This window comes from Diachasmimorpha longicaudata, chromosome 2, assembly GCF_034640455.1.
Source record: "Diachasmimorpha longicaudata isolate KC_UGA_2023 chromosome 2, iyDiaLong2, whole genome shotgun sequence".
NCBI classification, from domain to species: domain Eukaryota; kingdom Metazoa; phylum Arthropoda; class Insecta; order Hymenoptera; family Braconidae; genus Diachasmimorpha; species Diachasmimorpha longicaudata.
In genome coordinates, this window is record NC_087226.1 from 925,729 (window position 1) to 997,817 (window position 72,089).

Consider the following 72,089-nt stretch of genomic DNA (forward strand, 5'->3'; position numbering starts at 1 on the left):
CCCTGGCTGAGCGGTTGATGACCTTCGGAGCTGCGACGAGATTTTCCAGCTGGGTGGAGATGAGCAGCCTCTCATTGTCATAGTGAGCCAAGATAGTGTTCCACGCTGGCATGAACGCATCCTGGGTCACTGGCAAGGTGGAGATCAGCTGCTTAGCCTCGCCCGTGAGAGACGTCAGCAGATAATGGAACTTCTCCACCGTAGAGAGCGACGGACTCCCGACCACCATTGAGAGAAACAGATCCTTGTACGGCGTCCACTCCGAGAAGCTCTCTGAGAACGTTAGCAGCGATATCTTAGGCAACTGCCGATGAGTCACTGGCGCCAGTGCAGAAGTAACAGATGGCCGACGGAACGACTCCGAGAGATCAATGGACTTATCCAGACCCTTGATGAGCCCCATGAACGTGGTGCGAGCTGTGGAGTACACGGCCAGGCACTTGTCAGAAACCTCCTCCTTAACGTACGCGTGATCCAGCACCTCCTCATTATCCTTGGCTGTCAGCAGCTTCAGATGGAGCGTGTCGAACATGCTCCAATGATTCTCCAGCATGTCGAGCTTGGACTGGAGCTCAGCCACCGTCAGAGCCTGCACGCTTTCGGAGGCTGACTCCGCTCTCAAGCTCTCGATAAATTTCGCCCTGCTAGCCTGGATTAAAATTCTCCCCCTAAACGCCATGCTTAAGCGGGAAGCGAAAAGCCTCTAACTAAAAAATACACCCGAAGCAAAGCAAAAGCTCCCCGTTAATTCCCTTTGCTAGGAAAAAACCAAAAAAATCAGGCGGAGAAATTCGATAATTGAGCGCACGCAGCAATACAGCACAACCAAAGCACCCCCGGTAGCAACAGCAGCAAAATCAGCAGTACTGTCAGGCGAAGATCAATAAAAAGCATAAAATTATTAAATATTGACTTCCCTGTGAGATGTGAGGGGGTATGGAGATGCTCCAGTTATGTAGAGGCTCCGTCGGTAAGAGCGTAGGCCTAAACCATCGGTCGTCGGTTCGTGGGCGGCGGCCGGTAAGCGTAGAGAGGGGTGGAGCGGCAGGCGTCGCTGTGGGCGGGGTGTCGGTGACGTCGATGGGGGCGGGGCGGCCCCACAGGCAGGCTGGATTCCCGCGTTTTTTTTACCCGCGAAATTTGCTCACTCAAAAACACTTGCCGATAACCCTATCCGGCTCGAAGGACCAAATGGTCCGGCGAGAGGTTCAAAAAACCGGTCGAGAGTGGGATGAGGGTTAAAGAGCGAGAATAAGTGGGACACGAGACGCACTGGGTTTTGGTCACTGAGAATACACTTTATTCTCACGTCAATTATGTTCAAACTCATACAAAACTATACAACTGTGCATTGCACATAAGCCGCGAACAAACACGTTAATATTGAACGCAGTAGAGGTATAATTAGGCGATAGCGATCGGTCGATAATTAGATGTCAACGGTCGAGACGCCCAATCACCACGAGATCACAGTAAAGCGGCTCCTGGAACGGGCGAGAGAAAACCCCTCCGGATGTATCGAACGTTCCAGATCCAAATCGAACGTTCCCGTAGAATCACGGGAAACGTAGAGAAGGACAGCGCTTCGGGTGCGTAAGTAGGCACCTGTCCCTCAACGCGGCCAGTAAAGGGAATCGCGCCCAGGAGGTGCTGCCACCCTTAGGCCGTGTGAGGCTATCGCCTCAACATATACAATAGGAAAAAAGACTGTTTATGTAGAATAAGAAAACTATGTGATCACCGGAGACGAGAAGTTTGTGATGATTTTGAGAATAAAAAAATAATGGCCCTTATAAAATGTCTAAAGTAATTTTGTTGCGTTCCTTTTTCCCATTGTCTTCTTCTTATCTACTTTTCTATTTTTTTTTATTTGGTCAAATGTTATCTTCTTGCTATACCTAACTCAAAGAAACCCCAAGGAATACCAACATCTGCCGTCAAAATTCGAATAAGCTGCCGGGCTAAGGAATAGGGAATACAAAGTTAGAAGTAAAAATATTCAAAAGACATATATATTTCTCATAAAAAATTTTTAAAAAATACAATTCACTAGAGACTTCTTAACATTAGTATAAAAGTCCCTTAACGTGAAAAAACTTGAAAAATATATTTGGTAAAATATTAAACATTGCCGATACAAGCCAACTGTCCATGAACACATCAGTACAGCTACCCAAAAGGGGCATGTACCAGTACCAGCAATTAGCCTGTGGAAATACTTCAAAAAAAATAAATACTTCATGTGTGGACGGCTTGATTAGGAAAGGTGCCTAGGTTTCGAGATTGAAATCGGCTTTGAACAAGCCGTCATCCTTCAATCCCACCCCCAATATTCACTCACTCCTCATCACTCCAGCTCTCCTATGGTCTACAGAAAAAAAAAGAAGAAAACGGCGTGTTTGAAACGTATAAAAGTAGCGCCAATCAGTAGTCAAGACATGCGGTCAAAAACCAAAAAGTTTGCAGCGACACCTCCGGTCAGTAAGTCAACGATCTGACCCCGGAAGCCCAAATTTTAAATCAGTTGTTCGTAGTCAGTGATAGTATGCGGTAACGTCCGTAATTAGTTAAGAAAATCTTCTCTTAGTAGTACATCATCAAGTACATTACCGAGTACATCTCCGATAGATATATATAAGGAATAGTTTCTCCTTATAGTCAATTAACAGTTAAATCCATTTATTAGTAATTCAACGGTTAAATTGGAAACGTCACCAAATTACATATAATAATTATAGTTATAAAAATCAGTGTTAAGAAATCGATCTTGGTGGCACGTGGCTCGAATAAACTTTTATAGAAAATCAACAGTAAGTGTTAATTTCACACCGATTAATCCCAAGGGATCCTTCACCCACATTTCCCAATCTACATCCACCCTAAATTCAGTTAATCTTCAAACATGGCGAAATACGCCCAAATACTTACGCCAAGACGAAACTACCCCCACATCGCTCCGCATGCATCACTCTACATCAAGCAGGAATCAAGAGAAAAACTTAGCATCAGGAGGACGGTTGATCATACGGATGGACTGCTTGCCACAGCGATCGCAGACGTAGAGCTTGTCCAGCCCCATCTTTCGTAACCTCACCCAGTCAATGTCCCCATCGTCCTCGATGTCACAGGCCAAGGCCGTATTCAACCGGAGAACCTCCCTCTTCCAATTAGCCCCATGGCATTGACTCTCCCAACGACTCCCAACAAAATATCCACGAAAGCATGGCACATCTCATGCACCAACACCCTCACCATAACCATTCGTCTGAGTCCTGCAGAGACGAGGCAATCGTGTAACATGATTTTCTTGCGCAGAAAATCTGTGAACCCAAAGGCACCCTTACAGCCCTTAGTGCTCGACACAGGGAATCCCGTCGAAGAACCGCAACATTCAGGAGATACATCAACCCACGATAGTCGGGATTATCCCCCTGGACTCCCCACGTACTCTAGCAACCACACAGCCACCACCACATCTCCGAGAGGGCGATCGCACCTAGCACTGTTTAATCGATGAATACCATCATACCCTTGGTGGTATGGTGGTTGCAATAAATTTTAAGGAATATTAATGAATAAAATCAGAACACAATATTTTAGTTGGGAAAAAGCCTTTCGGCATAAAAAACCCAAGTTTATTAAATAGTTTATAAAAATAACTGCGAATGACGCAACGAATACGACAGTTTTATCTTTCATGCGCCAACACGCACACACACACACACACGCACACTATTTTTTGTTTGGGATTAATCCGCGGTTGTTTTGAACGATTTTGACTGTTTGTGATCCACAGTTTGGTTGTTATAATTGATCGTTTAGGATATATAATTAACTTTCACCGTTCGTGAATTATTTTATGTGGCTAGCCAAGAAGCTAAGGACCACTGATCTCGAGATCGCGTTATTTTATATTTCGATGTTTAATAGTTCAACTATTTTGTGATTTGTCCGATATTATATCCGGGATCACTTGTTTAATCAAGTTTATTGTCTTTGCGGGACAGATTGCTTGTTAAAAAGATGGATATAAATCCCGATCAATACGGTTGCACAGTGTACACTTTCCCAGAGGTTTTCTAACTGACCGTTGGGCTTTATAAAAAAAGCTTTTCCGTCGCAAGCGTCTTTTGGGTCCCGCCTCACAATCGGCGACAGCGGCATGACCACCGGTGCGACGACGGGCCCACCGTAAGTGCTGCCATCGTAAGTGGCAGCAGTTAAAATGCCGCTATGTGTCGGTAAAGACGAGTCTATTATCGTACAAGCACCATATACTTGGCAAAAAAAATTATGGAAATTTATTTTAAACTATTCCAGTAGCTAAGAAATTGATTGGATAAATTTGGAAAAGCATTTTCCGATTTTGGAAACATGTCCTCTAATTAATATTAATTAGAATTAATTAGGCATATAATCAGCAAAAAATTTGGATTTCTCCTCCCCAACCAACTCCATTGGTGCAGTTTCGTTTGGAGAACGGGTTTTTATAATTTTTGGAATTTAAAAACATGTTTTGGAAAGCTTTTTTATTAATTGGACATAATTTTTTGATGTGAAACATCTATAGGCTCACTTCTAAACCGAATCGTTCGCGTGGCGAGACTTGCCGTCGCGAGCAATCGCCATGCTATACTAAGGTATGCCTATATATATTATGTGTAGTAGAGTGTACGGTGTGGCTTCTCACGCAGTTCTACGTGGTTCTTTACTACCGTACACATAACCTGTGTTTTATTTAATTTTTTATTTCAATTGTTGACAATAAAATATGTGTGATACTGATAACTTAGAAGATCAAAGTGATCAACCGTGTGCAAAGAAAGGGAAACTACACTATGGCATACTACCAAATCATCAGTAAGTAGATCGTATTTTTCATGTCTCCATAACTGTAATTAGTATATTTATACAGGGTCCTCTTTATCTTATTGTGAAGGGTGCACCGGCGTGTTTGGGGGGTGGTTTGGAACCGAAAAGTCCTTTTCCACTTTTCGCCCCGACGCACCCCTATCGAGATATGGGGGTGAAAAGACCGGCCAATGGGGCGCGAGCTTTGCGCGGCTGTACGTCCGTGTGCCGCGGGTAAGCGGTGTGCGTGCTTCCCCTTCTCCACGGACGGACGTTCCATTCCGCTAGTGAGAGGAAGAGAGGGGGGGGGAAGATATTTCTCTCTCAATCATTGCCAATTTCAAGACAAACCTTGGGGGGGGGGTAGAGGGGGTGATTAAATTACATAATTAATGTTTAAAATTGTCGAAATAATAATAAACACGTTAAATAATAGACGCGATTTCTTGATTATCAAAGAATCAAATTGTCTACAACAAATGTCTTATGGCGGGTCCCGTAAATCCATTTGTTTATGTAATAATTGGATGTAAAATTTAAACAACAATCCGCGATTAATTATTAAACTAAGACATCTACGCGATTTTTCGATAAGATCTGTTTAAACTATAGCTAAAAAACGCCCCCCAACTCAACGACAAGTGATCGATGAATTTCGGATACTTCCGGGGTTCATCGGGTCACTGGTCATCGGTCTCGGTCACCAACTTGAGACCCCCCCCCCAAATCAGTCTCTCAACGTACATTCAACGGATCAGTCAACTTATTCCAGTCTTTCAACGTATCTCCAACGTACCGGTCAACGTAATTCTATAATTTCGCCTTTATCAACGTCTCTCAACTACAATTAGAATATCAGCGATCCAGGATTTCACACGGGTGAAACCCAACGAACTTTGGGAAACTTGTATAGTTTTTTACAATTAGTGACAATAAACATACGAAGTTTTTATAACTTAGTGTCGTGTGTCTTCAATAGCATCTCACTACACCAATCCCAATTTTTCCGACGCCCGACCACTCAAAACAACGTTCCTCAACTAAACATTGGTCCTTCGAGCCGGATGGTGCGGTAAAAAACAGTGAAAAATTGTGAAAGTGCAGTGAAATTTCAACGGAAACCCAAAAAGGACGCCAAGTCCTATAGTGAAATCAACGACCCGTGGAATATTCTGGAACATTCCAACGATAATCCAACGAGAACAATAAGTGTTTATTGCCCTTGACCCTTTGTATTCAGTGTTTACATTCCATCGGGTCTCAAATTTCCCTGACCGCGCGTGCGACAATTCGGGAATGCTCGGCCCACTTCGCTCAACTTCGTCAGTAGTCCCCCACTTACTGGGACTGTGCTCAACGAGTGAGGTCGCACCCCACTCAACGTCAACTCAACGGTCGGTAAAACTCAACGGTCGGTAACGTAGCTATATTAGTTACCAACATAGCAGATGATGGAGAGTATGAGTCAACCCAACATATCGAAACCAACGTCGAGATCAACCCAGTACCTCCAATCATCGTCAACCCTCTAGAGACCCAAGCTCCAACCACACAGGAGCATGAAGATTGGACAAATGTTGTAGAAACTTTTCCGGCAATCAACACCTCAACAATTAAAACGAGGAAGTCCGAAATTGCAACGATGCCGTCAACTATAAGCACACCAACGCAGCTCTCAACAGGAACCGCCAACCAACTAGAGTTTCTACAGGACAGAATTCTAGAATTCAACGCAATCGACGAAGAACTGAGGGAATTAAGGCCATGATCAACAACGCTCATAGTGCTCGTGAGACGGTGGACCACCTGATAAGCACCGCCAGGATTCCGAAAGAAGATTTGGGCGAGCAATTCGTCTTTCACTTGCTCAAACGTTCCATGGAGGCTGACACACGCACCACATGGGAACAGAAGCTGGGAACATCAACGAATTTCATACCTCTGCAGGAGTTAGTCAACTTCCTGGAGTCAACAGCAAGAAGCATGACTCCAGATGATCAACACGAACCAACGGTTCATCAACGGCCAAAAGAGAAAATTCAACGTGGAAAATCACCACCTCGAGCACGCGTTTATCATGCCGCCGAAGCAACAGCTCAACGAAAGGAGCCTCAACATATTAAGCCTGCTGATTGCTGTGCGTATTGCAACGCCAAGCATTTCATTGGAAAGTGCCCATCATTTCTCAGCCTCTCAGCGCAGAAAAAACTAGCGTTTCTGGCAACAACTCGACTATGTTATAACTGCTTCGGTACACACCTGGTGACGAAATGCAAGTGCACCAAATCTTGCATGAAATGTCAACACAGGCACCACACGCTGTTGCACATGGACCCAAAGGACAGAGAGAGGACATCGACAATCAACAGCGGTCCAGAGCAACCATCAACGAGTGCGGAATCAGGTTTGAGTGTTTGATTTATTATAATTCTAATTCATCACTCAGATCATTGATCCTCACTCATTTTCAACAGGTCGTTCAACATCAACACAATCAACTAAAGTCAACGAGAAATCAACAGCTTCAACGACTAGCCAGGGGATTTACGCCCCCCTGAGTCAAGTCGAAGAATCGACTCAACGGAATTCGGTCAACGCAGAGGACGCTAAGTTCTCCCACAAATCAACGGATCAACGACTAGTGCTCTTGGCTACAGCTAAAGCTAGGGCATTCTCCAAAAGCGGATTCTACACGATCGCCAGAATCCTCATCGACCAAGGCTCAGAGCTTTCATTTATTTCGGAAAGCCTGGTTCATCAGCTTCAACTACAACGACGACATTCAACGATTGAACTCATCGGAATTGGTGGAAAACACGCATGTTCAACGAGAGGGATTGTGGCAATCACGCTCCAATCAACGAAACAGCCATTTCAACAGGTTGAGATCAACGCCCACATCCTGCAAAAGCTAACCTCACGGTTACCAACGTTCTCATGCTCATCTGCATCAATCGGATCACTGCAGCAGCTTCAACTGGCAGATGAGAGCTATTCAACACCTGGACCTATCAACATAATAATCGGAGCTGACAACTACGGGAAAATCATCGGCAACGGGATTGAAAAATCCAACCATGATCAATTAGTTGGCCAACTAACAACATTCGGATGGATCTTATCCGGTCCATTATGCAACACAACGTCTTCAACGAGGACCTCCTTATCCGCGGCAAGGGGATCTTCCAACGAACAATTAACGGAGCTTCTACAAAGATTCTGGGTCCAGGAAGAACCACCAATCTCAACAAATCCAACCAACGAGCTCACACCAGACGAATTAGAGTGTGAAGAACACTTTCAACGCACTCATCAACGAGACACGTCTGGGCGCTACATTGTGCGATTGCCACTTCGCACATCAACAGCAGCGCTCGGAGAATCGAGGAATAAAGCGCTTCGTCAGCTCCAGTCGGTGAAACGAAGACTAAACGCTAATCCTGACTACAGCAAACTCTACTATGACTTTATCAACGAATACGAAGCACTTGATCACATGCGACGTATACAACAAATATCAGAACCAGCAACAAACTACTACCTGCCACATCATGGGGTTCTGAGGGAAGATTCACTAACTACGAAGCTTCGAGTAGTCTTCAACGGCTCCAACAAGACATCAACGGGTATCTCACTCAACGACATCCTCCACGCGGGCGGAAAGCTTCAAGTGGATGCAATGGATGTACTAACATGGTTGAGACGACATCGACTCGTCTTCGGCACCGACATCGTTAAGATGTTTCGACAAATCAACGTACACCCTGACGATTGGAATCTTCAACGCATTCTTTGGATAGACGAAAATCAACAACTTGTGACATACCAACTAACAACGGTCACATATGGACAGAAATGCTCTCCATGGCTCTCTTTGAGAGTTCTTCAACAACTCGTCAACGATGAAGGTCAACGATTCCCTGCAGCAGTGCTACCGCTAACTAAAGGCCGTTATGTCGACGACATTTACGGTGGAGCGGACTCTGAGGGAGAATTCAAAGAAATGATAATTCAACTTCAACAGATCTGCCAGGCGGGCGGATTTCCACTTCAAAAGTGGACCAGTAATCGCCCAGAGATACTCCAACAGCTCAACTTGTCAACGGGACCGGCAGGTACAGTGCAATTCGAGGAAGCAGTCATCAAAACGCTCGGATTGTGCTGGCATCCAGCAACAGATTTATTTCAATATAAATCTAGAACATTCAACTCAACGAGCTTCACCAAGAGGGTACTGCTATCGGAAATAGCTCAAATTTTCGATCCTCTTGGATTCATCGCACCAGTCATTGTTCGAGGAAAAATACTCATCCAAGAACTATGGCTGCTTAAACTCGCTTGGGATGATCAACTTCCACTCGACTATGTTCGAAGGTGGAAAGAGTTCAGGGAGGAACTCACGCAACTAAATCAACTGTCCATCCCAAGATGGCTGAATCTATCTCCAACGACTACCAACGTACAAATACATGGATTTGCCGACGCATCAACAGCTGCCATGGGAGCAGTCGTTTATCTACGAGTTCAACGAAACAACGAAACACCAACAATCAGCTTGGTGTGTGCCAAAACAAGAGTTGCACCACTGAAAAAGCTGACGATTCCACGCCTGGAGCTAACCGCGGCCCTTCTGCTAACAAAAATTGTCAGCTGGGCACAACGCACATTGGAAATCAACGGAGAGACATACCTTTGGTCTGATTCTTCTGTAGCTTTGGCATGGATCAACAGCCATCCATCGAGATGGAAGGAATTCGTTCACAATAGAGTAACGAAAATCCAGGAAGAGTTACCAACAGCCGTATCGAGACATGTTGGTGGGATTTACAACCCTGCTGACTGCGCTTCACGTGGCATTTCACCGAGTCAACTCAACGAACATCACCTTTGGTGGAAAGGGCCTGACTGGCTAGCAAAACCGTCGTCAGACTGGCCACAAAATACAACCAGTGCTCCAACGGAAGTCTCTCTTGAAGAGAGACCAGCAACAGCTCACCCAGTAGCTGCTGAAGCTAGGCAGCATCCACTGACAGAGTTCCTGAACAGATATTCTACTTTATCAAAAGTATTACAAGTCACCGCAACGATGAATCGAGCCATCCAACGACTTCGACGACAACCAACGCCCGATTCATCAGTATTAACAACGATAGAACTCAACGAAGCGAGGACATTCTGGGTTAAGGTAACACAACACCAATACTTTGAATCTGTGTTTCAGAACTTGAACAGAGATATTCAACTACCTCGCCAACATCCACTGGCCAAGCTCACCCCGAGAATTGATGATCAAGGAATTCTCAGGCTTGGTGGACGACTAAAGAACTCATTGCTTGATCCAGACGAGACTCATCCAATTATCTTACCACGACAATCTCGCCTGACAACGCTCATCATCAACGAAGCTCACCAGAAAACACTCCACGGAGGAGTTCAACTCACCATGGCTCACATCAGACAACGATACTGGATCGTTGGTGGCAGAAAGTCAGTGCACGCATCAATTCTGCGCTGTGCTGTCTGCACCAGATTCAGGGCAACAAGAGCCCAACAGTTAATGGGTCAACTTCCAACAGCCAGAGCAACGCCTTCAAGACCATTCCTGCATACTGGAGTGGACTATGCAGGGCCACTTCCAATCCTGAAGTGGAGACCAACGAACGCGCAACCATCAACGGTTCATATAGCGGTTTTTGTGTGTTTCACAACCTCAGCTGTTCACCTTGAACTGGTCAACAGACAAACAACGGATGCATTTATCGCAGCATACAAAAGATTTACTGGAAGGCGAGGCATTCCAGCTATCATGTATAGTGACAATGCAACGACATTCGAAGGAGCAGCCAACGAACTCAACAGACTATACAACCAAGAATCTCCAGATAACCAACAAATTAGAGCTGCTCTTGCTTCCAACGGAACCCAGTGGAAATTCATCCCACCAAATGCTCCTCACTTCGGAGGCAAGTGGGAGGCCGCTGTAAAGTCAACGAAGTATCATCTACGACGAGTATTAGGAACAACAACTTTAACATACGAAGAGCTCAACACGATCCTGATACAAATCGAGGCCTGTCTCAACTCAAGGCCTATTGTTCCGATGAGAGATGACCCAGATGACCTTCAGGCTCTTACACCAGGGCATTTCCTCATCGGAGAACCTCTTCAACTACTCCCGGAGCCATCTCAACTCAACACAAATATCACACGATCACACGATGGAATCTGGTGACCCAGAAAATACAACAATTCTGGTCGAGATGGTCCAGGGAGTGTCTTCAACGTTACCACTCCATCTACAAGTGGAATCAACAGCAACGCAACATCAAGGTGGGAGATATGGTCCTGATGATCAATGATGACCTCCCTCCAGCACGTTGGCCACTGGCGCGAGTCATTGCGGTAAGGCCAGGGCCTGATGGACTAGTGAGAGTCGCAGAACTGCTCACAGCAACACCAGAGGTACCAACGAATCCAGATGGATCACCATCAACACAGAACATTCGGGTTCAACGACATCAATACACCAGACCGATAGCAAAACTTTGCTTGCTACCAACGGACCCAACACCAGCAGACCAACAAGAGGACAACTAGAGATTACCATCAACAGAGGATTCATCACGCCTGATGAATGCGGGCGGGATGTTTAAACTATAGCTAAAAAACGCCCCCCAACTCAACGACAAGTGATCGATGAATTTCGGATACTTCCGGGGTTCATCGGGTCACTGGTCATCGGTCTCGGTCACCAACTTGAGACCCCCCCCAAATCAGTCTTACAACGTGTCTCCAACGTACCGGTCAAAGTAATTCTACCTTTTCGAATTATTCAACGTTTCTCAACTAAATTTCGAACCTCAACGATCCACGATTTCACACGGGTGAAACTCAACAAACATTGTGCAATTTGTATAGTTTTACAACTAGTGACAATAAAACCACGAAGTTTTTACAAATTAGTGTCGTGTGTCTTCAATTGCATCTTGCTACACCAATCCCAATTTTTCCAACGCCCGACCACCCAAAACAACGATCCTCAACTAAACAGATCTTTTTTATTGTAAATTTAATGTACAACAAGAAAGGTCTCTTGACAAAATCCTGTAAAAGAGCCTCTTATCGAGATAATTAATAATAAACAATAGCGGTCGGAATTCCGAGGGGATAGCTCGCGATTTTGGCGGAATCCGGCGCAATAACCGCGTTTTCTTGATTATCAACTAAACAAATGGATTTACGGCCTTTTGTCACAAGACATTTTTTGCAGAGAATCCAATTTTCTACAATAAATGTCTTCTGGTGGAATCCCGTAAATCCATTTGTTTATGTAATAATTGGCTTTAAAATTTAAACAACAATCCGCGATTAATTATTAAACTAAGACATCTACGCGATTTTTCGATAAAATCATTAATGTGTAAAATTGAATTTTTGGCAAAAAAACCGTCTTGACAAAATGTTGTAAACCCATTTGTTTACAGGATAATTGGCAAAACGTGTTTTTTGGTGGAAAAATTCTGAAAATCGCGGGCATCCCCCTTGGCGTTCCAAAGCTGATTATTTAAATGTTAATTATCTCATTACGCAATAGCCCTACGGGGTTTTGTCAAAAGATCTTTTTTATTGTAAATTTAATTTACAACAAGAAACGTCTCCTGACAAAATCCTGTAAAAGAGCCTCTTATCGAGATAATTAATAATAAACAATCGCGGTCGGAATTCCGAGGGGATAGCTCGCGATTTTCGCGGAATGGGGTGCAATAAAGGTAAACGAGGCCTACTGTGACCCCTCAAATTTTTTTTTTATTATAAAATTCTTTTGATCCAGGATGGGGAAAGGGAAAAAGAGAGTACTCTCACGTTAGATTCTTGTGGTGGCCCTGAAAAGGGCCGATTTTTTTTTTGGTGAACTATAAGTAGTTCTCAAAATGTCCACCTCCAGCGGCGATGCACAGTCGGGCCCGTTGAAGCAGATTGCTCCGCATTCGCTCCAGTTCACCAGGAGTGATAGTTGCAACTGCAGCGTGCAGCAGTGCAACCATTTCCTCCTGATTCGCGGGGTGATGAGCGTGGACGCGCGACTCCAGAGTACCCCACAAGAAAAAATCGAGTGGGGTAAGATCTGGTGATCGTGGGGGCCACGCAACGGGCGGTTGGCGGTGTCCGGCCCTGTCCCGGTCGTTCCGGTTCCCGATCCAACGCTGGGGAAACCATTCATTCAGCTGCTGGACCACCGGAACGCAGGTATGGGCTGGTGCTCCGTCATGCTGGAACCACAAATCTCGGGAATCCGGGCCATCACCAACTATCCCCGGAAGATGCTCCTGGAGAAACCCCAAATAGTTCCCACCCTGCAATAACAAAAAGGTAAATATTTGCAGTCCAACAAGAAAAGCAGTATTGGCAATGGGGCATACTTACGTCCAGACGTCCTGAAAGATGATGAATGTGGACTTCATCGCCCAGGATTCCTCCCCAGATATTCAACGTTCCCCAGCGATATTGGAACTTTGAACTTTTTGCGAGTCGGGGGTTGTCAACCGCCCAATGATGCTCATTGTGCTGGTTGACGATGCCCTTCTTCGCAAAAAGTTTTTCGTCCGTCCATAACATGTTCCTGAGGAAGTCTGTCTCTTCACTTCTGTCGAGGAGCCATCGGCAGAAGGCCACACGCTTCGGGAGGTCCTCCGGCTTCAAGTCCTGGACCGGGGTAAATTGCCACGGGCGAAAGCCTTCCTCCCGTAAAACTCGTTGGACCCTGCTCTCTCCAACTCCCAGTGAAGCCGCGATGCTGCTAATGGATTGTTCGGGATCCTCCTCCACGGCCTCCAGGATCGCCTCCTCCACGCGAACCCCAGCAGCATGTCTCGGACGCCCTTCCCCCCCATATCGCGGGAGAATATTGCCTTCCCGAAGACGTTGGAGGGCGTCTCGGAATGTACGTGGATCAGGTACCATTCGTTGAGGGTACTGTTCCGCGTACAACCGTGCTGCTTGCGAGCCATTACCCCTCGCAACACCATAGATGGACACCATATCCGCATATTCCACAGCAGTGTACTTCACCATTATGATTACGCTATCAATCACTTTCACCACACTGCAGTTTTTTATCACCAATTTAAGAACACTAATTCGAGTACAGAGCAAGAATGCGTAAGATCCAACTCTGTCTTTAAAGAGGTTTTTCGGGATACTGACGCATTGGAAAAATTGGTGGAGAAGCTTCCCCTCTCCAATAGGAAAATAATAATTTTTATTGCTGAAAATGGCCGGTTCCTCTCCATTGGCTTGTTCCTCTCGTTCCCTTGTTCCAACGTCAGCATATGGGAAATTTGGACTTCAACCTCCCACATTAACAATCCATACGGCTGGTGGGAAAACCCTTTTTTTGCTCACACCAAAGGGTCAAGTCGTAAAGCTGTGCGACACAGCGTCCCTTCCACATCGGGTTTTACAACAGCTAGGTAGCCCAATCACTTAGGAAACTCACATTTAAAAGGGTCCCTAGCTGTTTGCTGCTTTTTTTGCGTTTATTGCCCCCATGCGGGGAAAATCGCGAGCCATTACCAAAAAAAATTCGGCCCTCTTCAGGGCCCCCAGAATAATCTGACGTGAGAGTACTCTCTTTTTTCCTTTCCCCATCCTGGACAAAAAGAATTTTATAATAAAAAAAAAATTTGAGGGGTCACAGTAGGCCTCGTTTACCGTTATTGCACCCCATTCCGCGAAAATCGCGTGCTATCCCCGCGGAATTCCGACCGCTATTGTTTATTATTAATTATCTCGATAAGAGGCTCTTTTACAGGATTTTGTCAGAAGACCTTTCTTGTTGTAAATTAAATTTACAATAAAAAAGATCTGTTTAGTTGAAGAACGTGATTTTGGGTGGTCGGGCGTCGGAAAAATTGGGATTGGTGTAATGAGATGCAGTCGAAGGTACACGACGCTAAGTTATAAAAACTTCGTATGTTTATTGTCACTAATTGTAAAAAACTATACAAGTTTCACAAAGTTCGTTGGGTTTCACCCGTGTGAAATCCTGGATCGTTGAGGGTCGAAATTTAGTTGAGAGACGTTGAATAATGCGAAAAGGTAGAATTACGTTGACCGGTACGTTGGAGATACGTTGAAAGACTGATTTGGGGGGGGGGTCTCAAGTTGGTGACCGAGACCGATGACCAGTGACCCGATGAACCCCGGAAGTATCCGAAATTCATCGATCACTTGTCGTTGAGTTGGGGGGCGTTTTTTAGGTATAGTTTAAACAAGATTATTTGACAAAACCCCGTAGGGCTATTGCGTAATGAGATAATTAACATTTAAATAATTAGCTTTGGAACGCCAAGGGGGATGCCCGCGATTTTCAGAATTTTTCCACCAAAAAACACGTTTTGCCAATTATCCTGTAAACAAATGGGTTTACAACATTTTGTCAAGACGGTTTTTTTGCCAAAAATTCAATTTTACACATTAATGATCTTATCGAAAAATCGCGTAGATGTCTTAGTTTAATATTTAATCGCGGATTGTTGTTTAAATTTTACATCCAATTATTACATAAACAAATGGATTTACGGGACCCGCCATAAGACATTTGTTGTAGACAATTTGATAATCAAGAAATTCTTTGATAATCAAGAAATCGCGTTTATTATTTAACGTGTTTATTATTATTTCGACAATTTTAAACATTAATTATGTAATTTAATCACCCCCTCTACCCCCCTCCCAAGGTTTGTCTTGAAATTGGCAATGATTGAGAGAGAAATATCTTCCCCCCCCCTCTCTTCCTCTCACTAGCGGAATGGAACGTCCGTCCGTGGAGAAGGGGAAGCACGCACACCGCTTACCCGCGGCACACGGACGTACAGCCGCGCAAAGCTCGCGCCCCATTGGCCGGTCTTTTCACCCCCATATCTCGATAGGGGTGCGTCGGGGCGAAAAGTGGAAAAGGACTTTTCGGTTCCAAACCACCCCCCAAACACGCCGGTGCACCCTTCACAATAAGATAAAGAGGACCCTGTATATGGAATTAATTATATTCATATTAAACATATTAGTATTATTGACTTATTGACTTATTATTTTTAGACGGTCCTAACCAGAGGTGCAATCAGCCTCTAGGCCATTTTACACCCTGCCTTTAGGCAGCCGTCTAGTCGCTGGTCTGGAGTATCTGTGCCCGACGAGCTAACTCATAGAGCGCCTTGATCCCGTCCCTGTCGAGGCATATATCTTTGCATGCAGACCCAAAAACATCTCACCTGGCTTCATCGAGTCCGCTGCATCTTGTGCATAGGTGAAGAGGATCCTCCTCCGTCAACCCGCATCTTTTGCATAGGGGGTCAATCCCCTTGACAATCCTTGATAAATACAGAGCCAGGGGCCAGTGTCCAGTGATAAGCCCCACTATGGCACGGTGCTTAGCCCGGTTTCGGCACAACAAAGTTTCTGCAATCTTCCTAGTGGGTTTTTCCAAGAGGGATTTCGTGCGTCTGTCACTAGTCTCCGAGTCCCACCTCTCCGCAATCCTCCTATCCCCAAGCTCCTTGACCAGGTCCCTCACAAAATCGGTGTGCACGCCTAAGTGCTCCACCTCCCCCTGAAAGGCCTTACCTGCTTCCCTGCCGGCCTGCTTCCGTTCTTTGCTAGCTCATCGGCTTTCTGATTGCCTTTGATGCCAGCGTGGCCCGGAATCCAAGCCACTTCAAGCCGATTATTTACGGCAATTTCCTCCATCAGCTCAACGCATTCACCAACTAACTTAGAGCAACACTCGTACCTGAGTATTGCCCTCAGCGCGCGTCTGCTGTCTGAGTAGATGAAGATCTTTTTGCCCTTGTCCCCTCTCTCCAGGATCATCCTTAGGGCAGCCAGCCCAGTCTGGAGCACGGTTGCGTGCGAGTCCAGTCCAATGGCCCTCGCTATTGCGGGCCCCTCTAACCAGACTCCTGCTCCTGCCCGTCCGCTCACCCGTGGTCCGTCCGTATACCAGACTAGTCCACTGGGCGGCGCCCAGTCCGCGTCCTTTCCTGACCGGGTTTCCCCCCATCCAAGGTTGACAGAGAACTTTCTGCGAAAGTGCCATCTGGGTCTGCAGCAGGACCTCCAATGCTGAGCTCGGGGTCGTTCGAAGGGCCCCTGTTATGCCCAGCATCGCAAACCTACCTAGCTTGTCCACCGCTTTCCTGTGGCAGTCCTGATTCACGGTTGAGCACCACACTACGGCTGCATATGTTAGCTGTGGGGTCATAATGGCCGTGTAGATCCATTTGACCATCCTCGGCCTTAGATCCCATGTGCTTCCGAACATTCGCCTGCATGCCCAGTATGTCATAGTGACGTTGTTGGTCTGCATGGCGATATGCTTTTTCCAGTCGAGCTTCTTGTCGAGCCAGATACCTAGGTATTTCACTTCTCCAGAGAAGTTCAGTTCAGTATTGTCGATCGAGCGGGGGTTAAGGATACCCGTCCTTTTGCTTGTAAAGTGCACCATCTCCGTCTTACCTGGATTTACCCTCAGGCCATTCGATGTGCACCACTGCTGAACATAGTTCAGCGCTTTCTGCATCTTGCTATCTACCCTGCTCGCGTCCCTGCTAGTTAGCAGCAGTGCCACATCGTCCGTATATGACACTGTCCTAACCCCCCGTTCCTGGTGTCCAGTGACAAGGCCGTCGACAACGAGAAGCCACAGCAAAGTAGCGATAACCCCTCCCTCCGGGCATCCCCGCCCCGCCGCGGCCATTAGCGCACTTTCCCCGAGGATGGAGTGGACAACTCTGGTTCGGAGCATGGCGGCTATCCATTTGGTGACCGACGCCTCGATCCCAAATGATGTCGTCGCTTTCTCCATTATGTCAAAGGAAGTATTGTCGAAGGCTCCCTCCTTCCTTTCTTTTGCGTTTTCTATTATGCCTACCAAGTGGTGGAGTCAGTTGATCTGCCAGCTTGGTATGCATGTTGTGAGGGGCATATCTGGTATGCCCTCAGTGCCCCCACCTTAATGTTCCTGCCGACCAGTCTTTCCAGCTTCTTCAGCAGGACGGAGCTTAGACTGATCGGTCTGTAGGCTTTTGCATGGTCATAGCTGCATTTACCCGGCTTAGGGATAAAAACAACTCTGACTCCCGCCACCTCCTGGGCACATAGCCCAATGGTAGGCAGGCCTTCAGTGCTGGTAGCAGTCTGCGCAGGAGCAATGGACCCCCTCTTCGCAAGAGGGCCGGATATATGCCATCTGGACCCGGGTGTACTACATTTGGAAGGAGTCCACCGGCCACCGCAGCCTGCCCAGTATTATTATTCTTGCGGCTAGCTCCCAGTCGGGATTGCCGCTTCCTGTTCGCGTCCAGTCCGCCTCAGGGCACTCTCCAGGGTGCTCTAGAGCAGAGTCCGGAAAGTGCGCGCGTACCAGACGCTCAAGGACCTCTCGCGGTTCTGTGATAGTCTCTCCCCTTGTCAGCGTGATTCCACCCAGACCTTGTGCAGGGCCCCCCGAGAAAACCCTGCGAAGCCTGGAGATGCTTGAAAGCGCCTCCAGTTCCTCACAGTATGTTCTCCAGGTGAGCTCCGTTGATTGTCTTATGAGCCTCTTATACTCCCTCTGCACATTTCTGTACGGAGCCCAGTCTTCTGCTCTCTTTGATTTGTGCGCTCGATTCCCGAGTCTCCTGGACTGGCTTATCAGCCTGTCCAGCTCGCGACTCCACCAAGGCACATTGTTTCCTTGCCTGCATCGTTTAGCCGGGCATGCCATCTGGAAGGACTCGGTTAGGGTAACGTGGATTCTCTCCACCTCGTCCTCCAACCTGTCCTCCCTACAGGGCCTTTCGCGTCCTACCCTGAGCCTTTCCTCCAGGTTCCTCTCACAGGAGTCCCAGTCGGTGGCCCTTGGGTTTCTGCGCAGGCGGTCCTGCTGTAGTTTGGCACAGCCCTTAATGCTAAATCTAATGCGTAGCTGGTCGCAGAGTGTGTCCTCACGGTCAACTCTCCAGTCCCTGCATCGCCCCGCCAGCCGGCGGGTGCACATGGTTACGTCAATGATACACTGACAGCGAGAGGTGACGAACGTAGGCTTCGAGCCCCTGTTTAGAATCTCCAAGTCCACGTCTGCCATAAATTCCAGGAGAGCAGTGCCCCTGTCATTACATCTTTCACTGCCCCATACCACGTTCTGCGCATTTGCGTCGCACCCCATAATGAGTGGCAGCTTTTTGGCTCTGCAGTGATTCACCAAATCACGCAGCTCCTTGGTAGGTGGTGGTATCGGCGAGTCATGCGGGAAGTAAGCCGAGCAGAACACAATGTCTTCTGCTTCAACCTCCCCCCGAAGTCTCACGACAACCGCCACCAGATCTCTGTGGCAGAAGTTAGCCATTCCCCTGGCCCCGCACGCTTTTTTGACAGCAATGCAGGCCCTGGGGCCCAAGTCACCCCGGGCATAGAATAGCTCCACCTCCCCTCCAGATAAGCCTTTAACCGAGCCTCCGTGATGCCGAGGCTCTTGTATAAGGCATCCGCCAAAAGACAAAAACAAAACATATTTTTGTAAAAAAATGCGCCAAGCATATATTTCGATGTTGTTCATTTGAAAAACAAAATTGAAAAAAAACTTAAAACAACAATTACTGAAGAACAACAATTGAAAAAACTACAGAAATCACAAAAGACGCCAAGCTCATTGATTTAATTTACCAGTGGAGAAAACTGGTGATAATAGGAGTCCATAAACCGTTTTGAGTTCTCTATGAATATTTTGACTAAAACGAGTACCATAATATTCTACAAAGGACATCGCAGTCAAATCAAATACTCGACTCAAATCGAAAGGGGTAAAAAGTCCTTTGTGAATCAAAAAATTATTCAGCCATGTGGTCAGGATCAACGTACTTGGCGCGGTTTTTTCGAAACTCACCACTTTCTCTTTAGAACTAGCGACAACAGAGTACTTTCCTCTATTATACGAACTGTCGTTTAGTCTGAAACGTCGTACCAATATGACAGTGATCTTTTGATCAAATCATCTAAGGACACTGGTTCTTTGATGTTATTAAATGCTAAACTCAAAACAATATTATTCTCTTTTGAAATTTTCATATAATTACATACTTTACATCGATCAAGATGAGTAAATTCATGTTTTAAATTTTGTTGTAAATCACGCACTTTGTCACATAAACGCTCCAGAAAGATTACGGGATCCTGCTCGTTATCAAGAGAAAATTTATCATCGACGAATTGTATGAGTGCACTTGCATTCAAAACTTCAGAGCCTTCTATGTATTTTTTCAATAATTCATTGATTACTGTGTGCTCATCTTCAGGTGTGAGCAACAGTACTTGGCGTATTACGAGGGACGGAAATATGCATTGAATTACTGCATTAGCATAACTGGCACCACCGGCAGAATTGCATAGCCCGAAGATAGACGAACTTATATCGACTTGTTTATTTTCTACATTCGTCTCATCATTTGAACCAATTTCAAAAGCCCACTGAGTGTCCCATTCCTTCGGCCAATATTTATCGGGCAGAGGTATTTGTTTCATATCAGGTCTGTATTTTGCCCTGAGTCTATTGTATTCTTCAATGGCCGTAATGGAAGCTTATGCCGAAGATGGATCGAAATTGATCAAATGGACGCCTCCCAATGTAGTTACTCTTGAAAGAGCGACGTACGTTTGGCCAGAAGAAAACATGGTTTGTCCCACTTCCATAACAGCATTGTGTAAACTCAAGCCTTGACTCTTATGAATTGTAATTCCATAGCGCAAACAGATGGGAAACTGTCGTCTCGATATGTAAGCTCCACTCATGATTTCGAATTTTACGTCGATACGTTCAATTTCGAATTCTTTCCCCGATGCTAGGCGAACGGTTATAGAATTTATATATTCTACTGCCTTATTAACGGATTTAGTAACTGCTGTTACAACTCCAATAGTTCCATTAACCAAACCAATAGTAACATCAATGTTCCGTCTCAACATAATCTTCGACCCAACTTTAATGGTGATGATTTTTGCTAATCCAGCAGGTGAACGGTCATCTTTTTCTTCTTTATCTACCATTTTCATGGCTTTTTTCTTAAGCCGGTGATCCCGACAATCTACTGAATCTTCAGCGATAAGTACTATTTCCTCTGCAGAAATTTCATCCAACATTATAGTATTTAAGCATTCACATTGCTTACGCGTTGAAAGTAAACATACCGTATCCGGCGGTAAACTTTTTACATACTGACATAGAAGATATACTCGATTTGCAGTTTTGAATGAGCCAATGTCAAACTGCCTTGATTCTAATAATTTGATGTTTTCAGCAGTGATCATGCCCACCCTCAAATGAGATAGAAGATCTCCATATGCTCTATCTTTCTGCTGACGCATATTAATCGTCAACTCATCATAACTGAATAAATCCGTCCAAATATTAGCACTAGACATCGATCCCAATCTCTTTTCTACCTCCGTTGATGACAATTTTACATACGGTGGATCTTGGCGAACAGGAGGTAGCTGTAAGAGATCTCCGAAAACTAGAATATGTTTTCTGCCAAACCAACCATCAGTCTGCTCGAAAGTATCGAATATCTCCATGAGTCTCTGATTGATATACAACAATGTAGTATTAGAAACCATTGATATTTCATCAATTATTATCAGTTCTACATCACGCATCTCTTCCCTCATAAGTTTCAATAAGTTATCAGATAACTGCACATATTTCGGTGTGTCATCATGTTCTATGGTGAGCTGGAAATATCTATGAATAGTCAATCCATTGATATTGAAAGCTGCGATACCCGTGGGGGCTGTTACTGATGTTTTTCGATCAATACTTTACTAATCCAAGTCCGAATCACTTCAATTAGGAAACTTTTCCCCGTTCCACCTTCCCCACTAACATAGAGACGTAATATGTCATCTTTGGTAGTCAGCATGCGTTTTACTTCTTCAAATATTCTCTTGTGATCCCCATTCATTTGTGAAACCATGACCTCTAAATCCACACTTTTGGTGACTTTTTCATCAATGTCTTTGAATTCCTTCATAGCCATTTTACCTTCTTTCGGATCACAACCGACCTTCGTTTCAGGTGATTGTGTAGTCTTCTCATTAGATTTCTCAAGTTCCTCTCGAATTTGTTCTGAAATGTAATCGAATCCTCGTTGGAAGGTTTCCCCCTCTTCGAGATATTCACATGCTTTGGCAAGGTACTCTTTTTCAGTTTCAAAAGCTTCTGTGTAGGACAGATGGCCTTCTTTTAACTCAGCTGTATCTCTCCAGGGTTTAAAGAGTAGTAGCAAGGTAAAAAAGTAGTTTTCCGGTTCGGTACTAATATTGTGTCTCCAATGATTAATCAAATATCCTCTTTTACGTTTTTTCAAGAATAGAGAGGAATTGAGAGCATAATACGCAACCCCTTCAGTTTTCGGTTCTTTGCTGACAATATCATACCATTTGGAAAATTCATATAGGCTCAAGGATTCCACGGCATCTGGTCGATTCGGATAATGATCATCTATCAATGACGGGCAGAAAATATCTGTTGATTCTTTTTCTAATTTTTTTATTTCATCATGTTTTTTGACTTTTCGATTTCGAATCATTCTTACATCTAACCACTTAATGGTCGTGTTAGCATCAGTTCCATACAGAGAAATTCCTAATAGTGTATCAGCAGCTTCGAGGGCTCCAAGTTCTCGATTTTGAAGGGCACGCATTCCTATATTCCACAATTTTTGTTTCACAGTCTTTGTTGAAGTTGCTTCTTTAATAACTGTCGATGTCCTTGAAACTTCATATTTTGTTGAATATTTAGTGCAGTATTGCGTTAAAAGTGATGATGATTCTCCAATAAACTGTATGTCCATATTACCTTCCCATGCAACGAGAAGAGCAGGATTATAATCGTTAATGCAAGTTTCTCCTTGACTTCGAGGAAGATCATAAAGTCTTGATTTTGTTATCAATTTTTTACGGCCAGCAATCGAAATGGCAGGGTCTCGTAACACAAATGTATCAGTGACAGGGCGTGGAAACCCAAATCGACATTTCGTTGTAATTTTGCCGGACTTCTCTTTTTTTCAACGTAAGCAATAACTATTGTACTTATGCTGTTGATGTGTCGTAACTCGACGGTGTAGATTTGGGGAAATTTTGCTATTGGGAATCGTGCAAGTAACGTAGCGCATGATAAATGCTGCCACTTCCTCATTTGAATTTATACCAACAATTGGAGTGTTTTCAACCCATATTATCAAATGGAAATGTTGGGTTCCACGTCCTTGATATTCCCTTCGCCAAAAGTAGTGCTCGATAACTTTCAGATAGTAGGAAATCAAGTACCGCATAAAACTTCATGTCAAGAAATCTAGACACAGAAACTGGATCTGCTGCAATGACTTCTCCATCAGATAATTTGTCCAGATACGGAGCATTAATTCTGCGAACATGTAAGATCATTTCTTTCCAATTCCATTCTGCGGGACTCACAGTCAGAAACCATGTGGCTGGCCGATAGTGTCTAGCCATGCACTTCAAATTATTCCGAGGTTTTCGCCAGAATTGTTCTGAATTACGGAGTCGCTCAAAAATTGTATTCATATTTCCTTCTACATCTCCCTTGTGTATTCCATCCAAGTACCTTCCGGCTGTATATTTCTGACGTGGATTCGTTACATGCAGTGTGTGATAAATTCCACTGTTGATTTATCTTATATTAGTGTTATTCAATAAATAAAACAGATACTGTTGATTCAACCGGAAACGTGGTATTCTTGAGCAGAGCCGCATTTTGATGTACTCTTGATCCATTATAGGCTCATTGCGCTCCTCCCATTGTCCGTTCTCTCGATACGGATATAAATCAGGAAAACAAAGTAAATCCAATTTTTGCATGTTGTAATTCAATGGGACGTCTCGTACTTTCTTCATTTGGTACAGATTACATGCTGTTTCATTCACTCTTCTATCATGCATGGGATAAATCGTATATTGCTCAAACCGTGACGTAGTAGCCAAAATTTGAGTTACCATAGGAGATGCTTTGGGAGGATCGTCCGCTATGACAGACGGTAACACAATTTTTTCTTGTTCTCTATTTTCCTTTTCACTTTCGCTTTTGACGGGTTGTGATATTTTCATGTTGGCTGTTTGAGGTACTGGTTCGCTTGCCGTTGATGCTTTTCTTTCTACTCCTATCGCATTAGATTTAGTAATCAGATATGTATCTTTATCGTCATCTTCAGCATTTTCACTATGCAGGGCCTCACAGTTGACTTCCTCATAGTCTTCTGTATCGCTCTCTCCTGAATCGATCTCATATTCAACATCGTCATGGGTAAACCATTTCATTAAATTTTGAGCTGATTCAGGTAGTTCGATTTCGGCATATAGTGGGTTATTACATCGTAACCATTTTAGAGCCATGAAGACCTCCAAATCGACCAATTTCTGCCAAATAACCTTAGCTTTAGTAGGGATTCCTCTGATTAAAATGTACAGCTCATGATCTTTATTAATAGGAGCCGTAGTTGAGGCTATCTTATTGAGGGTTTCTTCCATTGGTAGTGGTAAATGGAAAGTTTGGCCTACAAGTTTCTGGACGCGCATGGTATGAGGTATGTTCCTTTTGTGAACAGTTCCTGATCTCTGCACAACTTGAAATACTTTTGCTCTTTGAATGAGTAGTTTTTCATAATCATTCAAATTTGTAATCTCATCTGGGACATCACGTACATCGTGGTTATTTAAAATACAAATTGGTGGTAACCGATTTTTTCTAAATATTGTCAGACAATAGTCACATACATAATCGCTCGAGAATGATCCACGCATTTCAATGAATTTGAACAAATCGACCCAATAGACAGTTTGAATTTCTTTCCGCAAATTTGAAATCCTTCTAATACCAGTTTTCGGATGCAATTGTTGACAAGAGATGCAAGGATATTCAGCCATAACCCGTTGGTTCAGAGCTATAAAAGCGTCCTTATACTTGATCTGTATCTTATCTTCGTCCAAATCATCAATTCCCATTGAACAGGATTCGAAGGACTGTCCGGATTTTTTCATGTCATTTGATATTACTTTTAATTTAGCCAAGTTCATGGATTCTAACGCGTCATATAAATTTGTCATTTTTCCAAATGTCTCGTTCAGTTTATACAAAACTCTCTTGATATTCCTCATGGTTGGGAAGTGAGATGCTAACATTTCCACAGCAAAGAATAAAGATTTACACGGATTTTGCTCTATATAACAATGGTACGGATGACCTAACGTATCTGGTGAATGTTTGACAAAGCAAAGTTTCAGAAATTCTGGAAGAGTACATAATTTTTGCACTGCTAAATCTTCAAGAAACTTTTGATAATCCAGTAGTACATTTTCCTTGTGTGGGACTTGACAGTACACGCCACATACCCATTTCATGCGACGTCTTCTATCTTTCACTAACGGTAAAACATTCACCGCTTGCCCTTTTAAATTCATAATTATTTTCAAAAGTTTCAATCCATCGAAAGCATAGATCATTTCATGGAAATAGGATTCTGTAGATGCTGTATGTCGTGAAGTTCCACATAGATTCGTAGCTCTATGATCATTTTTGTTGCGATGTATTTTGGTGAGACGATGATCTGCGGTTTTGCGGAGTACATCCAGCCAATGATTCAAATTTTTTATATAAGTCTTTCGCTGCTCCATACACCATTTCATTATCTTTTGAGCTTCTAGACTGCTTTCAGCTAAACTAGTGTATTCAATTCCATTGATGACATGCGACAGACGTTCAATATATTGTTCAGGGCGGGATTTGGTCGGAATGTTCTCCTGTTTCACTTTCTGATTTTTGGAAGCCTTTCTCTGAGCTTTTGTTGTAGCAGCAGGTTTCTTTAGTTTTTCAATCGATTTGTTTTTCCGCTTGTTCTCGGCACCGTGGTTCTGCACATTCATTGATTGTTTGGGCAATGTGACATTCGTTGTACAATCGTGATTATCATTGCTTCCTTCATTTTTACTTGTTTGGGCAGATTTTTTGAGCTCGTTTTCATGAATTGTATGAGTCGTCTCTTCAACTGTGTCATTTTCAACACTGTTATTTAGCAATGTTTCAGTAGTTGGTCTCTCCCTTGTTATGCTCGAATGACTCTGCGGATAAGATTTGTCTAGATTATCTCGTGGGATCATCTCTATTACGGGGGTTTCCTCTGTTTCGGTCAGACTGCCAGTACTATCGTTCATTTGCAAAGACACTACATCGGCACGGGTACGTGCTTGATATGATCTTCGTTCTTTTTGTCTGATTTCATACAATGATAGAAGCTTCGATTTATTGTTATTGGAAATTGTTGGAAATGGTTCAATCTCCAATTTCTGGAACATCTTGAGGAGGTGTTCACGCATTCGCGCTGTATCATCTTGGATGAGTTCAGGTTTTTCTCTGAATAATAAGGATATTGCAAACGCTATCGCAAACACCCCACAGTCCACTGCATTAGATTGTTCTTGTACTCGTAAGAATCGTACGGAATTATTTCTAATTTTGTAGAATGGATATAGACAATGCAGAAATTTTCTATGATCTTCATGTAATGATCGTACATTCAGCGAGTCATAAATATAGATATATTTACTATCATAATAAGAACAAATCCAATGTCCAAATTTTCCACTATGTGAATTGTCATTACTGTATAAAATCTGGATATTTTTCTTTGCAAGCGGTACGGGCGTGATATGCTCCAGTCTTTGTAAGAATAAAGTATCTTGAAGGCAATAATCTGAGTGATTTGAAACCATGTGTCCAAAAAATCTTATATGTTCATCTTTTAATTGCTCATTCCTAGCAATGATCTCGATCCATTCGTCGCCTAAGGGTAACATTGGTTTCTGCGCCCCCCGACGTTTTTTAGTCAATGGCATATGGTCAGTGTTCTTCTCAGATACGACCATGCTGAAGGTACGTTTCGATGAAGGCTTCTTTACCGCAGTGACATCACATGTATTGTTGCAATCATCGATCTCCATTGCATGTACTTGATTCTGGGATTTGTGCAAGTTAATTTTGGAGATCTGGCCTTGGTTTGAGAACAGCTCCTCATGATTTTTACTGGTTCTATTCATGGAGCGTTGTTGGCCATTTACTGGTTGATTCTCTTTGTTCACATTCAACATGGATTCATTGACGATACCCGGGTGACTGACAATTGATGGGGTTTTATTCGAAAATTTACATGAATGTGCCGTATTAGTTATCATGGGGAACTGAGAAATTTTTCCACATTCTAAAATGTGTAAGAAATGCCCGTGCATTTTCGGCACGTCGTATACGATCCCTTCAGGATTCTCCCCAAAAGCGATTGAAACAGCAAAAGCAATTGCGAAAACTCCACAATCAAACGAGTTTGTTTGCTGTTGTACTCTATAGAACTTGACACCAACTGTATCAAAGAGATAGAAAGGATATAAAGTTCGTAAATATCGTTGATGACATTCAGTGAGTTTACGTGAATTTAAAGAATCATAAATATGAATGTATTTGGTGTCAAACCACTTACAAATCCAATGTCCGCCGATCATTTTCCAAGCTCCACGATCTCATAAATTCCCACTCAAACTGTGCATTAACTGAATATGACAGGTATTGGGATTTATCGGTTCCATGAATTCGGGTAATTGAAATTTCCAGGACTCCCAAAATCCAAAGTGAAAGTGCTTATGAAGTAGATGTGCAAAGTAATCGATTTCGTTATCCGATAACCAGCCGTCATACCCACTGGCTAATATTGTATAACGATTGAATGAAGGCATAATTAAATGAAGTGGAACAACTTGAAATGGTTGGTTTATACTTTTTTTATTTAATCACTGTAAATCTTCAATATTGTAACACACAGAAATAGTTCTATACAATATACAATCAATATAATGATGATCATGTGCTTCTAAATCGTTATAAGAGCTCTGACGAGTGCAAGAACGTAGCTTATGGAGAGCTGGAGATTGAAAACAAACAGCTGAGGGGGAGCTTATATGAAACTGTGAAAAGCTAAGAGAAAGAGAGCTGGAATTGAACAAGAAACAGCTGAGAAAAAGCTGGTATAAATTAATCAACAGCTAAACAAGAGCTGGATATGTTCAATGGAAACAAACAGCTAGTGAAGAGCTGATGATGAATGGAACAGCTAATAATGTGCTGATTGGAAGAAGAACAGCCTGAGAAAGAGCTGATATTTCGATTAATATGACTAAATACAGAGTAAAGAGAATTAAAAGATAAAATAACAGCGTTCATAGAGAATTGAAAGGAAACAAAACTAGAGAAAATAATAGACAAGGGGAGAAAATGAAAGATGAAACTAATGGAAAGACAAAGAAGGTGAACAGGAGAAGAGCAAAATGAGAAATTGATGACAGGAAAAGGGAGTGAGTGCAAAATTCAAAAGGAAAAGAAACCAAAAATACAGACAAGGTTAAAAACCTGGAAAAATCCTTGATATTCTAGACTCAGATCACCTAGAATCAAAAGAAAACATTCGGATAAAGTCTTGAACATCAAAGAATATTCTAATCAGTCGAGGATTTTAGTAAATATCCATATGTTACCAGACCTAATTCTGTCTAATCTAAAATTAAACAGTTGTCTCAACTGGTCGCGTTTCAGGATTCATCCAGTGTGATAGCTTCTGCAGATCACTAGATCAGTATGAAAATACAGTTCTAATGAACTGGACACAGTTCACGGAGACAGTTGAACTGGGTACAGTTCTAATGAACTGTATTTTCATACTGTTGCATCTCAAGATTCAGCATCATTACTAATCATTACTAAGATATGATCATTACTAAGATAGAAAACTAAGTATAATAGGCAGTATTTACCTGATTAAAGATGAATGTTGTCTCGTAACTTTAATAAAAAAGAATTTAGACGATTTGAAAGGTGTATCTGCATCAATATCAATGATCAATTCGATCTTAGATTGGGAATGTCGATATTGGCGGTGGGAAATAACACATCCCGCCACCTACCGCCGATAATTATTGCTCTGATTTTCGATACCAGATGGCGAGCGGAACGAACGAATATGGAGATATGATAGGTCTCGCATAAGAACAAACACACACAAGTAGAAAATATTGTCTTTATTAATTGCACGCGAATAAGCTATATTTAATGATACAAAAAAAAGCGCGGGGCCACGTGGCGTGGGTGTGCGAACCGGAAGAACTATAAAGACTAACTAACTTAGTAACTAAAATGACTGTCTCGTGCAATCCCCTAGATCCAGCCTCGGCACTAGTAACTGTTTGCGCCGTCGGCGCTGGCGCGTGCCTCCGTCGGTAAGGCTGGACTCTGGTCGAGGCTGATCCGCCACACGAATGGGATGTAACTCCCACCAAATTTTCTGAAAGAAATTCTAAGAAAAGCTACGAAATTCACACCAAAGTGCCATGCAACTTTTTTTATTTTTCTGAATAAATATTCGTTAACAATTTACAAACAATATTTATCTTTATATTTTTTTAGACTTTAATTAGAGTTAGAGTTAGAATTTAATTATAAGATAAGGATAATTTTAGTGAAAAAAAACGAAAAATAGTCCTCCCAATGGATCCTGAGATGTATGAAAACCTGCGAACAGAAAAAAATCAACAAACTAATTGGACTATTCCTTTCAATCCATAAACGAAGTTTATGATTACTTATACTTATACTTATACTTACTGGAATGAATAGATACAAGAAGAACACAGGCCGGGAATAGGATGCTGGAATATCAGAGAAATTCTACATTAATACATTGCTCATTAAACGTTCATTACAAAGTGAAGGAAGAATTTTTCCACTCCATAAAATATGAGTTGAATCAAATTTTTCCCTCGCTCAGATAATGATCAATAAAAATCTACCGCAAATGAAGGAATATTCTTACCTGGAAGGAGTAGAGGGGCCAGTCCATCCGTTATTCCTGATAATAAATTTGGATGCCCCCAAACCTAGCACCACCCCCACCCCTGCCGCCTCCACGGGGTGGCCGGCGGAAGCGGTTGTATTGGCCTTTCCAATATCTAAAAAGGAGCGGATCCAAGAAAAGTTAGACCGGAAAAATTGGATGGGAAATCGTTTTACTGCCTCATGCTCAACAAGTGAAAATTTTCGTCAGAGAAAATCCCCACAGGTTCAGAATGAGGCTCCTATTCCATATTACCTGGCATTCCTCCCCCGAGGTGCCCCCCTGCTCTGGGCCTTCCCCTCTCTCCGTGCTGCCTGCCTCGGGCTCCTTCACCCGCCCCTACTTCCGCCTCAGGGGCCTCAACATATCCAGGCCAATCTTCCTTCTCCTTCCGCTGCAGAGTATCGAGTTGCTTCTGCAGCTGTTGGATCAAGCGAAGGCGATTTTCGCTTCCCTTTGAGGGACCACGATGCTGCTGTGGTGCTGCTGGTGGTGACGGTGGTGGTGGTGGTGGTGGTGGTGGTAGTGGTGGTGGTGGTGACGGTGGTGGTGGTAGTGGTAGTGGTGGTGACGGTGGTGGTGGTGGTGACGGTGGTGGTGGTAGTGGTGGTGACGGTGGTGGTGGTAGTGGTGGTAGTGGTGGTGGTGGTGACGGTGGTGGTGGTAGTGGTGGTGACGGTGGTGGTGGTAGTGGTAGTAGTGGTGGTGGTGGTGACGGTGGTGGTGGTGGTGGTGGTGGTGGTGGTGGTGGTGGTGGTAGTGGTGGTCTTCTTGCTGCTGCTGCTGCTGCTGCCTGTCGTGGCGAAGGCCCAGGGGCCCGGTTTTGGGCCAAGGTAGCTAAAAAAACATATAATTTGTTTAATAATATACTCTAAGCAGTTGGCAATAAGAGTGTGTTAGTCGTGTGACAGCAATACCCTACACATCAATACATTCATGTATTAGCAATTTCTACGAGCTAAGAATGTAATGACAAAGACTATTTGTGCATTTTCTTGGGTGAAAACTTTTTTTTCTTAATCATTTTCAAAATAAGGCATTTTCTCTTTAATTATTTTTGAAACATCTCTCGTTTTGGAAAAGTATAGCGTATTTCGATTGTCAAAGACCATTTTACATTTTACAGTGCAGTAACGAGGGTTTTTTTTAAGAAAATCTGTTTATTTACAAGGATAAATGGAAAAAATAGAAAAAGGGTTAGGTGTCAACCGCCATGAAATGCCAAATTATGCATGTTATGCATATCTATTTTTTTTCACCACTGAATCATTTATCACTGAATAAAAAATAACTTTTCTAATCCCGCACTGATAAAAAATTAAGTATTTTCCTTACCAATTCATCCTCAAAATCCATTAGCTCGCAATCGGCGTCCTCGAAGTTTGCCATGGTGCACGGAAAGAGAGATCTCGGGATTCCCCTAGTCTCTTCTCTGTCCTCTGGGCGCATTTTCCATCCACGACACTTTTCCAACCTCTCATTTCTCGCGCGCGACGCTGATTGCGAACCGACCACACAGCGCCCGTAGGAAACAAATGCTGTCAACTGTTGAACAAAAATCTGACCGTTTCATTCTGAGATAATCGCACCGTGGAAAATATGTAAAAAAATCCGTTGCTATGCGCGGATCTTTTTAATTAGACGTTTAATTCGGAAAAACTTGACATAAATGAATATAGCATAGGCGGTTTAGGTAATGTAACTAAGTGTATTTTTGCTGCAAATTGCCGCGTTTTCACTCAGTTACGGAAATTCGTTTTGGAGATAGTGGAAGGGGTAGTTGTGTCGTGTATACAGGGTCCCCTTTATCTTATTGTAAAGGGTGCACCGGCGTGTTTGGGGGGTGGTTTGGAACCGAAAAGTCCTTTTCCACTTTTCGCCCCGACGCACCCCTATCGAGATATGGGGGTGAAAAGAGCGGCCAATGGGGCGCGAGCTTTGCGCGGCTGTACGTCCGTGTGCCGCGGGTAAGCGGTGTGCGTGCTTCCCCTTCTCCACGGACGGACGTTCCATTCCGCTAGTGAGAGGAAGAGAGGGGGGGGGAGATATTTCTCTCTCAATCATTGCCAATTTCAAGACAAACCTTGGGGGGGGAGTAGAGGGGGTGATTAAATTACATAATTAATGTTTAAAATTGTCGAAATAATAATAAACACGTTAAATAATAAACGCGATTTCTTGATTATCAAAGAATCAAATTGTCTACAACAAATGTCTTATGGCGGGTCCCGTAAATCCATTTGTTTATGTAATAATTGGATGTAAAATTTAAACAACAATCCGCGATTAATTATTAAACTAAGACATCTACGCGATTTTTCGATAAGATCATTAATGTGTAAAATTGAATTTTTGGCAAAAAAACCGTCTTGACAAAATGTTGTAAACCGATTTGTTTACAGGATAATTGGCAAAACGTGTTTTTTGGTGGAAAAATTCTGAAAATCGCGGGCATCCCCCTTGGCGTTCCAAAGCTAATTATTTAAATGTTAATTATCTCATTATGCAATAGCCCTACAGTGTTTTGTCAAAAGATCTGTTTAAACTATAGCTAAAAAACGCCCCCCAACTCATCGACAAGTGATCGATGAATTTCGGATACTTCCGGAGTTCATCGGGTCACTGGTCATCGGTCTCGGTCACCAACTTGAGACCCCCCCCAAATCAGTCTTACAACGTATCTCCAACGTACCGGTCAAAGTAATTCTACCTTTTCGAATTATTCAACGTTTCTCAACTAAATTTCGAACCTCAACGATCCACGATTTCACACGGGTGAAACTCAACAAACATTGTGCAATTTGTATAGTTTTACAACTAGTGACAATAAAACCACGAAGTTTTTACAAATTAGTGTCGTGTGTCTTCAATTGCATCTTGCTACACCAATCCCAATTTTTCCAACGCCCGACCACCCAAAACAACGATCCTCAACTAAACATTGGTCCTTCGAGCCGGATGGTGCGGTAAAAAACAGTGAAAAAATTGTGAAAGTGTGGTGAAAATTCAACGGAAAACCAACAAGGACGCCAAGTCCTATAGTGAAATCAACGGCCCGTGGAATATTCTGGAACATTCCAACGATAAACCCAACAACATTCCAACGATAATCCCAACGTTAGAACAATAAGAATTTATTGCCCTCGACCCTTGGTGTTAACTTTGTTTACATTCCGTCGGGTCTCAAATTTCCCTGACCGCGTGTGTGACCATTCGTGAGTGCTCGGCCAACTTCGCTCAACTTCGCCAGTAGTCCCCCACTTACTGGGACACTGCTCCACGAGTGAGGTCGCACCCCACTCAACGTCAACTCAACGGTCGGTACAGCGCAGCGGTCGGTAAAGCTCAACGGTCGGTAACGTAGTTATCAGTTACCAGCATGGCAGATGATAGAGAGTACGAGCCAACCCAACCCATTGAGATCAACGTCGAGATCAACCCCGTACCTCCAATCGTCGTCAACCCTCCAGAGACGCAAGCTCCAACCACACAGGAGCATGAAGACTGGGCAACCGCTGTGGAAACTTTTCCTTCAGTCAACATCTCAAATATTAAAACGAGGAAGTCCGAAATACCAACGATGCCATCAACTTCAAGTACACCAACGCAGCTCTCAACAGGTACAGCCAATCAACTAGAGTTTCTGGAAGACCGAATACTTGAATTCAACGCAATTGATGAGGAACTGAGGGAATTAAGAGCCTCAGATACAACGTTGGAGGAACTCAACGGCCATGAGGAATATTTAAAGGATGCCTGGACTGAATTTGCTGAGCGATCACAGGCATTGATTGCTAATCTACCTGCTGATCACAGCTACATGACGGGAAAGGCATTCCTCAAAACTGGAGAATTAAAACGGCAGACGCTGAAGAGGATCTGGAAACTTAAAGGGGAAATATCAACGAAGGAGAAATTATCCGCGGGTAGAACAACGACCACTCAACTGAAAAGAATTGACCTCCCAATATTTCAAGGAAAATTTTCCCAGTGGAAAGAGTTTGCTGATCTTTTTCAGAATCTGGTTGGGAGAAAATCAGACATGTCGCCTGCAGAAAAGTTGGTGAGGCTGAAGGAGGCTCTTAAGGGACCCCCAGCTGAGTTGATCTCGTCCTTCACTGCTACGGACATCAATTACGAGAAGGCATGGGACAAACTTCAACGGCATTATGAGAATCCACGTCTCATCGCCGGACACCTCTTCAACAGGGTGCTCAACTTGCGGCCAATGGCTAAGGGAGACGCCAAGGCCATGATAACCAACGCACACATTGCTCGTGAGACAGTGGACCACCTGATCAGCACCGCCGGGATTCCCAAAGAGGATTTGGGTGAGCAATTCGTTTTTCACTTGCTCAAGCGATCAATGGAGGCTGATACTCGCACCACGTGGGAACAGAGGCTGGGAACATCAACAAATTTCATACCTCTGCAGGATTTAGTCAACTTCCTGGAGTCAACAGCAAGAGGCATGACTCCAGATGATCAACACGAACCAACGGTTCATCAACGGCCAAAGGAGAAAATTCAACGTGGTAAATCACCACCTCGAGCACGCGTTTATCATGCCGCCGAAGCAACAGCTCAACGAAAGGAGCCTCAACATATTAAGCCTGCTGATTGCTGTGCATATTGCAGCGCCAAGCATTTCATTGGAAGGTGCCCAACATTTCTCAGCCTCTCAGCGCAGAAAAAACTAGAGTTTCTGGCAACAACTCGACTGTGTTACAACTGCTTCGGTACACACCTGGTGACAAGATGCAAGTGCACCAAATCCTGCATGAAATGCCAAAACAGGCACCACACGCTGTTGCACATGGACCCAAAGGACAGAGAGAGGACATCGACAATCAACAGCGGTCCAGAGCAACCATCAACGAGTGCGGAATCAGGTTTGAGTGTTTGATTTATTATAATTCTAATTCATCACTCAGATCATTGATCCTCACTCGTTTTCAACAGGTCGTTCAACATCAACACAATCAACTAAAGTCAACGAGAAATCAACAGCTTCAACGACTAGCCAGGGGATTTACGCCCCCCTGAGTCAAGTCGAAGAATCGACTCAACGGAATTCGGTCAACGCAGAGGACGCTAAGTTCTCCCACAAATCAACGGATCAACGACTAGTGCTCTTGGCTACAGCTAAAGCTAGGGCATTCTCCAAAAGCGGATTCTACACGATCGCCAGAATCCTCATCGACCAAGGCTCAGAGCTTTCATTTATTTCGGAAAGCCTGGTTCATCAGCTTCAACTACAACGACGACATTCAACGATTGAACTCATCGGAATTGGTGGAAAACACGCATGTTCAACGAGAGGGATTGTGGCAATCACGCTCCAATCAACGAAACAGCCATTTCAACAGGTTGAGATCAACGCCCACATCCTGCAAAAGCTAACCTCACGGTTACCAACGTTCTCATGCTCATCTGCATCAATCGGATCACTGCAGCAGCTTCAACTGGCAGATGAGAGCTATTCAACACCTGGACCTATCAACATAATAATCGGAGCTGACAACTACGGGAAAATCATCGGCAACGGGATTGAAAAATCCAACCATGATCAATTAGTTGGCCAACTAACAACATTCGGATGGATCTTATCCGGTCCATTATGCAACACAACGTCTTCAACGAGGACCTCCTTATCCGCGGCAAGGGGATCTTCCAACGAACAATTAACGGAGCTTCTACAAAGATTCTGGGTCCAGGAAGAACCACCAATCTCAACAAATCCAACCAACGAGCTCACACCAGACGAATTAGAGTGTGAAGAACACTTTCAACGCACTCATCAACGAGACACGTCTGGGCGCTACATTGTGCGATTGCCACTTCGCACATCAACAGCAGCGCTCGGAGAATCGAGGAATAAAGCGCTTCGTCAGCTCCAGTCGGTGAAACGAAGACTAAACGCTAATCCTGACTACAGCAAACTCTACTATGACTTTATCAACGAATACGAAGCACTTGATCACATGCGACGTATACAACAAATATCAGAACCAGCAACAAACTACTACCTGCCACATCATGGGGTTCTGAGGGAAGATTCACTAACTACGAAGCTTCGAGTAGTCTTCAACGGCTCCAACAAGACATCAACGGGTATCTCACTCAACGACATCCTCCACGCGGGCGGAAAGCTTCAAGTGGATGCAATGGATGTACTAACATGGTTGAGACGACATCGACTCGTCTTCGGCACCGACATCGTTAAGATGTTTCGACAAATCAACGTACACCCTGACGATTGGAATCTTCAACGCATTCTTTGGATAGACGAAAATCAACAACTTGTGACATACCAACTAACAACGGTCACATATGGACAGAAATGCTCTCCATGGCTCTCTTTGAGAGTTCTTCAACAACTCGTCAACGATGAAGGTCAACGATTCCCTGCAGCAGTGCTACCGCTAACTAAAGGCCGTTATGTCGACGACATTTACGGTGGAGCGGACTCTGAGGGAGAATTCAAAGAAATGATAATTCAACTTCAACAGATCTGCCAGGCGGGCGGATTTCCACTTCAAAAGTGGACCAGTAATCGCCCAGAGATACTCCAACAGCTCAACTTGTCAACGGGACCGGCAGGTACAGTGCAATTCGAGGAAGCAGTCATCAAAACGCTCGGATTGTGCTGGCATCCAGCAACAGATTTATTTCAATATAAATCTAGAACATTCAACTCAACGAGCTTCACCAAGAGGGTACTGCTATCGGAAATAGCTCAAATTTTCGATCCTCTTGGATTCATCGCACCAGTCATTGTTCGAGGAAAAATACTCATCCAAGAACTATGGCTGCTTAAACTCGCTTGGGATGATCAACTTCCACTCGACTATGTTCGAAGGTGGAAAGAGTTCAGGGAGGAACTCACGCAACTAAATCAACTGTCCATCCCAAGATGGCTGAATCTATCTCCAACGACTACCAACGTACAAATACATGGATTTGCCGACGCATCAACAGCTGCCATGGGAGCAGTCGTTTATCTACGAGTTCAACGAAACAACGAAACACCAACAATCAGCTTGGTGTGTGCCAAAACAAGAGTTGCACCACTGAAAAAGCTGACGATTCCACGCCTGGAGCTAACCGCGGCCCTTCTGCTAACAAAAATTGTCAGCTGGGCACAACGCACATTGGAAATCAACGGAGAGACATACCTTTGGTCTGATTCTTCTGTAGCTTTGGCATGGATCAACAGCCATCCATCGAGATGGAAGGAATTCGTTCACAATAGAGTAACGAAAATCCAGGAAGAGTTACCAACAGCCGTATCGAGACATGTTGGTGGGATTTACAACCCTGCTGACTGCGCTTCACGTGGCATTTCACCGAGTCAACTCAACGAACATCACCTTTGGTGGAAAGGGCCTGACTGGCTAGCAAAACCGTCGTCAGACTGGCCACAAAATACAACCAGTGCTCCAACGGAAGTCTCTCTTGAAGAGAGACCAGCAACAGCTCACCCAGTAGCTGCTGAAGCTAGGCAGCATCCACTGACAGAGTTCCTGAACAGATATTCTACTTTATCAAAAGTATTACAAGTCACCGCAACGATGAATCGAGCCATCCAACGACTTCGACGACAACCAACGCCCGATTCATCAGTATTAACAACGATAGAACTCAACGAAGCGAGGACATTCTGGGTTAAGGTAACACAACACCAATACTTTGAATCTGTGTTTCAGAACTTGAACAGAGATATTCAACTACCTCGCCAACATCCACTGGCCAAGCTCACCCCGAGAATTGATGATCAAGGAATTCTCAGGCTTGGTGGACGACTAAAGAACTCATTGCTTGATCCAGACGAGACTCATCCAATTATCTTACCACGACAATCTCGCCTGACAACGCTCATCATCAACGAAGCTCACCAGAAAACACTCCACGGAGGAGTTCAACTCACCATGGCTCACATCAGACAACGATACTGGATCGTTGGTGGCAGAAAGTCAGTGCACGCATCAATTCTGCGCTGTGCTGTCTGCACCAGATTCAGGGCAACAAGAGCCCAACAGTTAATGGGTCAACTTCCAACAGCCAGAGCAACGCCTTCAAGACCATTCCTGCATACTGGAGTGGACTATGCAGGGCCACTTCCAATCCTGAAGTGGAGACCAACGAACGCGCAACCATCAACGGTTCATATAGCGGTTTTTGTGTGTTTCACAACCTCAGCTGTTCACCTTGAACTGGTCAACAGACAAACAACGGATGCATTTATCGCAGCATACAAAAGATTTACTGGAAGGCGAGGCATTCCAGCTATCATGTATAGTGACAATGCAACGACATTCGAAGGAGCAGCCAACGAACTCAACAGACTATACAACCAAGAATCTCCAGATAACCAACAAATTAGAGCTGCTCTTGCTTCCAACGGAACCCAGTGGAAATTCATCCCACCAAATGCTCCTCACTTCGGAGGCAAGTGGGAGGCCGCTGTAAAGTCAACGAAGTATCATCTACGACGAGTATTAGGAACAACAACTTTAACATACGAAGAGCTCAACACGATCCTGATACAAATCGAGGCCTGTCTCAACTCAAGGCCTATTCTTCCGATGAGAGATGACCCAGATGACCTTCAGGCTCTTACACCAGGGCATTTCCTCATCGGAGAACCTCTTCAACTACTCCCGGAGCCATCTCAACTCAACACAAATATCAACAAAATCACACGATGGAATCTGGTGACCCAGAAAATACAACAATTCTGGTCGAGATGGTCCAGGGAGTGTCTCCAACGTTACCACTCCATCTACAAGTGGAATCAACAGCAACGCAACATTAAGGTGGGAGATATGGTCCTGATGATCAATGATGATCTCCCTCCAGCACGTTGGCCACTGGCGCGAGTCATTGCGGTAAGGCCAGGGGCTGATGGCCTAGTGAGAGTCGCAGAACTGCTCACAGCAACACCAGAAGTCCCAACGAATCCAGATGGATCACCATCAACACAGAACATTCGGGTTCAACGACATCAATACACCAGACCGATAGCAAAACTTTGCTTGCTACCAACGGACCCAACACCAGCAGACCAACAAGAGGACAACTAGAGATTACCATCAACAGAGGATTCATCACGCCTGATGAATGCGGGCGGGATGTTTAAACTATAGCTAAAAAACGCCCCCCAACTCATCGACAAGTGATCGATGAATTTCGGATACTTCCGGAGTTCATCGGGTCACTGGTCATCGGTCTCGGTCACCAACTTGAGACCCCCCCCAAATCAGTCTTACAACGTATCTCCAACGTACCGGTCAAAGTAATTCTACCTTTTCGAATTATTCAACGTTTCTCAACTAAATTTCGAACCTCAACGATCCACGATTTCACACGGGTGAAACTCAACAAACATTGTGCAATTTGTATAGTTTTACAACTAGTGACAATAAAACCACGAAGTTTTTACAAATTAGTGTCGTGTGTCTTCAATTGCATCTTGCTACACCAATCCCAATTTTTCCAACGCCCGACCACCCAAAACAACGATCCTCAACTAAACAGATCTTTTTTATTGTAAATTTAATTTACAACAAGAAAGGTCTCTTGACAAAATGCTGTAAAAGAGCCTATTATCGAGATAATTAATGATAAACAATCGCGGGCAAATTTCAGAGGGGATAGCTCGCGATTTTCGCCTATTTATTCGAGGTTTCGAAATATATACTTGGCCGATACGCTCCCGCGTATCTCGATTTGCAATATTAGATAAAATTGTATTTTTGTTATTAGGATCGGAAACTGAAAAATATATTTCCGTAAAGAAATATTAAATGTGTTGAGTTTTGAATTTATAGAATTGATCGCCCAGTGACCAGCACACCCCGAACCACCCCTCTCTCCACAACCAACATCCTGAGCAGCGTGAGCAAATACCACCTTTCCCTTGGCTTTTTAGTTTTAAGTTATTAAGTTTACGTTTTAGTTAGGATTTCTAGTTCGTTGTCGTGAGTTATCCGCTTCGATTATGTTTTTCGGTTTGTTGTTCCCGTCGAGACAAATATGAGACAAACTGTGACCGTTTGCAACTACTAAGTGCAAAATGGAATTTAAGGGATTGTAGTAATCCCCAAAACATTAAGGAAAAAGCTGAGGACTGTAAAAGGTCGTTTTATTTTTTTTATATATAATGTTCACGACCGAACAACTCTCCTACCGAAATCCCTTACCGATACGTTCTGTCTAATTCAAGTGATACTGGAAAATCACTTAAAAAACCCTTTGTTAGGGATTTGATGTTTTTAACCGGGTAGGGTGGATTGGAAGCGGAAGTGGAGAGATGATTTACCAACTCGGGATGGTGACGAAAAACACGTTGATTTTGCCTTATGGCGATCTAATATAATTTAACCAAAATGTACACTATTTACACGTGATAGTTTTCCAATAATTATGATGTTGATAATTGCACAATATTCGATGATAATTAACCAAAATTGATAGTAGAAAAGATGAACCAATCCGATAAAAGCCACGATACAAAAACCTGATAATATCCGATATTTGCGTTGTGATACTGATGAAAGATGATCACGAAGTGAGGTATGTGGTCAGGGTAACCCCTCATGGCACCCGAGCCCACTCCCGAATTATTCCGATGGTGTCCGATCGACCCAGTGCCCTGGATCAGCCTTAATTTTATACACCCTTAATTGTTGTTTTTGAAGCAATGGCAGCTCTCACATCTAATTCAATGCAGATATGAATATTCAATTCAATATTTTCGGTCGCGGTTCCATTGCATTCTGCTTCTCGACATTTAATGTTGGATATTCGGCGGTAATAGAGTAGGGCTTTACGTAAGCATCTATAGCCCTGTCGTCGTATTAGCCGTTCGATTACAGCGAGGAGTAATATTTTGTCGACCTTTTTACCGGAACAGTCCGAAGCACTGCAATTGTAGGTTCTAAATCCACTAGGCTCATCAGAAAAATAATTGCTCCATACCCTTGCGATAAAATCCTCAGCATTGAGAATGTATGGATGTATGGAAGTGTTGCTCGCGTCTTCTCTAATAAAATATAATTGGTTGAGAGTCTTCAAACGTTCCAATAAAATTGCCTTCGTGAGTCCATTTTTACAGAAATTTGAAGTAAATCGCAATAAAGGATTGTCAGATTGCTCCATGAAGCCGCGATAAGAAGGACTGTCTAAAGCGGAGAACTGCACTATGTGTGCAAGTGCATCAAAACGACAGGTCATGGTGACACTAACTTTGATCCCAGTTCTCCGTTTCTTTTCAGGTTCAACCTCTTCGGTCTCAAAATTCCGTAGGTAGTCACATTTTATTCGGATCCAGTTGCACTTGATACCATTGAGCAGTAAAAATCCTTTCTTTTTTGATGCTTTTCTCTGATTTAATATCGCCGTTTCCGGATGGTTCTGAAATTAAAAACCTTTTGCCTTCACTTTGAGTATTTCCATTTCTTTCTTTTTCCTATCAGCAACTCTAATTTCCTGCTCAATAGCACCCTCTTCGTCCAATATAATGATGCCGTCGTGATCCGATTCATCAAATTTGTTCCTTTCAAAATTTTCTTCAATTTTGGGACAACCACTTCGCGTTATACTATCACGGGGAATAGAATTGACGCATAAATCAATGCTCTCGTCGGTTGTGCTACCATCATCCCTCTCGAATTTAAACTTTGGAAAAACACGTGACTTTTCAACATATGTCGGCTTGTGATGACTTTCGAACTGTGAAGTCCTACCATAAGAATGGTCCAAGTGTGGTGAACTAGTAAAAATCGGTTGAGGATCGAGCCATTCAGCTGATTTTGGTGTTGACGGGGCAAGTGGTTTCATTGAATTCTTTGTCTCTTTAGTCAGATTCTCTAAAAGTTTGTCGTAATCACTTTTATGATATTCTTTGTTTTCACCCAGTACTTTGTAGTTCGCTACTTCGCTTATGATGTCTTGAAAGGAAGTATCCATTTGTTTTTCTTTCGTGGCACGCCGTCCGGTCTCTGCTGCGAAGCCTAAAAAGTCCGATAGAATATTTCATGTATCGAGAAGACAAGAAACTTCCAGCTTATCATCACTCTTAATTGACTCATGATCGGAGATATCACTGTTAGCGGCGAAACCACGATCGTTTCCAAGTCCTCGCCAGATTTCATAACTCGAAAAATCTGAATCATCAACGTGTTGTTTTTTTGGTGGACGTTTTGAAAAATCATTCTTTCGTTTGGTGCCTTTTTTGCCTCCAACAGAATCTGAAAGGGGTCCATATTTAATTTAGCAAATAATAAGTTGTCACCACTAGAAAGACTTTGGCAATGCTCCAGTACAAATCTGTTGCCAGAACAGGGCAGAACAGGGCAATGTTGGAAGACGTGTCTTCGCAAGTAAGCAAAGTAACCTTCCTGGTGGCTGGTTGATGCTTGCCTATCAGCTGCGTAGACTGGCAGTACTGCAGCTGTCCAAAGTGGAAATTCTTTGGCCAGACGTTCTAAATCCTTCACGAAGGCTGGTAAATAAAATGCATTAACCGACCCTCCTGACAAACTTGATATTCCGCCTACGTCCATAAGTTCCTTAATCCATCTATGAGTGGATGTTTCACTTGCACCCTCTTCAAAGGGTTTGGGTTCATTCTCATTCTGTTGCACGTACGTGGTCATGGAAGCCTCCAAATCTTTGATAATTTTTTTTCGATCACTGATCTGCTCTTCTAATTTTTTCCTAGCGTCTATTACCTTCAAGGTAATCATTGGCGTTGAACTCATTGCGTCATTGTAAGGTTCTAACCCTACGATACATATCCAAAGGAAAATCCTCCGAAATTCCTCTACGCTACGGGAGTCCACTAGCAAAGCAACACAATGAGGATAAAACTGTTTGATATAGGGGTGATCTTTGTCCTGCATGGATTTCCATTTGGACACGAATCCCATTACATGAGCTACATCGATTCGGATAAGCGTCCTGATTCCAAAGGTTGTATTTTTCCATTCAAAGCCCACGTAAAAAGTGCGTCTACGTAGCCCTTCAATGTGAGCTCATTAAACGTAACACACGAAGCCATAGGTATGGCACGCTGATAATCGCTCCATACTTCACCGGGTGCTTTGGCACCTGACTCTCTCCATGATCTCAGCCAAAGTGCAATAAAAGCTTCAGTGTGTATTTCCGTTACCATTTGACACACACAGATAGTCTTTCCCTCAAATTTGATTGCAATAGTATATAAATAAGCATGTCCAGTCATTTTCCCTGGACAAATTTCAAAACTTTTGATAAACTTTCCCGAGGCATCTACTGAAATGGTTGACAATTTTCTCCATAAACGAACATACTCGTTGAAAACTTTCACTTGATCAGGGGTCCAATAAAAGATGAAAAATTTCGAGCATCCTCTATTGTGTATCGTGTTAGGAAACCGAGGATCTGTAACCATTTTCTGTAGACATTTAATAACATCAATTTTTTCATTTTGTGGCAGGCCAGCTCTTTTTTTTCTCCTTCCATTCTGATCTGCCTGTAGATATAATTGAGGTGAACGTGAGGTGGTATATTCTCCCCGCATTTCATATCATTCCTTTATAGTTCGTCTCGATAATTACTCGCACTCTGTTTCTCCAGTCTCCTTCCAACCTGTTCTCTTTCGAGGCCTCTCACTGGTCTCCTGACTTCAACGTGGTAATCTCAGCGTGTGTCACGGGTTTGGATTGTCAGTTGCAAGCCTCTCTCGTCAGGTTCTTTATCCGAGGTACCGATCAAAACGTTTCGACAATTCTTCTTATCTTTACAGTAGGCGTCAAATTTCAAAAGTGGTTTATCCTTCGGTGAGTTCGGATTTGACTGCACGTAAGAGTATTTCGCAAGAAATACTCCGTTGAAAATCCAACAGTTAAAAGCGTATTTTTTGTAGAAAGCGCCAATTATAATTGAAGCCCAAGTTTCCTTTTTCAGTCTTGTTTTGCTCTTAGTGTCGTCGGGTTTGATCAATTCCCATTCTTCTCTAGACAGTTGAAGATAGAAAGTTTCAGACTCCACTTGGTTTTCACAAGTACAAGTTTAGCTTTTGGGACTACTGATAGACCCTGATTCCTTCGGGCTTGACTCAGGTCCCCTCGCTTATTATATCTTACGTGTGTATAAATTGAACGAGGAATGAGACGGCCATCCACGTCGCAACTCATTTTGTGCCATATAGGATCTAAATGGGCTGGGAAATCGTTGGTTGAGAAACGGTCGATATATTTCTCGAGTAACGCGATAACCTCTTCCTGAGAGACGTTTGGTATTCGGCCCATTTTCCAAGAATGTAGACCTGAAAATAAAAAATGCAAGAATTTATACATTATACTGTTGTATGCGAAATATACTCATGTAATCGTCAATAATCACAACTGGATGATAATGTTTGAGTTTCGACCTGTATTGATAAACGAACTCAGGTGAGTTAAAAATACAACACCTGCCGAGATGTACATCAATTCATTCCCATGACTCGTATTGTACCATTAGACTTGAACATCAACGTATAAAAAAGATTTCATGATGAATAGTTGACTTCACTGAAAGATGTGGCATTTGACAGTGCAGATATTGAAAAATTGCAACGATGGCTTATGACATCCAAATGAATCTGTCAAATTTCGTGTTTTACAAATTGAGTTCTATATTTGTTAAACAAAATCTGGTGGGTCATGAATGACCGATTACTTTGAGTCCCCTAATGAACCATGTGCAATTAATTTTCCTCCATTGTTGTTTATCTTTTTTCCAGGTTAAACAAAAACGCACGCCTTCAGACCAAGGGACAACAATGGGGGCAATTCTTCTACTTATTGAAATGTCTCAATCTTTTATGAACTGAAAAAATCATGGAACTATTTCAAAAAGTAGTAAATGAATAATTAAACAAAACAAAAATGAGCCTATGCTCTACTTTGCCGATACATGAAAATAATGATGGAACCTGTTTTATCATGTAAGAGATGATGATAACATAACAGCAAAATCTGTTTTTTTGTAAAAATAAAAACATTTTTGATTAAAAATCGAATTCTCAACGTATTCATAATTACATTTGGCTACGTATAGAAATTTGATTGTTTATGTAAACTCTTCTTATCTCACAAAAAAAAACAGATTTCCATTTCGATCCGCATAGTAAGTTTCATAAATTGTAATTGTATATTTAATAACTCAATAATAAATTAATGAATCGAAATAATTAATATTCAGTCAATATTCAGATCATGCAGCGGAACTAATTTAAATTCTAACAAACTGAGAATGAATATAGGAAACCCATAAATCCATGTAGATCGAGCAAAACTTTAAAAACATGGCGAGAAAAGCTCTATTAAATTGTCGGGCCTTCAAGTTTTATTAGGGTCTCCTCTTAATACGATACAAGTACAATATGCACTAGTCAAATATCCTTCAAAGATTTATTCTTCGTCGTAATAAAAAAAATTGCTCGATAAACCCAGAATATTGATTGATTTTAATACTCGAATAAGTCTATCAGTTCAACATTTGGTCTCGGAAAAGACCAAGATTAAAAAGTCTGGAAAAGTCAGGGAATTTCAAGAAACTTTTCGCTCGATACCCTGATAAAGTGCTAAAAAACTAACACTCATGCTTGTGAAGTTGATAATTGTATTATTTTAAGTGACGCTTACATTTGTCTGGAATTTTCTCGAATCCATTATATAATTAGAGTTGAAACTTGATCTCCTTCCCTTGGATGCCAGAATATATTTTTTCTAAAAAAGGTGTATGCAAGTTTAAATTCAATTAAGTGGAGTGTTAAGAATATGTGCGCCTCTAACGGCAGTTTTGGGTACCGTTGCCCATGCTGCTGGGAGGTTAGCGTGACACGTGTCCCGCCCGGTCTCGTCTGTCGTGCACGAACTTGCGTCTAGCTAAGATCAACAAGTGATACGTATCGATATATGTAAGAGGTTACGAGTGAACGACTAAATACGAACGAACATTACAATAAACTATATTCATTGATAAATGATATACAGGTGTTTTATTGCGTTCCACACCCCACCTGAATCTTAACATGGAGAAACTGGTATAGCAATATTACATTATATTATATCGAATATTATATTATATCAAAGTTCATACCTTCACATATCCTCGGATTTCTTCCTTACATGTTCAAAAGTAAACCCTGTGCTTGTACCCTGACAACTACAACTACTAAATTTCGGACTCCGGTACATTTTCTGCAAAAAATATTCAATTATTGCAAAAATAACGTGGTATAAGGAAAAATCGAAATTTTTTACGTTTTATAATATATTCATGACTAGCACCGACATTCATATATTGAGGTCACCGTAAGGGATTACACAGTGAGATCAATTTCCTTTTAGTGTATAAGATAAATTCAACAACATCGCCCATAGTTACACGCGTTGTTGTACTTCTTATCATTGGGAAAAACATGTAAAGTGTCTATTTTGGGAGGCTAGAAGAAACTCTGCAGAGTCCTGTAAATTCTGGATAGTTGGAGAGACACACCGAATGAATCATAAGCAGGTGTTCTTACAGCTCAGTCACTCCTTAACATTTCGAAAAATTCATTGAATAATAATCAATCAGCCATGACAAACGCCGTCAATACACGTTGTTCAATTCTTAACATCAAGAAGATTGAGGCTGGCGAACGATCCATGGATGAAAATTTAAATCGTTCACCTGATATCTTGGGGGATTCAAAGTGATATTTTAATGAACTTACTACCACTTTCAGTATCAAAGATTTCTGCAGTTTAACGCTTTCCACGAGGGGATTGGCACCTTTCATCATAGAATCTATTCATCAATGTTCCCACAACAATAATAATCCGTAACGTTTATACGGCATTTCATTTCATGACAAAGAGCTGAAACATCAGTCACCTCCATGCTGTTAAATACATTATTGTCAGGTGCAGACGTCCATTTTGGAGCGACATGGGTCGTCAGTGTGATGAATGTTCTGCAGTTACTTAAAGATCGTTAAATCCAATGCCACTAACTCTGACATTTAGTCTCACTATTTTATTAAACTATTTTCATCTAGGAATCATGAGTGCGTCGAAATATAGAAGGAATATTTTTCTACTCACATGTTTTAGCCCTGGAACATCACTTTCACGGAAACATTTACATTTAGTTCAACTCTGTGTGCCACTTCACTTTTGACATTGTTCCGATTCAAAACTTTAAGAATACTTATTATAACACAAATTGCAAAAAAATTACATAATATTATTATGTTATAAAAAGCTTAAAAAGCGGCTGCTCCAAAATGAAAATGCACGTACCATCGCTTTTGGAGCAGCTTGCTCCCCTTCAGCGACGTCTCTATCAGTCTCTATGTAGCGGCGCACGTTCATGCGATAATACGTTGTAAACATAAAAAAAAAATATGTCTAATTAATAAAAAACCATTCCACCATTCGTTTCCAAATTCCAAAAAGTATAAAAACCCGGTCTCCAAACGATGCTGCACCAATGGAGTGGGTTGGGAAGGAAAAAGCCAACTTTTTGAAGTGAAAACTTCTTATGGCGCGTTGGGCACTTTTGTGGGTGAGCATTTTCTCGTGAACTCGCGACAGATGAGATTTTACAGTGATGCCAGATGCGGGACCCACACGTCTCCCACTGCCCCACTCCGCAGCAGTAGTTGCGCGAGGGAGTTGCGCATGAAACCCCCACGCGTGGGATTTATGCCCCCGTCTGGCATCACTGCATACGCATTCTTTGCATGGGCATTCGTTCGTGCCCGCGTGACAGACGAGATTGAGTTTTTTTTATGTTTATTTTATAAATGTATATTAAACGCAAACTTTATTTATTTAAATATTCCATTTGAATGGTGTTGCTGCTATGGTATTGTGTTAAAAAAAACAAATCTAAAGTGTTAATACAAAAGTCGGAAAATCGCCAAAAATTATGGAAAAACCAGAAAAGTAGGAAAACCCGAAAAATCGAAAATATCCTCAATTTAGTCGAGAATTTCACTAGGGACTTGAATCGACGGTCGGAAAATCGTTAAAAATAATGAGAAAGCCGGAAAAGTAGGAAAATTCGAAAAATCAAAAATATACTCAATTTAGTAGAGAATTTCACTAGGGATGTGAATCGACGATCGGAAAAGTGCCCAACCCGCCATAAGTTCAAGTTTTCACTTCTGCCTGCACCCCCGGAGTGCAACGAGTTTTTTTGCTAATTATATGCCTGATTAATTTTCATTAATATTAATGAGAGGACATGTTTCCAAAATCGGAAAATGCTTTTCCAAATTTATCTAATTAATTTCCTAGCTACTGGAATAGTTTAAAATAAATTTCCATGATTTTTTTTGCTAAGTATACGGCGCTATCGCACCTAAACAGGTTCACACCGGGCTGTATGCCGAACATCCTTATCCATTCCCTTCTGGCAGCTTGCACCTGAAATAATCACATCTAACCTATAATTCCAACCCGAGGCCAATCGCGAACGCCACAATACCCATCACCAAGGAAATACCCATTTGAAAGAAAATCCAAGTATAATTACCTTCGAGCTCATCATGAAACCATTAAGATCACAAAAACTCGTTAAAATCCGCAGAAAAAACAATACACCTGCGTTACCACGTGCCCTGTAACCAGAAATGCAAATGGCCACAAGGGTTATTCAACCTTGACGTAATCCAGTGACCCAGTGCCTCTAACGGCAGTACCCACGTATTAAGTAGGTTAGCCACGCCCACTACTCACCGACACCTGTTGACTAGAAGCGCGCGCGAACTGGAACTAATTTCAATAATGAGATCCCTCCTACCAAGAAAGCCTCCCTCGACCTAATAATGGGAGGTTATCTCCGCGGGGGCTGTAATTTCCAAATCATTCAAATGGGTTCCACACCAACCCTTATTCCAAAACGAAATTCAATTATCTCAATGCACTAATTTTGAGGAGTACTCGTCGGTCAAACAGGTTGCGAGCCAGAGTGTTGGTAACTTTTGGAGACCGTGAGTAATTTTCGATTTTTTAAACTTTGGCGCTCAATCAGCTAAAAGGCACCACGACCCCCCTGGTAACTCAGGTAGGGCATAACCACATAAAGTGCAGTGTCAGTGCAGTATTATGTGATATTTCAGTTGGTTGTGATACAGTAAAGTTTTTTTAAATTGATTAAAAAAAAGGTTAAGCTAATTATGTCGACTCAAGATTGTGTTTTATTTGTAGTTGACCTGGTGACGATTTCTATCCCCAGCCGAAGAGTGTCAGGTTTCTTACCTGTCTTTTGTATTCACTATCTTTCTTTTCTTTATCAGTCATAGTATTTTATTCTCGAATTCTTCTTTTGACCTCGTCATTCTTTCAGTTTTTTCTTATTAAATGTCCTACTATTTCGTTTTGTTTTTCTTGTTTATTCTTCTTTTTCTCATCTATCTCTCTTTTCTGCTTTCCTTTAATTCATGATTTTCTTGGATTTTTTTAGTAAATTGTTATTTTGTTCTTGGCAGTCTTTCCAAAGAGCAAGTCCTGCATATTTCATTCTCAACTTCCAGCTTTTTCTTAGCTTTTGTCAGCTTTTAACCCGCTGTACAGTTTGTTCAGCTATTTCTCAGCTGTGTCGTTTACATATTCAGCTCTTTTTAGCTGTTGATCCCCTAATTTTTAGCTTTTCACAAGCTGTGTTTTCAGCTTCTCTACGCTGTTATCATTCTTTATTCAGCTTTCGTAAGCTGTCTCCTTCAGCGGAATACAGCTGTTGTAATATTTTCAGCTAATCACAAGCTGTGTTTATTATATTTTATTATATTTAGCTGTGTGTGTTATATTCATTAAAACGTTAATGTTTGGCAATATTATTGTTAAGTATGTACAATTTCATTCAACAAGCGTGACGGAATAAATTGAATAAATCTTGAGACCTAATTGTTCTAGTTCATTCAATCATGACTTTGTTCAATCACAATTTAATTTTAACAAGGGGACGAGAAGGTTGGTTATCTGATGATGAGATTGATTACTTTGCGCAATTACTTCATGAACAATTCCAATTTGAATTTCAAGAGTCTCGGAAATTCCAGCTGCCTGGCATTATGGAACCGATGAATCCCTGTAAGAAACACGTACATTTGTTGCACAGTACGAGTGGAAATTTTTCAGATAAAGACGCCGGAGAAATGCGTCATGGGCACTGGCTTTGTACATATTATGACGGAAATTCTATCTCTATTTATGATTCCGATAATAGACGCAAACTTGACCCAAAACATATTGAGTATTTGAAAGCTCTATACCCATTTTATCCAATGGATGTACTGGGCGTAAAGTTCTGTACAGTTCAACAAGAACAAAATATGGATGACTGTGGCCTTTTTGCAATAGCTTTTGCCGTATCGATTGCGTTCGGCAAAGCCCCTGGAACGATAACATATGATGCGTTGAGAATGCGAGCGCATTTACTGATAGTGGCAAAATCTCCGAGTTCCCAGTTCTCAGGGATTCGAGCAAATTGGGGCCACACCAAAAACCCGACCAATGGCCACTCATGGAGAAATAGAATTCGGATCACTTCTAGAAGATGATAAAAAGAATCTGCAGGCGAATGATCGGCAAACCGTGGTAAAGGATGATCAGAATCTGCCGCAATATATCGATCAAAGTCAAACCGCTGACCGTCGTTTTCAAGAACACAACCAATCAGACGCGATGCAGGTTGATAATATCAATAACGCGAGCAATGGGCGTTTCATTGCAGTATCACAATCTAAACGCGTTTTCAATGAAACATCATTCGGAAAGTCCAAAGACCAAGAACCCCCAATAAAAAAACGTCGCCGGGCCACACAAGGATGCGGACTGCAGGTTCACCGGTTGGTCTCGAGTGGATTGCGGTAAATCGTAGATCTGAACAACTCACAAGTCAACACATGGAATTTTTTGGGAAATTATTATCAAATCATTCCGATTATTGTCATCAAGATACATTATTTTTGCAGAGGACCGAGCGAATTGCACCCATACCTCCTGCGCAGAAAAATATTCAGATTCAATATAGTAATTATAATGACCAGAAAGGAGAGTATAGACATTGGGTATGTTCTTGGTATGATGGTAGGGATATTTTCATCAATGACTCATTGAACCGGCGCCCATTATATGACGATCACGAAGAATTTCTGCGCGCTTTTTATCCCTTCTTCAGTATCGCGAATAATTCTGGACGATTCATATCAGTACAGAATCAATTGAATGATGTTGACTGTGGTGTATTTGCCATAGCGTTTGCAGTATCGTTATTATTTAGAGAAAAACCGGAGTATATCAGGTATGATTACTCACTAATGCGTGACCACCTGATCAATGTGTTTCAGGCAATGAAGATCACCCAATTTCCTCATACGTCCAATTCCAATCCACCGACATTCTTATCGTTACATCAAATTCAACAAAAAGAACGGAAGGCATATCAACTACGTAGCTGTAGGGACAAAAAGGTTTTAATATTACTGATTGTGTTCAGAGCATGAGGGCGAAGAATCTATGCTCATCTTCACATATAGATGAAAAGAGAATAAATGATTTAGGCGAGTACTCTACACACATTCAATTAGACATGCCATGTAAAGAAATAGGTTCCAAGTCATTGCTGCATGATGTGGATAGGAATAAAGCAAAAGACATGACCGGACTGGCAAGAATTGAGAAGAAGGATAATTCTCTAAGAGAAAATTCGAGCAAAGAAAAAGGCAGAAATCTCACTGATTTCAAGCCAAGAAAAGTTACATTCAATGAAAGGCATAGGGAGGTGTCCGAAAAAACCACCACCAAATCTCAAATTTCATTTATTGTGAAGAAAGGTATTTGTAAGGATCGTAAAGCGAAGCCGGAGACTATTCCAACTAAAGTCTGTTTTGAGCAATACGTAGAAGAATTGACAGAGATAATCAGCCGAAAGGAGAGAACTGTTCACGCTGAAAGTAAGCTAGAAGCTCAAAAGATAATTAAATCGTGTGTAGAACAACGAAAGAATTACTTGAAGAATTTGAATCGTTGGGCGGATATACTTCGAAAAAATGCACATCATCATCTTCCTCAGACGAATGGTAATAAAAATGGAAATAAAATACTTTGCGGAAAATCGAGGCATACAGCATCGCCAGAATCCTTCTATTCCGAAATGATTCATGTATTTCAAATTCCTGAGAAATTCAAAATTGAAATGAATTCGAAGGGACAGGCAATGAACATTTTACCCCTGATGAGAAATATAAGAAAATATACACAATGGGTATGCAATGAGTATTGTAAAGTACAGCAGAGTGAAAGCCTACTGCGAAATTACCAAAAGTTTCTCGAAACTTTGGCAGCGCAAAAATTCCGTACTTTCAGAGAATTTTTAAAAAGTTGTTTTCCAAAACATTCAGAACACAAGTTAGGACATTCAGCTCATTGTTACCTTGCACAAAATCCATGTGACTCTTCAAAATTTCGCGGTCAAACAGCAAAATGACCACGACCAATCAACTTTGACCACCGTAACGAGAGGTCGCGGTCGATTTCGGGATCGCTACGGTAGTCAGTACACCATCGAAGATCAACCGGGTAAGACGCGTCACGTAAATCCGGGAATCTCAACGGGTAATTAACGGAAAGTAAAGGGATAACCCACGGGTTAGAATCAGGAGAATTATCTAATAAACAATACAGTCCATTCAATCAATCAATCAAACAACGGAGGTTATAATAATCGGAGTGCATTCAAGTGCATATAAGTTTTAAATTAAACCCGGCTCATCATCCAACATCTAGTGCACATTTATTACACTCCCCGAACTTCCTCACCCACCATCCCATCCGGCCACGGAACCTCACCCACCATCCCACGGAACCTCAATTATTAACGGACTCTTTATTGTCTTCTTTGGAGATGCTATCATCTCACTTTCCAAGCGTGAAAAATCTTAAAAGACTCGTGTATAAACTCGATGAAACATTCAAAAAGGTAGAAGATTTGGATGATGCTTTGGATTCAATGAACCTAGTTAAATTGAGATCTCAAATGAGATGAAAAGATCAGGCCAATCCTTTGATCCACATTCGACAGGGATCGATGATTTAGATGAAGATGAAATACAGTCCATGCATAAAAGTGCTTTCCTAGCCCTGAAAATGCGAGGTATGGCTGAATACGTTTGTATGTCGTGTCAACAACTGCATTCAAAATCTTTCGATAAAGTGATCAATAGATTACATAGTCCAATCCCATCGAAGTATTGGGAAAACTTAAAAAATTTTGTGAAAGAGCATACGTTTTTCTCGAGCGACTATATATGTGATTATTGTTTTGGAAAATTGCGTGAGAATAAATTACCGCCAATTTGTATATTCAACCATACTAATGTCGGTGATGTTCCACATGAAATGAAGAATTTGAACGATTACGGGAGAATACTCATCCAGAGAGCAAAGGTATTTCAAGTTATACAAAGAGCGGGAACCATTCTAAAAAGAAACATACCACATTCCATGCGAGTCCAGAAATTGGTAGGTCAAACATTTCACTTACCGTTACCAATTTCAGAAACTTTGGGGAAAATAGCTTCAACAACTGATCCGATTAATAAAGATCACCAACTACAGATTTTAATTAGAGGCATCCCTAACAAAGCTAAGATCCTTTGGCAAAACCTAGTCAATCGAGAGAAAATATACACAGCCCTCAAATGGTTGCAACGTAATAATCCGCTCTATGCAAATATTAAATTGCCTGAATGAGCTCAAAATTTGATGGAATTGTTCATAGCTGATGATGTTTAGTATCCAATTGAGTCAGGAGAAAGTGATACACAAGATGATTGTGAAATTCAATCCGACGCTGTAGGTAACGAAGGCGAAGTAGAGGGTAATGCTAAATATGAAGGTCTTTTCCCTCCAACAAAGAATAGAGGAGAACCGAAAGAAAAATCATCAACAATACACGGACAAGGTCTTGATGTGATCAATGAGAGAAGATCTCAGTCTTTCAGTAATGATAGTCAAAAAAAAGATGAAAGTTGTGTTCAATCACCATCATCCCTCGATAAAAAGAGTGCTCATGTATTTCTCATGTTCACTCAAATTTTGGATCGAACGCCACGTTTTGAACAATATACAATTTATCCTATGCATGACAAAAGAGTAAATGCTACTGCATGTAATTTATATCAAATGAAAAAAGTACGAGACGTACCAGTGAATTATAATATGCAATAGTTAGATTTACTCTGTTTCCCACATTTATACTGTAACGAGATTTTTCCTCGGGGTTGAGAAAAACCCGTTAACTGCTCTTTCCCCTGGATTCGCAAGCAACATTTGTTGGGCGCCAGCCGTTCTTTTTACCGGGGACGACAAACCGGAGTCTCAATAAACTAATTCTCAACATAAACCAAAATTTACGAAACAGAAAACGTACAGCTTTGCTTACGAATCCATGGGAAGACCTTGAATTCCCGCGCTGCTCAGGGGGTTGGTTGTGGGGGGTAGGTTGTGGAGAGAGGGTGTAGCCCGGATGGAGGTGGTTCGTCGGACTTTCATCCGCAAAAGAAAATAACGAAACCCTTAAAACTTTGAATAAATAAATTTAATTATTGCCTTTGATAATATTTCAATTAATTCTAATACATTATTTTAATAGATCATCATGACCAGAAACAAAAAAAAAACTATTATCTTTTAAAGAATCTTAAATAACCATAAGTGACAACATCACAATCTCTTTTAAGTCATATGAGTCCGCCGAGAGAGATAATACGGAAGACGAGGCTCGAAATTCCCAATTTTTGACTTAATTAACCCTTTGAATTGTTTTCTCTCTGAATCACTCAGAGCAAATCCCTATTGCAAATTAGATAAACGTCAAATCCCTATAACCCAAAAAACCATCCCCCCTACCACCGTCCCGGCTCCAAGAAAACGGCTAGCCCCCGTAACCCGCCCCCCCGCAACCGGCCGCCCAAGACGGGAACCCCCCCCCCCCCGCTCAACCCGCGGTTATCCATTTTGGGTTCTCGCCTCGGGTGGGAGAATTATCCTGTTCCGCGGTTTTATCATCAAGACGGGAAGTTTATATAGCGATCCACATTTCTTGAGACGTCAAAGGAAATCGTTGGATAGGATTTTTGGATGAGGTAGGAAGGGGAACAGGATAATTCTCCATATGATTTTTGCAAGAAAAATTGCTGAAAAAATGGATAGTCCAGACCGATGTTTGAACCCGGGACCTTCCGATTATGCATCGGGTGCTCTCCCAACTGAGCTATCCGGCTCCTAGCCATTTCTTCCGTTCACTTTTCTTGCCTATATGGAGCACCGCCGTCCTTCATACGGCAAACATCCCCTCAGCAAACCTCCACCCCCGCCCGACCCCCCCTCCCCGCCGCGCGGCGCCCCGGCGCGGTGGGGGCCCGCCGCGGGGCGGGGAGGCGGGATGGGGGGGTTTCGGGATTGGTCATTTTCTCTAAATCTCTCTAAATTACTCCAGAGGATTAAAAAAAATGCTCGTGATGATTGCTTATGGGTATCACTCACGCATCGCGATTACCTTCCTAGCTAATCGCCCCGCACTCGATCAACACCGATCACTCTCACCACGATACGTACCCTTCGGTGGTTTAACCGACTCTATTCTTTCTCTCTATTAAAAACCATACCGTAGGTTTCAGAGTCCAAAATCGAACTCAAATTATTCTAAAATCTGTGCCGTCCGGCACCATTGTTTTTGGGCGATTCCCTCTCCGCCTCCCCCCGCACAAGGGAGATGGCAAGAACTCTCTCCGCTTCCCCTCGCCCAGGGAAGTGGCATATTTCTATAAACACAAGATCTTATTCTCTAAAAATAATATAAATTAATTTTAGCGGCACCGAGATGAGGAATTAACTAAAATACGATCACAATATTCCCCTTATTTCTACCCTAGCTATTGCTAATCGCTAAAGAGTCGAATAGACAGACTACAGCTACAGCTCCCACAGGTATTGCATCTTACAATATTAATGGATTGATTATTCATAGATACTTTCAACTTCTAATAAAACATGGTGATACCCCAAAATATAAGCAATTATCGGATGATTTATTGAAATTAATGCGTGAACAGATGCGAGACGTGAAGCTCATTATCGATGGAACATCAGTGGTGTCTAACACTAGCTTTATGTACATCAACCAACGACTCATGGAAATATTTGATACATTCGAACAGACTGATGGATGGTTCGATAAAAAACATATTCTCGTGTTCGGAGATTTGTTACAACTACCCCTTGTTCGTCAAGATCCACCATATATGAAAATCCCATTAAATGGAGTCGAAAAACGGTTAGGATCTATGTGTAGCGTCAATCTTTGGGTCGATTAATTCAGCTATAGTGAACTGACAATGAATATGCGTCAGCAAAAAGATAAAGTCTATGGAAATCTTTTATCACGTTTAAGGGTTGGTAGTATGACAGCTGAAGACGTCGCATTTTTGGAAACGCAGAAACTTGACTTCAGCTCATCAAAAACTTCGAATCGCATCCATCTTCTAGCTCTGTACATAGGAAATTTGCCACCCGACGCGGTGAGTTTACTAGCAACAGGTAAACAATGCGAATGCTTGAATACCATAATGTTGGAAGAAATTCATACACAAGAGATAGTACTTATCTCTGAAGACTCAGTCGACTGTCACGACTTCCGTCTGAGGAAGAAAGCAATGAAAATTATGGACCAGGCAGAAGAGGACGACCGTTCATCTGCTGGATTAGCGAAAATCATAACTATCAAAATTGGAACCCGAATCATGTCAAGACGAAACGTTGATGTGACCATCGGTTTAGTCAATGGAACAATTGGTGTTGTAACATCTATCACCCAATCCATTGTGAAAGCAAAAGAATACATCAACTCTATAACCATAAAATTGGAATCTGGGCAAGAATATGCAATTGAACGTTCAGAGGTGAAATTTGAAATCATGAACGGTGCATTTATTTCGAGACGACAGTTTCCAATTTGTCTGAACTATGGAATTACAATACATCGAAGTCAGGGTTTGAGTTTAGGCAATGCTGTCATGGATATAGGACAAACAATATTCTCTTGTGGTCAAACTTACGTTGCGCTTTCAAGAGTAACTACCCTAAAAGGTGTTCATCTAATCAACTTTGATGCGTCTTCTGCCAAGGCATCGATCTCAGCGATTAATAAATATAATAGGCTTAGAGCGCTGAATCGAGACGAATTTCACTGCCCGATAAATACTGGCACCAGGCATGGGGTATGCAATGGGCTTTCGAAAGTGGATCCATAGCCGAAACACAACTCCCGAAAACAACGTGGAGTAGTATTCCATCTGTTCGCGGCCTATACAATGTGACGTTTGTTATAATATTTATTTATAATTAGAGGGTGGGTCAGTAAATGAAAGGGGACAAAGGCTATTGATAATGAATTAATTTATTAATGATGATTAAGATTATTTTACAAAATTTATAGGGGTTACAAACCTCAAGATAAATACCTTTTATTTCTCTCAGGGGTGGGAGGTAAGGCAGATCACTTGTCGGAGTTTTATATAAATCAACAAAGGGTGGTGGCTCGAATATTTAAGAAAAAAAGGGGGGAATTTAGGGGATCGAGAATTGTAATTAATATAAGACAAATAATGAGAATAACAATAGAAAGAATAGAGAATAAACTGTTCACCGTTGGAAGGGTTCCTAGCAATATTAAGGGGTGAAATGACGCCGCTGGGTAAAGGGGAAAAAAAAGGGTACTCACTAGGATGGCCCATTTTTTCGGATCCCCTAATGTTTGAGAGCCTATCCCGGAAAATGCTTCTTCCATTAATAGACTACCCAAGGAAATTTTCCAAAAAAAATTTAAACAAATTGTAGTGGTTGCGCGAAGCGTTTAAAGTTGAAGTAAAATGTCTGACCTACTGGCAGTTAAGGGTTATAAAAATTAGGTAGAAGTTAAATACCCTCAATGACGGTCCCGTGTCAGGTAGTAGGAATGACCGCAGGTGGTGCTTCGGGTGTCATCCAGGTAGTACCTAAGGGGCTTTCTTCCGACATTTACGAAACATCAGAAATCAATTTAGAATTAACCTATTTTTACGATTCAAATTTGGTGGAAATTTCTGTAAATTGATTAAATTAACAATGTTTATTTTGTAATAAAAATATAAATAATTGAGAGATCTTCATATTCGAAATGAAATTATATCCTATAACCAGCTTAACGCACTAAGGGTTCGGTTCCTTTTCCGGAAAGGTCAGTCTGGCAGGCCAAATTTTTTTGCCTGGGTTCCATTTCACTGTATACGACCGCCATAAAAGCACCGGATGAGTCGGACACCTGTCTCTACACGAAAATTTGACAATTTTCTTTCCTGTTTTTCACCACATTGCATTTGCAAAAAAAAAAATTTCTTTCCGCTAAATGATAGTCAGATAGTTCAATGATCATCTAACCCAATCGAGAAGAATATCGAAAACTCCCGAAGCGTCGTAGACACCACCGAAAATCCCTAAATTGAACAGAAATTACGATTTTTATTTTAATAACTAATCGTTTTTTTGTTGGGAGAAAAATCCTATCTTACTCTTAGCCTTTCTGCCGGAAAGTGTACGAGAATTCATAACGAAAGGTCGAGTCATTGTATTTAAAAAAAATTATTATTGCATTTGGTCTGTCCGTCACGTGTAAAAGTCCATAAGAAATTAAACCAGTTGCCGCAACCTCTAAAAATGTTTTTAAAAATCCGAAAAAATTCACATATGATCCTGATATTTTTAGCTATGTGTACCACGAATAGGCAGGGTGAAATTCGATTTCCTTCACTTATGGGCCATCCTAGTACTCACGCGACTGATGATATTGGTCCGATTTTCCGGGGTTTTTCTCCTCTCCAATTTTTGGTGGTGTCCACCCTTCTCTTGAAAGTAAATTCAAATCAGGTGTTCCGTCGTGGAATCTTTTTTCGTCGATTGTTAAGAGTATTCCAGAATATTATTTTTTGTTTTTGTACTTTCCGGATTTTCCTTAAATTCAGAATAACCAGAACCGGCTTATTTTGACCCTTGAATTATTGAGACAGTCCAGTCAAATAGACGTTTTATTACGGTTCGCCTAATTCCCCAAGTCTAGACAGTTTGTTTTGAATAGAACTAGTTTCTTTGATGATCACGTAGTTCCCCAAAGTCTCAACATTCCACTCAATTCAGTCATAAAGTCTGTCTACGGTGAAAGGTCCGAGAAATGTCTTTTATTACGGTACGGAATATTGACCTAGGCAGAACCATTCTCCCCCGTCGTTTTTCCCGTCCCCAAATTTCCCCAAAAGGGTCTAACCTCTCCGGTTTGTCGATTCTCGTCATGGTCCGTGCAAGTCCATAAGAGCCCCGATTTTCTACAATAGATTACGATTACTATTTTTTCATGCATTGGCATCTATCCGTGTAACGTTGTTGTTCGGTATTAGATTATGGGTGAAAAGATTAAATTATTTTAGACACAGTGGAAATAGTTTTAATATACTTTATTCACACGAGGAAGACACGTCTTTACGGGTGGACCGTTGTCCAGAGACTAACTAACTTCTTATAATATAAAAATCTTTACTAGGAGAGAAACAATAGACCCTTTATATTTCCAGAGGACAGAGTCTCCTTTTAATACCACTTGTGGTATGGACCCCAATGCTCTCAAGTCCAGAGCACAACAGATCATAAATCAGTCCCTTTTCTGGAAACATATGATAAACTTTGTCGAGTGATTTTTGAAGAGAATAGAAGAACTGTGTTCTAATTTTCCAACATTCGGTTTCCAATTTTCCAAATATTAAACTACGCGGAAATTGCAACCAGTATCAAAATAGAATTAATTCATCTTTCACGATTCAAACGGTCCAATAATTTAATTACAAGTGTATTTTATCCTTTGTTTTTCAAAATCTATGATAGTATTTTTTATCAAAGTGTGTTGTGTCCTTTTTTTTAATATTATCATCCAACCGTTTGGTTCTTCCGTTACAGAAGAAACTTCAGGTGTCATATTATCTGGAGTCTTTTTTTATGACATCAGTCGTATGACACGTAACTCAGTATGGTAGAATAGATGCTAGAAGTTGACTTCTCTGCGTTTGGAAAAATGATTGAAATCTCATAAAAATCAAAAATAATTTTTGAACAAAATGGTGTTACGACCAGACGATCGTTTGTTTTATTTTTAACATAATTTAATGATCTAAATTTAGCACATAAGTAACATTAATTATTTAATAATATTCATGCAGTCATGGCTGTAAAGGTTTCGTGCACACGGGGGCATTTCACGCGCCAGCGAGAGAGAATTTGGGGAAACTCAAATTAAACACGCACAACATTTAATTTTTTTACAGTAATCCTCTAATTTATGCCCTGTCCCTGTCTAGACATCTTACAATTCTAGACAATTCTTGATTCATGACCCTTTTTTGCTAATAAAACTGGAATGACCCCGAAAAACTCTCGTTATCATCTGAAGTGGTGCCACGTGCATTATAAAAAAAGGGCCTCAGTCCTCGCGGACTGACCCTTCAAAAAAAAGGGACAACCAATAAGCAGCAAATTGAAGTCCCTGTTTTGAAACGTATAAACATATGCCAAGAAGATCTCACTCACTCGGTGAATTCGCGTATATGTCGCGCACGCGAAATTAATCGGATGCGCCTTTAATAAATGAAAAGAATACTGTACTTGTGTAAAATCTTAAGTTTATTTTTACCAAGTTTTCGAAACGACAATAGGTTAGAAGCGACGACTTCTTCCTTACAATGTTCGAGAGTAACTAACTCTACAGCTAATTCTAAAAATCGTTTAGGGTCTCTCCCACTCTCTTCTGGCAAGAGGGACCCATAATAATACTTAAATGTTCATACAAATTTGGTTGTATGAACCAACCCAAACTAAAGTAATTGAGGGTCAGGTTATGGTATTACCTGACCCTTAATCTTAAACAAACTTTATGGCATGGCCTGAGTGAAGGACGCATGGCGCCAATATTTACTTTACAATATGTCCTAAGTGCTGAGCTTTAGGATTTTTACAATTAGATAGTTTATTGCCTCAAATGCCAAAATATTGAGCACATAAAACAATCACACGCACACATACAGGGTCCCAACATACCGCCCGCCTTGAACGAACCTCGTTCAAAATTATCGTTATAAAAATTCTGTATCATTCGCGCATACTGATAAATGATTATCTTTAACTTAGGTCTACTTAAGTTTAACAAACATTTCTAAAAACTGAGTTCGCTAGATTATAGTCTTTGAAAGATGTCCATCTAATTAATGGGCAATGGAGCCACGCAGGTTATGCTGCGTTTGTACACTCCTGCATTGGTCTTCACTGATACTACTCGCGTTGTGCCATCCTTGCCTGGGAAAGCCTCGATGATACGACCAAGCGGCCATTGTAACGAACGAACGTTATCTTCCTTTAATAACACAAGTGTGCCGACTTGAAGGTCTTCTGGTTTTTTCAGCTGCCACTTCGCTCTGGTGGTTAATTGGTGTAGATACTCCTTAGACCAACGTTTCCAAAAGTGTCCTTTCATGTATTGTATATGTTCCCATGCAGATAAACGATTAATTGGAACGTCCGTATAATCGATTTCCGGCAAACTCGTGAGGGATTGCCCAATCAACAAATGAGCGGGAGAGAGAGCTCTGAGGTCATTGGGATCATGAGACATAGGAGTGATAGGACGAGAGTTAAGGATTGCTTCAATTTCAATAGAATACGTGTTTAACTCTTCAAAAGTTAATAGTTTGTCTCCTACGACTCTATGATAGTGAAATTTAAATGATTTCACAGAGGCCTCCCACAATCCTCCGAAGTGAGGAGAGCGTGGAGGTGTGAAATGCCAATTAACTCCTTTATTTGACAAAAAGGACTTGACTAATTCGCTATGCTTTTGCGCTTGTACTAGCTTAGCGATCTCTTCAATCTCGTTTCGGGCGCCGACAAAATTGGTTGCATTATCGGAATATAAATTTGCCGATAAACCCCGTCTTGCGAAAAATCGGCGCAAGCCGGCGATGAAAGTCTCAGTAGTGAGGTCTGAGACGAGCTCAATGTGGACGGCTTTCGTTGTAAAACACACAAATATACACGCGTATATTTTTACCTTTCCACGGTTTGTAAATTTTTTCTCCTTTATATAAAAGGGACCGCAATAATCAAGACCTGCGTTTAAAAAGGATCTTGCTTGATTTACTTTATCGGTTGGCAGATCGCCCATGAAATAACAGCAATTTTTGGGTTTCACTCTAAAACACGTTATACAATTTTTAATAACTTTCTTTGTAATATTCTTGCCGTTAAGCGGCCAATATTTTGCTCTTATAGCATGCAATGTGGCTTGAACTCCGCTGTGTAAATTGACTTCATGGCTACCTTTAACAATCAGTTCAGTGATATGATGATTTTTTGGCAAAACAATGGGATATTTTTCTGAATAGGCTAAAGCTGAATTCTTCAATCTGCCTCCTACGCGAATTAGTCCTTGTTTGAATTATTGTGAGGTTCCGGGATGAATTGGGCCGGATGGGATGGTGGGTGAGGAAGTTCCGGTGATGTAGAATAATTTGGCACTGGGTGTGATGAATGTCCGATTTATTTTCCTTTAAATAATTATACACAGTGTGCACTCCGAGGTGTTAAAACTATTCTTTATTAGTAGTGGACTGTATTTTCCGCCGTGTTTGATTTGCCGATCTAACCCCGTTGGTTATCCGATGGTAGCCAATAATTCCCCGGCGGAATTCCCGTAAGACACACCGTATGTCTTATCCGAATGCTAGATGATGGCGTACTGACCATCGTAACGATCCCGAGATCGATCGTGAACTCCCGTTACGATGGTCAAGGGTGATTGGCCGAGGTCATCCGGTTGGTCATCCTGAATTTGACCGCGGGATTTTGAACATACCGCCCGCCCTGCGTCACCACCCTGGGTGACGATGTAGACTGTCCGCGTTAGTTTTGACCTTCCAGTAGGTCGCCGTTGATTGGTAGTGGTACCAATCGATGGATTGCCCGCTGCGTTTCCTTGTTGCCCTTCCAAAGTGTGACAACCCTGGTCAAGTTGTCCCGTCCCGGGTGGATCCTGATGACTCGAGCCAGGGGCCATCTGGTTGGCGGTTCCTGCTCGTTTGATATGAGAACCAACGTCCCAATTTTGATGTCGTCCGTTGGTTTCCTCCACCGATAGATTTGTTGGTATCGATGCACGCACCCGCGTGCCCAATGGTCCCAGAAGTTCTGCACCTTCTGCGTGATAAGTTGCCACCTGTTTAGCCGATCCGTGTTGATGTGTTCCAGAGTTGGTTCTGGAATCGCTGTCAGCGATCCGCCGATGATAAAGTGCCCTGGTGTCAATGCCGTGGTGTCTTGCGGGTCGTTATTTATCGGGCAGAGTGGCCTCGAGTTCAGGATGGCTTCAACCTGAGTCAGAAGAGTCGTAAATTCCTCGTACGTCAGAGTTGAAGTTCCTATCACTCTCCGTAAATGATGTTTCGTGGATTTAACCGCAGCCTCCCACTTGCCTCCCATGTGTGGCGAGTAGGGCGGGTTAAATCTCCATTTCGTTCCGTTTGTTGCTAGCCAGTTCTTGATGGTTGCCGATTCGCTGGATGCCTGGTGGATAATTTGCCGTAATTCCTTTTCTGCCCCGATGAAGTTTAGTCCCCTGTCACTGGTCAGGGTCGCGCAAATTCCCCGTCTTGCCGTAAATCGCTTGTACGCTGCGATGAATCCGTCCGCCGTGAGATCTGTGACCAGTTCCAAGTGTGTGGCGGATGTGGCGAAGCAGACAAATAGGCAGATGTACGCCTTGTACATTGTTTTGCCTGCCCCGGAGCCTCTCCATCTCAGGATGTTGATTGGGCCGGCGAAGTCTACTCCTGAGTGAAGGAAGACTCGTGATGGTGTCACTCGTCGCGATGGCAGCTGTCCCATCAGCTGCTGAGCTCGCACAGCTCGATGACGTGCGCAGATGACGCAATTTAATATGTGTGAGCGTACTGGTGCCCGTCCTCCGATGATCCAGTACCTCTGCCGGATGTGTGCAAACGTGAGTTGCGTTCCCCCGTGGAAGCTCCTCTGATGAGCTTCCGCAATGATGAGTGATGATAGCGGTGAGTGACGTGGGAGAATAATTGGATTCTTCTCCTCCGGATCCAATGTTGTATTCCGAAGACGTCCGCCCATGCGCATGACGTCGTTCTCCAGGTATGGCGTCAGCGTCGCCATACGATGCTTGGCTGCCAGTGATCTTCCAGCCTTCAAAGTGTTGATTTCCCGTTCGAAGTATCGCTGTTGGGTGTACTTAACCCAGAACAGTCTTCCGTCCTCTATTTCCGTAGTTCCGAGTTGTGGAGAATCCGGTGTTGGTTGTCCCTTGAATTTGTTTACTGCTCGATTCAACCAGGCTGTGATTCGAGCTACTTTGTTCCATGACGAAATCCGATTGATCAGTGCATCTTCGTCGACAATGTGCACTGGATATGAGCTGATGGTGGGTGGTTTCGCCTCCATTGCCACCGCTGATGCTAATTCCGAGGTTGATGCTAATTCCGTTGATGCTGCTACCCATTGTTCTGGTGGTTGGACAAGCCATGATGGTCCAGTCCACCAGAGATGATGCTCCCGCAATTCCGTTGGTGATATTCCTCTTAATGGGCATTCCGCTGGATTCTCCTTGCCGTTGATGTGATTCCATTTGGCAGTAGGCAGGGTTTCTTGGATCTTGAGAACCCTGTTCTGCACAAAGTCCTTCCACCGTGATGGATCTCCGTTGATCCATGCGATGGCTACTGATGAGTCGCTCCATAAGTAGAGCTCCGCATCCTCAAGTTCCAGAGCTCGCTGTACATAGGCCATTAGATTTGTGACCATGACAGCTGCCGTGAGCTCCAGCCGTGGAATGGTCATCTTCTTGAGGGGAGCCACCTTGGTTTTGGCACAAACCAAGTTGACGTTGACTCCCGATGATGCTGACCAGGATCGAAGATAGACCGATGCACCCATTGCCAGGATCGATGCGTCCGCAAATCCGTGAAGTTGTATTTTCTTTCCCGCTGAAAGATGTAGCCATCGTGGTATTGATTGGCTGCTCAGCCGTTGAAGTTCCTCCCTGAAACTTCTCCACCGTTTAGCGTGTGTCATTGGTATTTGCTCGTCCCAGTCGAGTTTGAGCAGCCACAATTCTTGAATAAATATTTTTGCCGTGATGGTGACCGGTGCTATTAGTCCCAAAGGATCATAAATTTGCGCAATCTCGGACAGGATTACGCGTTTGGTGATGGTGTCTCCGCTGAAGTTTCTTGCCTTGAAGTGGAAAGTGTCTGTCTGAGGCTGCCAGCAGAGGCCCAGCACTTTCACTGATGATTCCCCGAATTCGATGGTTGGAGCTGATTCCGCCGATATTCCGAGTTGTCCGAGTGTCCGTGGCGCGTTGCTGCACCATTTCTGCAGTGGCATGCCGCCCGCCATGCAGAGTCCGATTAGATCCTTGATTATATCTTCTAATTCCTCTTCGGTTTCTGCACCTCCGTAGATGTCGTCAACGTATCGCCCCCGTGCGAACGTTGATAAAGCCAAAGGAAATCGATGACCTTCATCGATTGCCAGCTGCTTCAGCACCCGAAGAGACAGCCAAGGTGCACAGCTAGTCCCGTAAGTGACCGTTGTTAACTGATATTCGATGATCTGGCCGTCGTCGTCCTTCCAGAAGATTCGTTGATAGTCCCAATCATCCTGATGGACGCGAATCTGGCGGAACATTTTCTCGATGTCCGCTCCGAAGACCAATCGATGCCGACGAAGCCAGATGAGGACGTCAGAGCACTCCGTTTGAAGTTTCGGTCCTGAATGAAGGATGTCATTCAGTGACACTCCCGTAGAGCTTTGGTGTGAAGCGTCGAATACGACCCTTAGTTTGGTCGTCGTGCTTTCCGGTCTCGACACTCCGTGATGAGGCAAGTAGTATGCCAGCCGTGTCTCCGACGTCGATGGTGCCCGTTGCATGTGATCCAAGGCCTCATACTCCTTAATGAATTTCCGGTATAGTGTATGAGCCTGTGGATCTGCCGCCAATCGCCTGTTGAGCTTCTGTAAGCGAATCCGAGCCGTCGATGCTGTATCCCCTAGGACGGCATGCGATGATTTAAACGGTAGACGTACTGTATACCGTCCCGTTGCGTCTCTTCTATGAGTTTCCACAAAATGCTGCTCGCATTCTGCATCAGCCTTACTCATTACCGTTGATGGGGTATCCGGTATTTCTTCCTGCGTCCAGAACTTCTTTAAGCAGTCCAATAATTGTTGGTTGATGGTCCGTGTGGTCACCCTCAGTGGCCGCTTCTTAGCGCAGCCTGTACAACAGACTGGCCCCGACACTACCCAGCCAAAGGATGTCTGCTGGGCTATGAGACCCGTTCCGTTGTATTTCATAATTCCCTCCGTGATAATTTTCCCGTAGTAATCAGCTCCGATGATTATGTCAATAGCCCCAGGTTGTAGGAATGTCCGATCCGCCAAATTGAGTTCCCATAGTTCCTGGGGAGTCCGTGTGTCACAGGCAAATGGTGGGCTCTTTGCTGTGAGCTTGCTCATGATGTGAGCCTCCAAGTTGAGCAACGCAGTAGAATTGTGTCTCGGTTGTAAGTCGAATGATACAACCCTACGCGTGCTTCCCGAGGAAGTTTCTCCGATGCCGACAATTGATAATGATGAGGACCTCCGTTTCAATTGTAGTTGATTGACCAAGCGCTCAGATGCCAATGACACTTCTGAGCCTTGGTCGATGAGGATTCTTGCTGGTCTTGAATATCCGTGGTGATTCAGGGCAATAACCCTTGCCGTTACCAGGACGACCAGTTGATTTCCCTGCTGAGAGCTCTGTTGAGCTTCCAATACGTTGCGTGTGTCCACCTGATTGACCGACTGCGGTTCCGAATGATATTGATCCCCGTGGTGATTGTCCGGTTGCTTCTCCGAGTATGGTTCCTCTTCACGAGGCATGGTTTCTACATGGGATTTCTGTCCGAATTGATTTTCCGCCGAATGTGGATGATCACCCGAATATTGCTGCTTTGCCGATAGATTCTCCGAATGGTGGTACACTTCCGAGATATAAGATTCCCCGAGATGAGTCTGAGAGGTCGTCGACCTCTTCCCCGATGGTGATGCGCCGTGTGGCTGGTCCTGGCGTGATGCTGGTCCCGGTTGTTTGTTGACAGGATCCGCCTTGACGCTCGCTTCGGTTCCGGTTCCCGTGATGTATCCTGTCAACGTACACAGCGGTTAAGGTAGCCATATTTATTATAATGAATAATAAAGAGCTACTTAACCGCTCGTGCTTGGCTCCGAAGATGTGCTGGCCTTTGTTGAGGTTTCCGGTGTATCGTGCCTCCTCTCAAGAATAAGAGTGTGATGCAACCCGTTGCAATGCCGACACCTCCTGGTGCTCTTGCATTTAGTTGCCCGATGAGGCCCCAAGCAATTGTAGCACAGTCCTTCGTCTACCAAGAACTGCCTCTTTTGAACGGCATTCATGCCGAAGAACTTGACACACTCAGGTCCAATCCAGTGTGGCCCTCCGCAGGCCACACATGCTGTCCTTTTGCTTGAGGTTCCCTTAACCTCTGATGATGGTCCCGATGGCGTTCCGTGATGAGCCTTTGCTGACTGTTTCGGCCGTTCCGAAGGCAGCTTTTCCCCTTCCCTCTCGATATTTTCCCAGGCCCTTGCTCGGGCCCTGAGGAACTCGAGGAAAGTCTCCATCTGCGGGGGATCTGTAGAGTCTCCCAGCTTCAGCTCCCAGTCCTGGCTGGAGTTCCGATCCAGAGACCTTCTGATAAGGTGACAGATCATGATGCCCCACCACTCTGTCGGTGCCCCGACGTTTTTGAGTGCCGTGAGCGATTCCGTAACCGCGTCGATTACCTGAAGGAGGCTCTTAGACGATAGCTCCTTCACGTCCTTCAGTTTTAGCAGCCGATTCAGATGAGCTGCCATAATAAGCCGTGGGTTCTCGTACCGGGCTACGAGCTTCTGCCAGGCTGTCTCATAGTGGGCAGCTCCCGTCCCGATGTTTGTGATGAGCTCTGCCGCCGATCCCTTTAGTGCCTTCCTTAGCCGTATCATCTTGTCCATGTCTGAGTAGCCGGCCTGGCTGTGGACAAGTGATACGTAGGCGTCGTGGAAGTTTCTCCACTCCGAGTAGGTGCCGTGGAACTCCGGCACCTGTAATCTTTCCAAATGGCTGGTTGAGGATCCCTGTTGATTCCCCGATCCGCGTTGTGGGAGACTAGCCGCTCTGCGGCCTAGCTCGTCCATCGCCTTCCGATAGATCCTGTCCGCCTGGGCGAACATATCTTCCGCGAAGTAAGGGTGGTCCATGACTTCTTCGCCTGATTCCTCAATCAGCTTCTCGTGGTAGGCCGAGAATTTGGACCACGTGTCCCCTACCACGATCCGATTTGATTGGAGCTCATCATAGCGAAGGGCTCCTGCCTCTTCGCTCCGCAATCTTTCCGTGATCTCCCGTAGGGATCTCATCCGAGTTAGTTGGATCCTGATCCGGTTTTCCACACTACTTGGCCAAGGTGTGATAGACCTCCTAGTCTTGGTAACCGGCTCCGATACCAGTTCCTTGGAGGAGGCTTCCTCCGATGCGTTGCCGACAATTTCCGTCGTGGGATCCTCCGAAATTCCCATCGATGCGAGAATCCGGTCATTCTCTTCCAGCATCGTGGTCCATAATTGGGAGGGATCTCGTTCCATTTGTATTGATGAGTGTCCCGACTGTTGTTAATGTGCCGCCGCTGAGTTACCGACCGCGTCGTCGATCGATAACGCGCTCGATGCCGAGTTGAGCGCCCGGTGTGGTCGACCTTGGTACCTCTCGTGGAATCCGACGTAAACAAAGCCCGTTGCTGTTGTCCCGTGCGTAATCCCTTGAGGAATTTGGCCGATGTTCTCGCCGAGTCCGTGGGTTCTATGAAGTGGGCCCCGTAGATTACCGCGTGGCCGGCGTCCTTTATCCCACGTTGAATTCCCACGTTGAATTTTCCGATGCACTTCACACACTTCACTCCCGAATCCAGCTCGAAGGACCAATGTTTGAATTATTGTGAGGTTCCGGGATGAATTGGGCCGGATGGGATGGTGGGTGAGGAAGTTCCGGTGATGTAGAATAATTTGGCACTGGGTGTGATGAATGTCCGATTTATTTCCCTTTAAATAATTATACACAGTGTGCACTCCGAGGTGTTAAAACTATTCTTTATTAGTAGTGAACTGTATTTTCCGCCGTGTTTGATTTGCCGATCTAACCCCGTTGGTTATCCGATGGTAGCCAATAATTCCCCGGTGGAATTCCCGTAAGACACACCGTATGTCTTATCCGGATGCTAGATGATGGCGTACTGACCATCGTAACGATCCCGAGATCGATCGTGACCTCTCGTTACGATGGTCAAGGGTGATTGGTCGAGGTCATCCGGTTGGTCATCCTGAATTTGACCGCGGGATTTTGAACAGTCCTTTATCATCTAAAAACGGATTAAGTGCTCGCAGTTGACTGTTGCATTCGACACTGCTTGTCTTTAATAGTTGTTTTATATCATTCGGAAAAACCTCGCTTTGAGTAAATTTGAGAATTTTGACTAATGAGTTTTCCAATTCGGCGACTGAAAGCTGACCTGATAGACGGTCTTTCTTATTCACAGCGTTGTGGGCAAAACGTAATATATAAGGTAACACGCGTTTTAATTTATTAATTGAAGAATATTTAGTCATAAATTCGACCTTTTCGGTGACAAGGTGAATTGCCTGTATGGATAGCAGCTCAGGAATTGTTTCTGAGCATGCCAGAGCCTTTGGCCATTCCGATGCGTCTTTTTGAAGCCAAGTTGGTCCAGTTTGCCAGGTTTCGTGTGTTACTAGATCAATCGGTGATAAACCGCGCAAAAGAATATCGGCAGTGTTATCTCGCGTCGGTACATGTCTCCAAGACATCGTGCTTGTAATTTCTCTAATCTCCGCTACTCGATTTGCGACAAATGTTTTCAACAGATAAGGCTGCATATTTATCCATTGTAGTGTGATTGAGGAATCCGACCATAGAAAAATAGAATTGAACTTGAGTGTCGTTGCGTCAAGATAGGTCTTTAGTAATCTGGTTAACAACAAAGCTGCGCATAATTCTAGCTTTGGCAGAGAGATGGTCTTTAGTGGAGCCACGCGATTTTTTGAACATACGAGATTAGTGAGAATGTCACCGTTTTTATCAACTGAGCGGATATAAATACACGCGCCGTAAGCCTTTTCGCTCGCGTCACAGAACCCGTGTATTTCGATGTGAATCGCGTTATTAATCGCTACCTTCCTAGTGAACCTCAGTTCATTTAAGTGAAACAGTTGATTTCTAAGATCATACCAAGCCGTGTGTATGTATTGAGGGACCGATTCGTCCCACTCAATTTGCTCTTGTCATAGCGTTTGCATAATTAATTTTGCTTTTACGATCACCGGACCGATTAAGCCTATGGGATCATAAAGACGTGCTACATTTGAAAGAATTGTCCGTTTCGTGATTTTATCATCAAAGCTCTCGATGATCTTATAAACAATTTCGTCTTTCACTCTATTCCATTGAATGCCTAGCGCTTTCGTGTTTGACGTTTCATTTAATAAGTCCACATTTGTCAATGAGTCGGGCAGTGACTGAATGACGCGTAAGTCATTTGAGATCCATTTTCTCAAAGTGAATCCGCCCGCCTTGGTGAGATTTATTAGTTGGTCGCGTAATTCTATGGCTTTTTCAATCGTATCTGCTCCGGTCAGTACATCGTCAACGTAACTGTCCCGTTTAATAACTTGGCTTGCCAAAGGAAACTTACTTTTTTCGTCGTCCGCGAGTTGGTTAAGGACGCGAGTCGCGGAGAATGGGGCTGATGCGCTGCCGAACAAAACCACCGGAATCTTGTATGTTTGCAACCTATCGTTTTCGTTTTCTCGCCATAATATTAACTGGTACTGCGCATCGTCTGGGTGAAGACGTATTTGTTTATACATTTTTTCGATATCTGCGAGTAACACAACTTGATGCTCGCGAAATCTTAACGCGATCTCGAAGCTACCATCTTGAACAACGGCTCCAACCATCAAACAGTCATTCAACGATACTCCCGTGCTCGTTTTAGCAGAAGCATTGTTGACTATGCGATGTTTTGTCGTTGAACTAGAGTCTTTAATTACTACGTGGTAAGGCAGAAAGCAATGCTTATCCCGTATCTCATGAGCCTCAATACGAACTGCATGTCCTAACTGAATGGATTCGCGCATATTGTCAATATAATCGGATTTTAATGTTGGATTTTTCTTTAATTTACGTTCGAGGGCATAACATTGACGCTCCACGATTTTACGTGACTCGCCTAATTGTTTGATTTTTTCATTAAAGGGTAATCTTACTGTATAACGACCGGTTACAGGATCGCGCGTCGTAGTTTCTTGGAAATGTTGCTCGACTTGATGTTCTTCCTCGGAGAGAAATTTCTGATTTTGAACCTCTTCAATTTCCCAAAATTTAATTAGCGATTTATGCAACGCGTTAAAAGATAGCATACATTGTCTAGGCTTGTTCGATTGAGTTGATGAATTGATTTTACCCGCGAGTATCCAACCTAACTTTGTTTTCTGCCACAAAGCTGTAGATCCTGGAATTCTCTCTTGGCCGATGCACAGGAGATGGAAAAACAATTCCACGCCGAGTAAAGCGTCGATTACTTGCGGCTTATTGAATTCGGGGTCAGCTAATGGCTTCCTTAATGGTACCTTAATTGTTCGCTTGTCAATGTACTCGTTTGGTAGATGATTGCAGATGTTCGGCAATACCAGAAATTCTACTGTCTCTTTATAGCATGTGCATCGCGAATTAATTTCAGCCCGGACAGAATATTTTATACTCGTCTCTATTTGATTTAGGGTTTCTACCGGAATATCAATATGATTACGCGATAACTGCAGAACCTTAACCAAGTCTTCCGTAATGAAGTTTGACTGTGCCCCACTATCTAATAGCACTCGTGCTTTTACAAGATTTCCGTTTTGATTTTTTATGTTTATGACCGCGGTAAAAAGTACAGATTGCGGCGACACCAGCGCACTGTAT

The 72,089-nt window shown here is 42.9% G+C and overlaps 3 protein-coding genes across 3 annotated transcripts; 2 read left to right on the forward strand and 1 right to left on the reverse strand.

Annotated features, from left to right (window-relative positions):
* Window positions 1-5,592: 5,592 nt before the first annotated feature.
* Window positions 5,593-11,086, forward strand: LOC135171619 (uncharacterized). Its single transcript, XM_064138249.1, has 2 exons — window positions 5,593-7,255; window positions 7,326-11,086. Exons 1-2 carry the CDS (start codon window positions 6,616-6,618, stop codon window positions 11,081-11,083), a joined length of 4,398 nt encoding a protein of 1,465 aa, XP_063994319.1. The 5' UTR covers window positions 5,593-6,615; the 3' UTR covers window positions 11,084-11,086.
* Window positions 11,087-28,949: 17,863 nt separating this feature from the next.
* Window positions 28,950-31,214, reverse strand: LOC135172621 (WAS/WASL-interacting protein family member 3-like). The gene is made up of 6 exons (XM_064138773.1): window positions 31,161-31,214; window positions 30,710-30,743; window positions 30,081-30,662; window positions 29,805-29,940; window positions 29,597-29,640; window positions 28,950-29,503 (listed from the first exon to the last, which is right to left on the reverse strand). The coding sequence occupies exons 1-6, from the start codon at window positions 31,212-31,214 to the stop codon at window positions 29,448-29,450; spliced, it is 906 nt and encodes a 301-aa protein (XP_063994843.1). The 3' UTR covers window positions 28,950-29,447.
* A 1,154-nt stretch (window positions 31,215-32,368) lies between these two features.
* On the forward strand, window positions 32,369-39,613 carry LOC135171227 (uncharacterized). Its single transcript, XM_064137618.1, has 2 exons — window positions 32,369-34,717; window positions 34,788-39,613. Exons 1-2 carry the CDS (start codon window positions 33,205-33,207, stop codon window positions 38,909-38,911), a joined length of 5,637 nt encoding a protein of 1,878 aa, XP_063993688.1. The 5' UTR covers window positions 32,369-33,204; the 3' UTR covers window positions 38,912-39,613.
* Window positions 39,614-72,089: the final 32,476 nt, after the last annotated feature.

Excerpts from the sequence above, each read along its gene's own strand:
- LOC135172621 (XM_064138773.1), bottom strand. The coding sequence starts at position 31,214 with ATGGCAAACTTCGAGGACGCCGATTGCGAGCTAATGGATTTTGAGGAT. Across the intron at positions 29,941-30,080 it reads CCTCGGGGGAGGAATGCCAG|ATATTGGAAAGGCCAATACA; the intron begins GTAATATGGAAT and ends GCTCCTTTTTAG. Across the intron at positions 29,504-29,596 it reads TCTTGTATCTATTCATTCCA|GTTTTCATACATCTCAGGAT; the intron begins GTAAGTATAAGT and ends TTCTGTTCGCAG.
- LOC135171227 (XM_064137618.1), top strand. The coding sequence starts at position 33,205 with ATGGCAGATGATAGAGAGTACGAGCCAACCCAACCCATTGAGATCAAC. Across the intron at positions 34,718-34,787 it reads ATCAACGAGTGCGGAATCAG|GTCGTTCAACATCAACACAA; the intron begins GTTTGAGTGTTT and ends CGTTTTCAACAG.
- LOC135171619 (XM_064138249.1), top strand. The coding sequence starts at position 6,616 with ATGATCAACAACGCTCATAGTGCTCGTGAGACGGTGGACCACCTGATA. Across the intron at positions 7,256-7,325 it reads ATCAACGAGTGCGGAATCAG|GTCGTTCAACATCAACACAA; the intron begins GTTTGAGTGTTT and ends CATTTTCAACAG.